The sequence below is a fragment of the Salvelinus fontinalis genome, chromosome 36 (assembly GCF_029448725.1).
Source record: "Salvelinus fontinalis isolate EN_2023a chromosome 36, ASM2944872v1, whole genome shotgun sequence".
Classification (NCBI taxonomy): domain Eukaryota; kingdom Metazoa; phylum Chordata; class Actinopteri; order Salmoniformes; family Salmonidae; genus Salvelinus; species Salvelinus fontinalis.
Genome location: NC_074700.1, coordinates 5,809,250 through 5,881,338, shown reverse-complemented (window position 1 = coordinate 5,881,338; position 72,089 = coordinate 5,809,250). Strand labels below are relative to the sequence as shown.

At 42.2% G+C, this 72,089-nt stretch overlaps 1 protein-coding gene across 1 annotated transcript; it reads right to left on the bottom strand.

Moving 5' to 3' along the window:
* Window positions 1-32,746: 32,746 nt before the first annotated feature.
* LOC129835076 (somatostatin receptor type 1-like) lies at window positions 32,747-46,855 on the bottom strand. Its single transcript, XM_055900441.1, has 2 exons — window positions 46,342-46,855; window positions 32,747-35,737 (listed from the first exon to the last, which is right to left on the bottom strand). Exon 2 carries the CDS (start codon window positions 34,590-34,592, stop codon window positions 33,477-33,479), a length of 1,116 nt encoding a protein of 371 aa, XP_055756416.1. The 5' UTR covers window positions 34,593-35,737; window positions 46,342-46,855; the 3' UTR covers window positions 32,747-33,476.
* Window positions 46,856-72,089: the final 25,234 nt, after the last annotated feature.

Genomic DNA, 72,089 nt, shown 5'->3' with positions numbered 1-72,089 from the left:
AAATAACACGAAGAACTCACGAACAGGGAAAATAGACTACACAAAAAACGATGTACAAAACAAACCGAAAACAGTCCCGTGTGGTGCGCAGACACAGACACGGAAGACAATCACCCACAAACAAACAGTGTGAACACACCTACCTTAATATGACTCTCAATCAGAGGAAAATGAAAAACACCTGCCTCTAATTGAGAGCCATATCAGGTCACCCAAAACCAACATAGAAACAGAAAACATAGACTGCCCACCCACACTCACGTCCTGACCAACTAACACATACAAAACTAACAGAAACCAGGTCAGGAACGTGACAATGCCCCACCAACATTTGACAACTAACTATACAGAAAACCCTAAAATTACTGAAATAAGTAAATCAAATCAATGATGAGAGAATAGCAGGAAGGTCAGAATGCAGTGAATCAAGAGGTTGTGAGTTCAAATCCCAGGTGAGGACATGTGCAGTCGTAATTACAGTATAAATGAACATACACAATGTAATCATGCATGTCAATGTGCTTCAAATGTGTTGAAGACATTGAATGTTAAAAGTCACTGTTGTGTGTGTAACCAGTTGCACAGCCTTTCTTAGTTAAGATGGCCAAATCTTAATGTACAGTTGAATGAACAGGTTGAGCAAACACATCATTTTAAGTTCACAGAATTTTTGTCTAAGTTTTCTAATGTTTTGGGCAAACATTTTTTAAGGTCAGGTCACACTTGGAGCAAAAAGCTGAGTCAACAAAAAAAAGCTGTGGAACCAGTAACTTAATAGCAATTAGTTGAAACAACTATATATTGTTTTAAAGTGCACATCAAAAAAATGATATTGTTGACTCTTTTACTCTACAGGGAAATCAAAAACAGTACCCCTACTTCAACTGTGTAGTAATAACAAGAAATTTTCCCCAACAGTCGTCCCCACAGTTACCTTAGGGGTTTGTTGTCCTATATTACACCAGAATATACAGGCGTAGCTGCTTGGGACTAACTTACCTTAACCTTTCAATAACCTAGAACCAATTTAGGATAGTGCTGGGTATATACAGTGCTTTCGGGAATGTATTCAGACCCCTTGACTTTTCCACATTTTGTTATGTTACTGCCTTATTCTAAAATGATTTAGAGTGTTTTTTCCCCTTCATCAATCTAAACACAACACCCCATAATGACAAAGCAAAAACTGTTTTTTAGATTATTTTGCAAATGTATTAAAAATAAAAAACGGAAATATAACACTTACCTAAATATTCAGACCCTTTACTTAGTACTTTGTTGAAACACCTTTGGCAGCGATTACAGCCTCGAGTCTTCTTGGGTATGACGCTACAAGCTTGGCACACCTGTATTTGGGGAATTTCTCCCATTCTTCTCTGCAGATCCTCTCAAGCTCTGTCAGATTGGATGGGGAGCGTCGCTGCACAGCTATTTTCAGATCTCTCCAAAGATGTTCGATCGAATTCAAGTCCGGGCTCTGGCTGGGCCACTCAAGGACATTCAGAGTCTTGTCCCGAAGCCACTCCTGCGTTGTCTTGGCTGTGTGCTTAGGGTTGTTGTCCTGTTGGAAGGTGAACCTTCGCCCCTGTCTGAGGTCATGAGCGCTCTGGAGCATGTTTTCATCAAGGACATCTCTGTACTTTGCTCTGTTCATCTGTCCCTCGATCCTGACTAGTCTCCCAGTCCTGCCTCTGAAAAACATCCCCACAGCATGATGCTGCCACCACCATGCTTCAGCGTCACGCTTGGCATTCAGGACAAAGAGTTCAATCTTGGTTTCATCAGACCAGAGTATCTGGTTTCTCATAGTCAGAGTCCTTTAGGTGCCTTTTTTGTAAACTCTAAGTGGGCTCTAAGTGGGCTGTCATGTACCTTTTACTGAGGAGTGGCTTCCGTTCGGCCACTCATAAAGGCCTTATTGGTGGAGTTCTGCAGAGATGGTTGTCCTTCTAGAAGGTTCTCCCATCTCCGCAGAGGAACTCTGGAGCTCTGTCAGAGTGACCATTGGGTTCTTGGTCACCTCCCTGACCAAGGCCCTTCTCCCCCGATTGCTCAATTTGGCCAGGCGGCTAGCTGTAAGAAGAATCTTGGTGGTTCCAAACTTCTTCCATTTAAGAATGATGGAGGCCATTGTGTTCTTGGGGATCTTCAATGCTGCAGACATTGTTTAGTACCCTTCCTCAGATCTGTGCCTTGACACAGTCTCGGAGCTCTACCGACATTTCTTTTGATCTCATGGCTTGGTTTTTGCTCTGACATGCACTGTCAACTGTGGGACCTTATATAGACAGGTGTGTGCCTTCCCAAATTATGTCCAATCAATTGAATTTACCACAGGTGGACTCCAATCAAGTTGTAGAAAACATCTCAAGGATAATCAAAGAAAACAGGATACACCTGAGCTCAATTTCGTGTCTCATAGCAGGGTCTGAGAGTGTCTGAATACTTATGTAAATAAAATAAGGTATCTGTATTTTATTTTGAATAACTGTGCCAAACATTTTTTAACCCGTTTTTGCTTTGTCATTATTGGGTATTGTGTGTAGATTGATGAGGGGAAAAAATTATTGAATCAATTTCCGAATAAGGCTGTAACATAACAAAATGTGGGAAAAGGGAAGGGGTCTGAATACTTTCCAAAAGCACTGTAGTTGGCTATAACCCAGCACGGAAATGTTCTAAGATGGTTTGAGGTTATTGGGGGTAAGGAAGAAGTTTGTCACAAGCAGCCTCAAATTTGAAGGACTGTTAAGGTCTGCAAAGATCTCACATCTGTGGATGTAATCACTTTCTGGTCCAGGGGTCATTGTATGTCTGCCTTTCTAAAGGGCTGCTCTCTCTCTCTTGCTCACTCTCTCTCTCCTTCCACTGGGCATACACTGGTGAATCAACATTTCAATGTCATTTTCCAAACTATTGTGATGTGGAACACATTTGGATTTGCTTAAAGTCATCAACCAGTACTGTTTTCATCTAATTTCAACCAGATTTGTAAACATTTAAATTAGGCTAAAACCTGAATTTAAAGGGGAATTTCGCCCTGGGGCAATCTGGGCTTGCTTTCATCATGTCTGAGACATTTCTGGGACAGTGAGATGTGTTTCACACATAATTGGCAGGTCTGGGCTTCGTGTGCTGAATGAAACACCCTATGACAGTTTGTTAGCAAATGTAAAACATCAGCAACTGTAAATAATTGTACTAGCTAGCTATGTAACATCATTGATGAGGGTTGACATTGGTTATGATCGTGACCTTGGATGCATTTAAAATCTCACAATATTAGAGGCATAACGCAGGATTGGAATCCTAACAGATGTAAATAACAAGTATTGCATATCCAGCAAGCTAGCTAGCTAAGTTTACTAGCAAACAGTGATGAGAAACAATAATACAAATATTTACTATAGTAAATCTCTAAAACTGCAGCTGGTTCAACCATAAAAAGACATATTTGCCTAAGCATACTTTCTGCCTACATGCCTACATACCTAAGTATATTTGTATGGTCTGGTCACTTTGCAAAGGTTGAGGGTTATGCCATATTTCATTCTATTAGTAGGCTAGATGTTGTTCTAAATGTAATGTATGTGCCTGTGCACATGCATGCATGTTCAACTAGTCTACCCTAATGTTGATGTTATGCTGGCACGTTTCATTCTTGAGTGGATTCTCGATACAGAAACAGAATTCCTTTGCTTGTGTGTCATTGTAGCAGAGCTGTTCCTGTGAACTGTATCCCTTTCAAGGGATTAGACATTATGCTGGATTTCAAGCAGATGACTCATGAGGAGCTGAATGGCAGTTTGATCATGACAACACTCCTCCCACAGCTTTAAAAGTATTGCCTGAACATTACTGCACTGCTCATACTGTATTTTCTTACTGTATGTTTCTTTGTGAATGGCAATTTCATCATGACCACCAGTTCTCTTAGCTACAGATTGTCACACCAGATAATGTGATTTAACCAAATGTTTTTGGTATCCATTTCCTGGGAGTTACAGGATAGGTTTGTTGTAGCACAGAGAATTTCCGTCTTGATTTGATATCTTTCCTTGTGCCTCGATAGTTTCTGTCCGACAATCTTGTTGTGCTCCATAACCGCAAGGTGTGTCCGCTCCCTCGTGCTCATGTAACAAACATGCCGCCACTCTGGGATATTTTTCAGTAGAGCACTGTGGAATGACTCCAGATAACATGAGTTTTAAAAAGAAACACAGGTAAAAAGAGAAGATGGGTAGGCTGAATTGATTACATGATCTGGAAGGTACTCTGTGGTCCTCAGGTTACCTCTAACCACCAGTAACCCCATAACACAAACCATACAAACGCTACCCAATTCATGTTCATTCCATGCTTACTGTTAATTGAGCTATCTTAGTCTTCAGCTTGTAAATATTTCTGCCAACTTACTGTCACCTTGGGCAGAGCGAGAGGTTGGAAGCACATGCTGGTACCATCTACAACAAAACACACAACAATGCACAATTGAACCACCCCACTAATTGTATTGATCACTTTTAGACTGGCTAGCTTATCACACATAACATGGACATTTCAATATTGTCAGCTTGCTGTTATCTAACTAGCACAAGATTGCTAGCCACCGGAGACTGGCTGAGAACCAACTAACCAACTATAGACGATTTATACACATTCGTTGCTACCAACACGCAGAGAGTGAGTTAGCTATATCGACAAGTCTATTTTTAGTAACGGAGTGTTTTCCAAACAATAGATGGAATAGATGGCTACCAGATTGAGTTCCTCTTATTTGCTAACGTTTGCTAGCTTATGTTAGCTAGCGTCAGTCAAAGGTAGAACGAACAAACATGTTCACTCTGCTGCTGAAGGTAACTACCAGTCTAGCAATGACTACCATGGCATAGGCGAAATTGATTGACAGTGTGCAAAAAATATACACTATATATACACAAAAGTATGTGGACACCCCTTCAAATTTGTGGATATGGCTATTTCACCCACACCCATGGCTGACAGGTGTATAAAATAGAGCACAAAGCCATGCAATCTTCATAGACAAATATTGGCAGTAGAAGGCCCATACTGAAAAGCTCAGTGACTTTCAACATGGCACCTTCATAGGATGCCACCTTTCCAACAAGTCAGTCAGTCAAATTTCTGTCATGCTAGAACTGCCCCAGTCAATTGTAAGTGCTGTTATTGTGAAGTGGAAACTTGTAGGAGCAACAAAGGCTCAGCCGAGAAGTGGTGGGCCACACAAGCTCACAGAACGGGAACGCAGACTGCTAAAGCGAGTAGCGCGTAAAAATCATCTGTCCTCAGTTGCAACACTCACTACCGAGTTCCAAACTGACTCTGGAAGCAACGTCAGCACAATAACTATTTGTCGGGACCTTCATGAAATGGGTTACCATGGCCGAGCAGCCGCACACAAGCCTAAGATCGCCATGTGCATCGGCTGGAGTGGTGTAAAGATCTCCAAGCATCGGCTGGAGTGGTGTAAAGCTCGGCGACCATCTATGGAGTGATGAATCATGCTTCACCATCTGGTAGTCCTATCTACAAATCTGGGTTTGGCAAATACCAGGAGAACACTACCTGCCCAAATGAAGTGCCAACTGTAAAGTTTGGTGGAGGAGGAATAACGGTCTGGAGCTGTTTTTCATGATTCGGGCAAGGGCCCTTCGTTCCAGTGAAGTGAAATCTTAACGCTACAGTATACAATGACATTCTAGACGATTCTGTGCTTACAACTTTGTGGCAACAGTTTGCGGAAGGCCCGTTCCTGTTTCAGCATGACAATGCACCCGTGTACAAAGCGAGGTCCATACAGAAATAGTTTGTCAAGTTTATCGCTGTGGAAGAACTTAACTGGCCTGCACAGAGCCCTGACTTCAACCCCATCAGACACCTTTGGGATGAATTGTTATGCCGACTGTGAGTCTGGCCTCATTGCCCAACATCAGTGCCCGATCTTACTAATTATCTTGTGGCTAAATGGAAGCAAGTCCTCGTAGCAATGTTCCAACATCTAGTAGAAAGCCTTCCCAGAAGAGTGGAGGCTGTTATAGCAGCAAAGAGGGACCAACTCCATATGCAAAAAATTGTCTGGGTAGCCATTTGATTAGCTGTTCAGGAGTCTTATAACATGGGTGTAGAAGCTGTTTAGAAGCCTCTTGGACCTAGACTTGGCGCTCCGGTACCGCTTGTCGTGCAAATCTTTGCAGTCTCCTGAAGGGGAATAGGTTTTGTCGTGCCCTCTTGACGACTGTCTTGGTTTGCTTGGACCATGTTAGTTTGTTGGTGATGTGAACGCCAAGGAACTTGAAGCTCTCAACCTGCTCTACTACAGCCCCGTCGATGAGAATGGGGGCGTGCTTCGTCCTCCTTTTCCTGTAGTCCACAATCATCTCCTTTGTCTTGATCACATTGAGGGAGAGGTTGTTGTCCTTGCACCACATGGTCAGGGCTCTGACCGCCTCCCTATAGGCTCTCATCGTTGTCGGTGATCAGGCCTACCACTGTAGTGTCATCAGCAAACTTAATGATGGTGTTGGAGTCGTGCCTGGCCTTGCAGTCATGAGTGAACAGGGAGTACAGGAGGGGACTGAGCACGCACCACTGAGGGGCCCCTGTGGTGAGGATCAGCATGGCGTATGTGTTGTTACCTACCCTTACCACCTGGGGGCCGGCACATCAGGAAGTCCAGGATCCAGTTGCAGAGGGAGGTGTTAGGTTCCAGGGACCTTAGCTTAGTGATGAGCTTTGAGGGCACTATGGTGTTGAACGCTGAGCTGTAGTCAATGAACAGAATTTTCATATAGGTGTTCATTTTGTCCAGGTGTGAAAGGGCAGTGTGGAGTGCAATAGAGATTGCATCATCTGTGGATCTGTTGGGGTATTATGCAAATTAGGTGGGTCTAGGGTTTCTGGGATAACGGTGTTGATGTGAGCCATGGCCAGCCTTTCAAAGCACTTCATGGCTACAGACGTGAGTGCTACGGGTCGGTAGTCATTTAGGCAGGTTACCTTAGTGTTCTTAGGCACAGGGAAAATGGTGGTCTGGTTGAAACATGTTGGTATTACAGACTCAGACAGGGAGAGGTTGAAAATGTCAGTGAAGACACTTGCCAGTTGGTCAGCGCATGCTTTGAGTACATGTCCTGGTAATCCGTCTGAATGTTGACCTGCTTAAAGGTCTTACTCACATTGGCTGCGGAGAGCATGATCAAACAGTCGTCCAGAACAGCTGATGCTCTCATGCATGTTTCAGTGTTACTTGCCTCGAAGCGAGCATAGAAGTTATTTAGCTCGTCTGGTAGGCTCGTGTCACTGGGCAGCTCTGGGCTGTGCATCCCTTTGTAGTCTGTAATAGTTTGCAAACCTTGCCACATCTGACGAGCATCGGAGCTGGTGTAGTACGATTCGATCTTAGTCCTGTATTGACACTTTGCCTGTTTGATGGTTCGTCGGAGGACATAGTGGGATTTCTTATAAGCTTCCGGGTTAGAGTCCCGCTCCTTGAAAGCGGCAGCTCTACCCTTTAGCTTAGTACAAATGTTGCCTGTAATCCATGGCTTCTGGTAGGGGTATGTACGTACAGTCACTGTGGGGACGACATCCTCGATGCACTTATTGATAAAGCCAGTGACTGATGTGTACTCCTCAATGCCATCTGAGGAATCACAAAACATATTCCAGTCTGTGCTAGCAAAACAGTCCTGTAGCTTAGCATCTGCTTCATCTGACCACTTTTTTATTGATCTAGTCACTGGTACTTCCTGCTTACATTTTTGCTTGGAGGATAGAATTATGGTCAGATTTGCCAACTGGAGGGCGAGGGAGAGCTTTGTACGCGTCTGTGTGAGTGGAGTAAAGGTGGTCTAGAATTGTTTTCCCTCTGGTTGCACATTTAACATGCTGATAGAAATGAGGTAAAACTGATGAAAGTTTCCCTGCATTAAAGTCCCCGGCCACTACGAGTGCTGCCTCTGGATGAGCTTTTTCCTGTTTGCTTATGGCGGAATACAGCTCATTAACTTCTTGCGACTATAGGGGGTGCTGTTTTCTCATTAGCATAATTTGCATTACAGATTAAACGGCTTCCTACTCAATTCTTGCTCGTACAATATGCATATTATTACTATTATTGGATAGAAAACACTCTCTAGTTTCTATAGCCGTTGGAATTTTGTCTCTGAGTGAAACAGAACTCAATCTACAGCACTTTTCATGATAGGGAGTCAGATTTCAAACATTTTGGCCACTGATCTGGAGTCAGTTTAAAGCTCACTGTAAATGCTATGGAGAAACAGACACTGCTTACATCTTCCCCTGGATGTCAGTGCGTGATGACGCTTTGAATGGTGTCGATTGTGCAATCAGTTTCTCTATAAGACACCAAATAGCGGAAGTAGCTTCCCTTTGCTGCCTGCGCCTTGCGCGCGAAGGACATCGGACTCGCCTCCTTCCAAGCGTTAGTTTAGCCAGTAATATTTCTCTGGTCATGTTTTTACCCGTTATAGGTGTTAACAGCGTCATAAGGTAGTTAATTTGAACCGTTGTATAGCAATTTATATCCTTTTAGTGCCATTTTGAGGCATTGCTTTGTTGTGCACTTTGAAGCGCTGGGCACATTTCGGGGTCCCGGTCGTACGTTAGTGGGCATTTCGACGGACAATTGGACATCTTTCGACCAAAAGAAGATTAGACCCAAGAAAGGATTCTTTGCCCAAGATTCTGATGGAAGAACAGCTCACAGTAAGAACAATTTATGATGATAAATCGTGTTTCTGTCGAAAAATGTTAAACGCTTACGCCACCATTTTGTTTTGTATAGCTTCGCTTGGCGCAACCTGTATTGAAAAGTAAGGATAATTTTAAAAATGTAAATCAGCGATTGCATTAAGAACTAATTTGTCTTTCGATTCCTGTCAACCCTGTATTTTTTAGTCAAGTATATGATTAGCTATTGATTAAACTAGATCACTCAAAGATGGCGACCGACATTTCCAGGCTTGTTTTGCTACTATTTTCATTGTATAACCACGTTTTTTTATGGCTAAATATGCACATTTTCGAACAAACTCTAGATGTATGTTGTAATATGATGTTACAGGAGTGTCATCTGAAGAATTCTGAGAAGGTTAGTGAAAAAATTTATATATTTTGGCGATGATACGATATCGCTCTCTTTGGCTAGAATCAGTGCTCGGGTAACGTTTGCGTATGTGGTATGCTAATATAACGATTTATTGTGTTTTCGCCGTAAAACACTTAGAAAATCTGAAATGTTGTCTGAATTCACAAGATCTGTGTCTTTCCATTGCTATGTGCTGTGTATTTTTAAGAAATGTTTTATGATGAGTAAATTGGTAATACACGTTGCTGTCTGTAGTAATTCTAGGAGCTTTGGTGAGATTTGTGATGCTGGCAGCAATGGCAAACTATGATTTATACCTGAAATATACACATTTTTCTAACAAAACCTATCCTATACAATAAATATGTTATCAGACTGTCATCTGATGAGGTTTTTTCTTGGTTAGTGGCTATCAATATCTTAGTTTAGCCGAATTGGTGATAGCTACTGGTGTTGAGAGAAAATGGTGGACAAAAAAAATTGTGATTTTTGCTAACGTGTTTAGCTAATAGATTTACATATTGTGTCTTCCCTGTAAAACATTTTAAAAATCTGAAATGGTGGCTTTATTCACAAGATCTGTATCTTTCATTAGGTGTCTTGGACTTGTGATTTAATGATATTTAGATGCTACTATTTAATTGTGACGCTATGCTAGCGATGCTAATCAGTGTGGGGGGGTGGGGGGGGGTGCTCCCGGACCCGGGGTAGAGGCTCGTTAGATGTTAAGTGTGATCTTAGTGCCAGCATCGGTCTGTGGTGGAATGTAGACAGCTACGAAAAATACAGATGAAAACTCTCTAGGTAGATAGTGTGGTCTACAGCTTATCATGAGATACTCCACCTCAGGCAAGCAAAAGCTCGAAACTTCCTTAGATATCGTGCACCAGCTGTTGTTTGTATATATATGCATAGGCCCCCGCCCTGTGTCTTATTAGGGCCTGACATATGTATTAAACTTTACAAAATGCCTGCCTCCATCACAATAACCGAATGTGACGCTAACCAGGTTTTCATCCGACCTTTTTATGCAGTAATGTTGACAAAACTAAATACACTAGATGACAAGGTGGGATCTTTTTGTGTCGGTAAAAAAAATTATGCAAGAATTGTCAGTGGAAACGCTTTTATGTGCAAATATTCATATAATAATCAACATCTACGTAAACCTGGAGACACGCTGCAACGTATACGCAGGGAGTCAGGTGCCGAAGGAGTCATCATCATCAAAAACAGAAGCAGCATCCAGAACATAACCAAAAATCATACTGCCTGATGACTGGGGCTTACTGAGGGTTATATGATGGGAGAGTAATTAGGGTGATGATGAAGTCCCAGGTGTGCTTAACGATGGGGAGCACATGTGCGCAATATGGGTTGCCAGGACCGGTGGGCCGATCGAGCTCGAGTAGACGTGACAAATGCGATGATGTGTTGTGTGATCCTCCCAATACGACTCGTCGGGAAAACATGCAGTTTATTAGGCTACAGATTAAATAAATATTGCCGAAATTCACAGGGTGGTGAAAGTGCAAGGTGATAAGCTTGATGATCCTTTCCAGTAAATACCGAGGGTCTTATTCTGGTGATATGATCATCGATGCCTGGTTACCGTTTGACAAATAAAGATGATCTCATTATGTAGGCTATACGTGCGAGCACGTGCCAATACCGGCATGGGCACTCTCTCTATACAACACATTTTTTTTGAAAACCATCAGTAAAGTTGAAAATACGTTGGAAACCCATTTAACTTTTATTTTTTATTTTTTTAAAGGTATATGGGAATTGAACTGCAAAATGTATTTTTATGTGAACTACTTCATCACGCACAGCCTTTAATCCGAAACAGGTCAAGTTGATGGAAATCTCTGGTGTGTTTCCATCAAATTGTTTTCATGCAGATTTTATTATACTCACATGAAAATCTGTCCAGTTGGATAGAAACCTAGCTAGTGTCAATTATGGACAGCCGTGATAGAAAAAAAACAACTGTTATATTACATTCATGTCAGAACATACGTTCCAGCTTTATTTCAAGTGCATACCAAATCTCAACTCTCGCTTAACTCCACTAAGCATTCCACATCGTTTGCTGCTGACTGACAGCGGCAGTACAGAAAGAGCCATCTCTGTTTCTATTGAGTTCTACTGAAGAGCAGAACAGCTCTAAAAATGTGTGTGGTCAAAAATAACACCCACTGGACGTGGTTTAGGTCAGACATCAATAAAATGAAAGGAAAACATTTATAACTTCGAAAGAATGTAGGGTTTTCTATTGGAAACGTTGTCTGTTTGAGGCTATACAGCGATTAACAAGACAATGATCGGACAATGTTGGAGCCACACATGAACTCTTGTGTGGTGTTCGGGTCTGTGGGAACCATTTTCAATGGTTACTTAAATAAAAATGATTAAAAAAAAAAAATTCAACCTGAGACTGATTGGCCTTGGCTCATTTTATGTGAAGAACATATAAAATAACACATTGAGTGCACACCGTGCACGCCCTACGCATTTATATTACATATGTGGTGTTCGGGTCCACTGGACCCGAAGGTAATACGTGTGTATGTAAGTGAAAGCAAGTAAAAATGAAACAAAAAGGTTTGCTGTGTGCCTTCACTCGGTCTTCCTCCTCCCTGGGCCTGCTGTTTAAACATAGCACCAAGAACCTGTCTGTCTCCTGGTTTTCTCGCAGTCTTTACCCTTTGTAGTGTGTGAAACTACACAATGTCATGCGGGAACCTGCACAATGTTATTACAAGACATTATTTAGATACATTATTGATAAAGGAATTTATATGTTTAAAGTAATGACTAAAGGATTCCACCCTGAAATCATTAAATTGTATGAAATGTGTTAGAGTCATAATTCCATAATGTGTGTGTGACTAGACCATTGTGTTACTATGTAGCAATGTGAGAGTTGAGACAACAAAGGACAACTGAACTACAGATGACCTTGTTGTAACTCTGAAAACTGACAACAGAAAATAGGGCCCTTCCAAGAGGAACGGCGAGAAACTGCCAAGGCTGGTAGAAAAGTGTTAAAACTGTGTGTGTGTGTAAGTAGGTGGGGGTGGGAGTTATAAAATGACTGTTTTTGCATTTTTGACTTCAGAACGTTCTCTGAATAAAGAACTAACCTATTGCAGACTGGGGGCTTTGTCTAAATCTTCATTAACCAGGGTCTTACAAACGTCTGGGCATTGGTCAAAGCTATAGTGATAGTTGAGTTCAACTATTGGGATCAAAATTCTTGTGACAATTTTTTTTTTTAAACAGCCAGGTGCAAATTGGGGGATGGACACAACAAATAAACTAAGTGTTTTCATCATTCTAGATTGCAGCCGGTAGCAACAAGAAGAAGCACTGCAATGTGTGTGGACCCAAGGACAGGAAGACACAGTACACATGCATCATGTGCAAGAAATACATTTGCAGCACACACACAGTAAAACTCTGTCCCTCATGTGGTGTGTAGACCAGCCTTAATTTGTGTACAATGGGGCTCATTTATCATTACCATAAAATACTGTATGTAAAAATTGTCCAATGTGTTCAGTTCAAATCAATAAACATCCAAGTGGTGACAACCTTGTTTCATTTATATTCATTCAAGATAAAAACACTATGTATTTACACCCATGTCTTGATTACATAGTTTTTTCTTTATTGATAAATGTGATCTAGTAGAGGAAGATGGCAAATATTAACCATGAATGCTGTCTATATTGCTTGTAATTGATAAAAGTCAGCATCTAAGCATTAAGTTTTTAACGTAAATTGTTCTGACTGTTTTGTTTCAAAAACCCAATAATGTCGCGGGTCCATCAGACCCGCAAACATTGGGCGAATAGAAAAAACATGAACAGCCATCTAAGGACATGAGTTGGAGATAACGTCTACAACAGACCCATGCACCATTGCTCTTGTTCCATTGGCATACAGGTGAACAAACTTGAGATGTTAACAGTTAAGAGTGTATGCAGGAAATACTTAACATTCCAGGTCTTGAGAAATCCTCACGAAGGTAGATGGGGAGACCACGAAGGGAAGCAGTACACCTGGTGTTCACATCAAGTTGCTCCTTTTAAGAGTCACACACACACGGTTCAGAGCAGTTAAAAAAAATATATAGCTTGTCTACAGTCATGCATTCTCATGGTGAATATGATCAAATTAATGTTTGAATGCTCAAATTGGTATTCCTTGTTAATAAGCTACATGGAGATCAAAGATCCTTAAGATGCTCACCATAGCCTCTGTTTCATGGCCTAATCAGCTCCTCAGATTAAAAAATCTATATATATTTCACCTTTATTTAACCAGGCAGTCTAGTTGAGAACAAGTTCTCATTTACAACTGCGACCTGGCCAAGATAAAGCAAAGCAGTGCGACACGAACAACAACACAAACAACACATGGAATAAACAAACATACGGTCACAAATACAATAGAAAAAGTCTATAGACAGTTTGTTCAAATGAGGTAGGATAAGGGAGGTAAGGCCGTAGTGACGAAATAATTACAATATAGCAATTAAACACTGGAGTGATAGATGTGCAGGAGATGAGTGCAAGTAGAGATACTGGGGTGCAAAGGAGCAAAATAAAACAAAATAAAAAATGGATGTCTGTTATGCGGTGGGACTCTGCACACACCTGCACAAAAACACAACAAACCACAAACAAAAGCCCCGTTTAACACAATGTTGATTGAAACAAAGATCTTACAAAGGGAAAGAGGATTAAAGGGAGAGAAAGGCACAAAGACAGAATAAGATAAAAATACATTGAAGGGCAAAAGTCATTTGCATCAGTTTGTCTGTTAATGACAGGTTTCTCTCCGTCTTTGAAACTTTGTTGATGATTTACTGCGTCGGCAAGCTTGAGACTCTGGGTCTTCCCCTCTCGGGAAGCTCGGCAGGTAGTTTACCTCAGCTCGCCTGGGTCTCTTGCCATTTGAGTGGGGTGAATCTCTCTGGGTTGTTTCTGCCCCTCATCCCTGCATTCACAGAGACCTCAGGAACTCCAGCTCTGCTCAACTTGGTCCGATAGTTCCCCATCTTGAACTTCAGACTAGTCATCCGTGCATACCATCCAGACTTACTCCCAGCTTTTTTGAGACATGGGTGCTTGGTAACAAGCGCTCCGGCAGTCTTGCCAATTTCTCCCCCACTTGGATGGACCTTGAAGCAGTAATTGCTTTGGCCATGTTCTCAAAAACATCCTTCCGGGCTCTTGTTAGTTCATGAATCCTTCCAGTTCTCGCATACCAAGTATTTCCCTCTCTAAGCAGGTGCTCAAGAAGAAAATGGCACAGGTAAAACATCAGGTCACTTCTCTAGGTGCTCTGGAGACTATGTGGGGCAGTATATCTGTGTCTCCAGTTCAGGTTAAGGTGGCATCACTTTCGGATATGATTATAAGAAACGTCCAATCAATGTCCAATAGACGTCACAATTTCCCATTCAATTCAGGGTCTTCGTACTGAAGGGTGAAGTCATAGTCCAAATTGAATTTGTTTTGCGACACGGTTTTCAGGTCAACCACCGATTTGGGACTGGAGGGGAGGTTTATCTTCCACGCCATATCCGTTGCTATATGGACACGAAATAGGAAGGTCTGGATTGTAGGTTCTGTCATCTGATGGAGGATCCACATGTGTGCCACAGAATTTTTGTCATCAATTTTTCATAGCATCACATTCCTTTACGTATCAATTCCCTTTTCACGAGTAAGAAGGGAAAAGATCACTCACCTTTTCAGTGCAGTAGTATGAATCTCGAGTGTTAGCAGCAACCTGCCTCCTGTGAGGGTGGATATATCGTTCAACTCGGATAGAGTGAACCAACAGGTTGCCTGAAGACAATTCATAGGACCGTAGATGTTCCACGGGGCAGGACTTGTACTTCCTAGAGAGAAAGGAAACATTATTCACAAAGGATCTGTTCAATTCCGCAGAGCTGAGGGAGTCCTCCATCCATAGACTCCAGTTTAGGCTACTTCTTTATGCGTTATGGCACAACAGGAGATCTCCGTGGACATTCAAATGATACAGCCTTCCATTGAGACATATCTTTAAGTATTGCATTAATTAAGGACTGCCACTCACCGTTCTCAGTTGAAGCCTAAGGGAGCAAGAATTCGGCTTTTGAAACTTCAACTAAGATATAACCAAGCGTCAGATACAGTTGTCAGGCCAGACATTTCAGATTGGGATCAAAATTCCTCACTGGAAATTAGCCCTATAACTACATTACAATTCAACCAAAATCTATTAACTGATTAACAACAACAATAGATGAAGCCACAGGTTGATTCAACAAATACATCCAACTCTGAAAACAGAGTACTCAATTGTAACTCAATTAACAGGAGTCTGCTTGTTGGATAATGTTAGCTAGCTCACATGCTATCATTGCTTTGCATGCTTCTATATAGCAAGCACGATGTACGATGGCTTAAAAAACTAGCTAGTGGGGTTACCTAGTCAAATATCGCGCAGATTTGTTAGAATACTTTTTACACAGCAATGAATTAAAATGTGCTGGTAATTTATAACTCAACAAATCAGCACGCTCAATACGCATATGACCACTGTGTTGTAGCAGAAGATGAGTGTTCTGTGACCAACAATGGCACCAACTAGTTGTTGCTCCGTATTTTCAACGCCTGCACCCTTGGCATAACGTTAATAAACCCATGCTGTCGCCATACTATGTCAAAACATGCACTTGTCAAGCAGCGCGCTAACATTCCAAGACTAACGTTAGCTAAGGTGAATTTCACGATACTGTATGTCCGTAGAACTCACGAATAACAAAAACTCAAATAAAACTCAATCAACATGTTAGTTGTCCAATGCTAATATGATCACCTGTTTGCTAATCTTCCCATCTGTTTAACGTTGCCAATACCGGAGCTAACTGGACTATTTAGTTCCAGTCACACGCTAAAACCTGTTTGAATATACAGTCGTTCACAAAACAGTTAATTAGCCCCTTACTTCAAAACTTTCCGCCAGAGATTTTTGTTCTTTTTTTTTTGTTCTTCTTACTACGAAAATTCTTAAAGGCATTTGAAATTCCCTCGCTTGAAGCGAACAGCCATCTTTGTCAAGACATTTTGAGACACAGAACGTTGTTGACGCACAGTTAAAATGTGTGAGTACAATTGCACTAGAATTGCCATATGTATATATGTATTTTTTGTATGTATTTAGTATTTTCTTGTTCATACCTGTGTTTTTTTTTACATGTTTGATGTAGGGATGTAAGTTGTTGATAATTTTGTATCATGAAAAATAAATACAAAATACAAATTAAAAAATGAAACAAAAACAGTCCAGATAAGAAAAAAAGAAGACAACAAAGTATGAGTACAGTTACAGTATTCAGATAAAACAGTTGAGATTAGGAAAAGTAAATGCTACATAAGAGTTACGATTTCCCAATACTTGAGAGTTAAGAGAACGATTTTCTTACTTTATCGACTTTATTATCCCACCAGGGGGAAATTCATTTGGTCATGTGCTTAAAAAGACGGTACATAAAACATGAAAACACAGAAACGACACAATAGAGTTCAGTCAAAGTGCTATAGCTACACATTTAAAGTGAAAGTGCAAAATGCTTTATACTCGAGGGACCAACAGACTATATCTATTAAACATCCTAATGGCTGTTGGAATAAGAGTCCCCATATCTATCTGTTTAATTTTCTTTTGAAGAAGTCTCTTTCCCCTTGTCTGGCTGCTGCTGTGACTCAATTTTGAGGGGATGAGTACAATCCTGTAAAATGCTGTTAGGAGGATACGTTTTGTGTACAGGTAGGTGGCTGATTCTTGTTCTCGATCTATACCAAATATTTTCCACATAATGTGTTTACATCACTCTTTTTTTTAAAACTGTGACATTGTTAGGGTTTACAGTGCAGACCCCCCCCCCACACACACACACCCCCCCCCCCCCCCCCACACACACACACACACACACACACACACACACACACACACACACACACACACACACACACACACACACACACACACACACACACACACACACACACACACACACACACACACACACACACACACACACACACACACACACACACAGATGTCTCTCCTTTTCTCTCTGTCTGAAATGATTCAGTCCGTGGAGATCACACATCCATGCTGCCATTCTATATGAGCTCTTAGCCGTGTGTATCCTTCCTTCAGAATACAATTTCTCTGCAAACCCTTGGGGATCAGAGACAAGAATCAGATAGAAATACAATATTGTGAATCGACCTGTCTTATTACAACCTTTCCCTATACAGAGCCTAGCTATATCCCTGTCCTTAGATAACCTTGGACCTGGGTATGTACATGTGAAAGAAATGGCACAAAGGTGAAAATGTGAAATATTCCTCTTTCAGCCTCTCTACCCTGGCCTTGTCATATTCTCATTCAGCATTCTATGAAGAGCACAATGGAACATAGAATGGGAATGAATAAATGTATGACTAGAGAGAGAACATCTGCTAAGAACAGTGGCTTTCATCGCTGTATAATGTGCTCTGTCATGGAATGTCTTAGTTCTATTGATGCTGTATGTCAAATTAAATCAAAATCAAATTGTATTTGTCACACGCGCCAAGTACAACAAGTTTAGACTTTACCATGAAATGCTTACTCACGAGCCCTTTCCCAACAATGCAGTTAAAAAGTAAGAACATTTAATAATAGATCAAAATAAAATAGTAACACAATAAAATAACAATAACGAGGCTATGTACAGTGCCTTTGGAAAGTATTCATTCCCCTTGACTTTTTCCAAATGTTGTTAGGTTGCAGCCTTATTCTAGAATTGATTAAATAGTTTTTTCCCCCCTCATCAATCTTTTATTTTTATTTTACAAGGCAAGTCAGTTGAGAACAAATTTCTATTTTCAATGACGGCCTAGGAACAGTGGGTTAACTGCATTGTTCAGGGGCAGAACAACAGATTTTCACCTTGTCAGCTCCGGGGATTCGATCTTGCAACTTTTTGGTTACTAGTCCAACACTAACCACTAGGCTACCTGCCGCCCCAATCTAAACACCATACCCCATAATAACAAAGCAAAAACAGTTTTTAAGACATGTTTGCAAATTTCTTTAAATAAAATGCAATATGACAGTTACATATTTATTCAGACCTTACCTCAGTACTTTCTTGAAGCAACTTTGGCAACGATTCCAGCCTCGATTCTTCTTGGGTATGACCCTGCAGGTTTGGCACACCTGTATTTGGGGAGTTTCTCACATTTTTCTCTGCAGATCCTCTCAAGCTCTGTCCGGTTGGATGGTGAGCTTTGCTGCACAGCTATTTTCAGGTCTCTCCAGAGATGTTCGATCGGGTTCCGTGTGGCTCAGTTGGTAGAGCATGGCGCTTGCAACGCCAGGGTTGTGGGTTCATTCCCCACGGGGGGACCAGGATGAATATGTATGAACTTTCCAATTTGTAAGTCGCTCTGGTTAAGAGTGTCTGCTAAATGACTTAAATGTAATGTAAATGTTCAAGCTCTGGCTGGGCCACTCAAGGATATTCAGAGACTTGTCACTCCTGCGTTGTTTTGGCTGTTTGCTTAGAGTCATTGTTGGAGGGTGAACCTTTGCCCCAGTCTGTGGTCCTGAGTGCTCTGGAGCAGGTTTTCATCAAGGATCTCTCTGTACTTTGCTCTGTTCATCTTTGCCTCGATCCTGACTAGTCTCCCAGTCCCTGCCACTGAAAAACAGCATGATGCTGCCACCACCATGCTTCACTGTAGGGATGGTGCCAGGCTTGGCATTCAGGCCAAAGAGTTGGTCTGAGAGTCTTTAGGTGCCCTTTGGCATACTCCAAGCGGGCTGTCATGTACCTTTTATTGAGGAGTGCCTTCCATCTGGCCACTCTACCAGACTGAAGCCTTTTGCAAACATTTCTAAAAACCCGTTCTTGCTTTGTCATTATGGGTTACTGTGTGTAGATTGATGAGGGGAAAAAACTAGGGGTCTGAATACTTTCCGAATGCACTGTAGGTAGGGGGTGAAAAGCAGAAAGTCCAGGTAGCTGTTTAAGTAACTGTTATGCAGTCTTATGGCTTTGGGGTAGAAGCTGTTCAGGAGCCTTTTGGTCCCAGACTTAGCGCTCCGGTACTGCTTGCCGTGTGGTAGGTGAGAGAACAGGCTGTAACTTGGGGTCTGGAGTCTTTGACAAAATGTTTGGCCTTCCTCTGACACCACCTGGCATAGAGGTCCTGGATGACAGGGAGCTTGGCCCCAGTAATGTACATACTATCCTCTGTAGCTGTCACGGCCGTCGAATGAAGAGGACCAAAGCGCAGCGTGGTGAGCGTACATATTCCTTTTATTATGATGACGCAATCAAAACAATAAACAATACAAAAACAACCGTGAAGCCTAAGGCTATGTGCCACAAACAACGTTAACCTCCCACAAAGAAAGGAGGGAAAAGGGATACCTAAGTATGGTTCCCAATCAGAGACAACGATAGACAGCTGTCCCTGATTGAGAACCATACCCGGCCAAAACATAGAAATACAAAATCATAGAAAAACAAAACATAGAATGCTCACCCCAAATCACACCCTGACCAAACCAAATAAAGACATAAAAAGGCTCTCTAAGGTCAGGGCGTGACAGTAGCGCCTTGCTACAGAGAATGCAGAGCAGTTGCCATACCAAGCAGTGATGCAATTTACTCTTTGCCTGTTTGATGGTTCATCGGAGGGCTTGGCGGGATTTCTTATAAGTGTCCGAATTTGTGTCCTGCTCCGGCAACTCTATCCTTTAGCTCAGTGCAGATGTTGCCTGAAAGCTTTGTATGCATCTCTGTGTGTAGAGTAGAGGTGATAAACTATTGTTTCGCCTCTAGTTGCACTGGAGACATGCTGGTATAAATGAGTTAAAACGGATTTCAATTGCCCTGCATTAAAATCCCCGGCCACTAGAAGCGTCGCATCTGGGTGAACATTTTCTTGTTTGTTTATGGCCTTGTACAGCTTGTTGAGTGCGGCCTTAGTGCCAACATCGGTTTGTGGTGGTAAATAGACAGCTAAGAAAAATATTGGTAAATAGTGTGATCTATAGCTTATCATGAGGTATTCTAACTCAGCTAAAAAGAACCTTGAGACATACTCAACGTTAGATATGGCGCACAAACCTGTTGTTGACAAAGAGACACACCCCCTCCCCTCAGCTTTCCGGACACAGCTGTTCTGTCCTGCCGATGTATCGTAGAAACCAGCTAGATTTATATTTTCCATGTCTTTGTTCAGCCAAGACTCAGTGAAACATAGACTATTACAGTTCTTCAGATCATGTTGATAGGATAGTCTCGAACGGAGCTCATCTAGTTCATTTTCCAGTGATTTCCAGTGATTAAAACGGTGGCCATCCCCTCTGCGGCATTCTCATACCATTCTTACATGTGCTCTGTATGCTGTGAACAATGCGCTTGCTCCCCTTTTCTGTAGACAATTGCAATATGTAACAGCATTGTTGGTAACCTTCAAGCCCAAACTGAGACAAAGCATCGACTGAACCCTTCACATTTTACATTTAAAAAATGTTAGTCATTTCGCAGACTCTCATACCCAGAGAGACTTACAGTTAGTGCTTCACAGCAAGTACACTGTGAGTCCATTCTCCTTTTCTATGAACGTGTCGTAGCTCTGTGAATTGAATTGCAAAGGTGCTGTTTAGCCACCAGTGACGGAGTCGACAAGCCAGTGACGGAGTCGACAACAGACACTAAGTTGACGAAATGCCATGTGTCTACTTGTATCAGTGCATTCGTAACAACCTAATCATTACGAAACTTCTATTGAATCAAATAAGTCTCACGTAGCAAATGATCGATTGCATTCAACACTCTCTCATTGACCTCCATCAAAGAGGAAGAGGTGAAGCGAGAGAGATAACTGGGCCCAAGTTCTGTCTTCTCCAGCAGGTGGCATTTAAAATAAATGAATTTGCTCACCAAGCAAGGAGTTTTTATATGGAAGTCAAATTTGGTTAACAACACATCTAATGGTTTATTTGCCTATTGTGTCTTATTTGATCGAATATAAGACACTTTATATCTGAGTTGTGCCTGTTGTTCACACTCGTATCTGCCCTGTCGTTGGGTAGAATGGTCCCACCTGATCTTGCCACCTCCGGATTGCCTTCAATTTTTTAAAGACGTTTATTTTTATTGTTAGAGAGCCCACTCGAGTATCTGGTCAATATAATGGATAATCTGTGCCTCCATACAAAAATTCCTCACTTCGTGGGCTTACTTTTTCATGGACACATTTTGGGCTTCACCTCTTCTTCTCTGACTACATGTTATGAGGGCACAGTGAGGGGTCCTTATGGTATAGCTGACCCTGCTCATTCCTGATTCATTTAGGATTTTTGACAAATCTGACAGAGTTGACCAAATCTCCGCACACATCTTTTAGGAATCACAGTTTTGAGATAAATATTCTTTAAAGTCACAGAGAGCTATTGCAAGAAACTACATGAGATCATGTTTAATATCCATTATTGACCGATTTTAGAATGTTTTTTTTTTTTATCAATTGGGATCCTTTGCTCTGGACAAGGGCATTTCCAGGCTTAGAGCCCACATGGAAATGAATCATATTGAAAGTATTTAGAAAATTCCAAAAACAAATATTTATAAAAATTCCACATTAAGCTCAAATAATGCAACAATTTAAAAAATAATAACTATAGAAATGACGTTTCCCTGCCGGACAAGGATTATCCGGACTTTCAAGAATCCCTGAAATGTATTATACCAAGAATAGTTTCACCAACAGTGGAAATGGCTTTTCTATTCACTGTACCTCATTAAATTCATATTTTCTAAAGTTTTTAATTTATTTTATGTAACCTTTACTTAACCAGGAAAATACCCTTTTTTCGAGGGGGACTTAGCAAGAGGTCAGCAGGAAGTAGTCAACATGAACACATAACACAAGAGCAAAATACAATATTAAAATCAATTACAATGGTAAATTAAATGTTCTTCTATAAGTGCTTTAAACTCAGGCAGCGACACACTCTCTTCCAGTTTTAAAGTATTTTGTTGTTTGCTTTCAAGACCAAAAACCATTATAGGAGAAGGATTGTTTCCCCATTGTAGTCCTTGCCCTAGGAACTGAGAATGAGAGCCCTGACTGAGAGTGGAAGCTGTAGGATTGTAATGTTGTTGTTAGTGAGCAGGAAAGATATGTAGGGAGTAGGCCAAGCACTGCCTTGTACACAAATACAGTATGTACCAGTGCTTACGCCTTCTGGTATGGAGGGAGGACCACTTCACCATGTTCTAATGTTCACAGCAGGTATTCCCCCAGGGGTACGCTCAATGCCGTCAGGGGTACGCCAAATAAAAATTTGATTTTTTTTACATTTTCAAACAGTCCATTTATATTTTCCAACGGGGCTATACATTTGGGTGAGGTTTTTTCTCGCCTGAGTAGCCTTGTTTCACTGCCAAAAATAAAATTCAACCACCTAGTGTTCAGAGAAATAACAACACAATGTCAAATACCGGAAGCCTAGTCAAATAATTAACATCCAATCACATTAACCGTTACTCTCTCGCGGGAATTCCACTGACGGTCCGTATGTAGCCAAACGTTGCTGCTGCTCATTCTGTTTGCTCGGAAATGGATAAATGGTTAAAAAAAGTAAGGCCCGCGTCCATAGAGACACATACCAGCTCTACTGGTATTACTGCTACTAACAGCAGTACTATACCTGCACATGTCGACGAAAGAAGTTGTTCTGCTTCAACAAGCACATCCAATGCTAGCATCAGTAATTCTACATTTGTTGTTAGCCCAGCTAGCATGGACACTGACAGTTGTGAATCTGATGCAGCCAAAGAGCTACTGCCCCCTTACCCGGTAAAGCACCGAACAACAGACAGGGACGTTGGACCATCCAAGAGGCGCAAATATGATGAGAATTACATCGATTTGGGGAGTGGTGCCTTTTCTCAGCCACAGTGTGTTATATGTGCATAAGTACTCTCACAACACGATGAAACCTTCACTCTTGCTCAAACATTTAGAAACAAAACATGCCAATTAAAAAAAACAAGGCACGCAAGTTTTTTGTTGTTGCGAGAATTAAGACAACTTTTGTGTAGTAAGATGTATAAAAGCAACAGATACCATAAATAAGAAAGGTCTAGAAGTATCTTATATGGTGAGCTACCGAGTGGCTGGGACAGGCACGCCCCATACTATGTGGAGAACTTAATTTTTCCTGCTGCCGCAGATATGGCTGGGACAATGCTGGGGGAAAAGGCCCAAAAAAAACTATACAGACAATGTCTTCATCAAGCAACACAGTTTCACGATGCATCAGTGACATGGCAGGAGATGTTTTGAAACAATTACCGCTTCGCATGCAAGCCAGTGAATTCTATGCGTTACAGCTGGATGAGTCAACAGACGTTGCGGGCCTGGCACAGCTCCTGGTATATGTCCTTTACGTTTATGGGGGTCAATTAAGGAAGACATCATCTTCTGCAAACCACTGGAAACCAAGATCACAAGAGAAGATCTTTTTTAAGTACTGGACAGCTTTGTGACATCAAATGGACTTTGGTGGTCAAGATGTGTTGGTGTCTGTACTGATGGCGCAAGCATACACCGAGAGGCTCTTGCTGCCAAAAGAATGCCTTGACAGCTTGAAAGACGTTTTGGACACTACAGTGAAAATGGTTAACTTTGTTAAAGCAAGGCCCCTGAACCCCTGAATTTTCTGCACTATGCAATGATATGGGCAGCGACCATGTAATGCTTTTACAACATACAGAAGTGCGCTGGTTATCAAGGGGCAACGTATTAACCCGTTTTTTTTTAAATTGAGAGACGAGCTTAAAGGTTTCTTTTACTGACCATGATTTTCACTTGCCTGACCGCTTTCATGATGATGAGTTTCTCTCACGACTGGACTATCTGGGTGATGTTTCTTCTCACCTGAATGATCTGAATCTAGGATTACTAGGACTCCGCAACTATATTCAATGTGCGGGACACAATTGAAGCTACGATTAAGAAGTTGGAGCTCTTCTCTGTCTGCATTAGCAAGGACAACACACAGGTCTTTCCATCATTGTATGATTTTTTTGTGTGCAAATGAGTTCAAGCTTACGGACAATGTCAAATGTGATATAGCGAAGCACCTGAGTGAGTTGGTTGCGCAATTAAGCAGGTACTTTCCTGAAACGGGTGACACAAACAACTGGATTCGTTATCTCTTTCATGCCCTGTCTCCAGTCCACTTACCGATATCTGAACAAGAGAGCCACATCGAAATTGCAACAAGCGGTTCTGTGAAAAGTGAATTTAATCAGAAGCCACTGCCAGATTTCTGGATTGGGCTGCGCTCAGAGTATCTGCCTTGGCAAATCGCGCTGTTAAGACGCTGATGCCCTTTGCAACCACGTACCTATGTGAGAGTGGATTCTCGGCCCTCACCAGCATGAAAACTAAATACAGGCACAGACTATGGGTGGAAAAAGACTGAGACGCTTTCCAATACATCCAACATTGCAGTTATGTGCATCCTTTCAAGCACACCCTTCTCATTAACCTGTGGTGAGTTATTCACAATTTTTGATGAAAAAATAAGGTTTCATACATAAGATGGCTAAATAAAGAGCAAAATTATTGATTACTATTATATTAATATTTGTGCCCTGGTCCTATAAGAGCTATTTGTCACTTCCCACGAGCTGGGTTGTGACAAAAACTCACACTCATTCTTATGTTTACTAAATGTATCGTATAGTGTGTGGCAGGCTTACAATGATGGCAAAAAACAACATTTGAGAGTGCCCTGACCCTGGTGCTAGAGGGGATACGGAGCTGGAGGTTGAATGTCTGAAGGGGTACGGGACTTAAAAAAGTTTGGAAACCACTAGTTCACAGTGATGGGTGAGTGGTCTTGCATTAGTTACGAACCTAAGCATTCCATGATACACCACATCCAGCACCTTAAGGGCAACTAAGGGCACTGGCATAGGCTCACATGTAAATAATGTCACCATAATCCAACGCAGATAAAAATGTGCCTTGCACAAGATCCTTCCTGACTGACCTAAAAAAATATATATATATATTAAAAAAATAAACTTCAGTTTCTTTGTCAAGTTTTCATCTCACCAGATGAAAGCCTTCTCAACTTTAGAAGCACAGAAGTAGACAGTTGTGTCATCAGCATTTAGGTGGAGTTTTGCAGAGTTCATACTTTCATCAAAATCATTAATATACAGTAAAAAGGACTGTCCCTAAAATGGGACTCCTTTCATGAGCAAATCAAAAGTGATTTCATGCCCTCCTGTACCACACACTGGGTTCTGTCAGAGAGGTAGTTTTGGAACCAATCCAACACTCCAGCACCAAAACCAATTTTTTCTAATCTATGCAGTAACAGGGCATGGTCAACAGTGCTGAAAGCTTTCAATAAATCAGTCAAATTGGCCCTGGTGTGTTAGCCTGCAGCACTTAAAGTCAGTACAGGGAAGATTCTCACTGCCTCCCTTGCATTTAGGCCTTTTCTGCTGACTGTGTTTGTTGGACTAATTCTCACCACTAAAATGGCTGCCTTACAAACCACCAAAGAACATCACTGTTTCAGACTAAAGGCCGTGGTTAAAGTGGATGATGGTAAGACGGTTAGTCCATTGCGGTAGAACATGGCCCCCATACTGACTTTGCACCCCCTAACCTGTCTCTGTCTAACCCCCGCTCTGTCTGTGTGTACGCAATGGAGGCTTTATTCACCAGTAGCACCATGGTAAAGACAGGGACTTGTTTAAGTGCGTCATACCGGCTGTATTTCTGTATTTTGAAAGTTATATATCTTGAAAACTTGATTGCTGACATGCAATACATTTTGGGACTATATCAACAATGGACAAAATAAACAAATACAAAAAGAGTTGGGTGGAATTTTCCTTTAATTCCCTCATAATTACACCACCTTCATGTGTGAGGAAACCATAAATAAGGTCTAGCGAACCTGCCGTTTACAAGTGGAAAAAGCATCTACTTTCTTTTTTTCGAGAGAAATAACAGCATTCTCCATGCAATGTAATTTATAAATTGATGAGAGCTATTTTATTAAGCGCTAGGTAAATTAGTAATCCGTTGAGAAGCCTCTTGGACCTAGACTTGGTGCTCCGGTACCTCTTGCCGTGCGGTAGCAGAGAGAACAGTCTATGACTAGGGTGGCTGGAGTCTTTGACAATTTTTAGGGCCTTCCTCTGACACCACCTGGTATAGAGGTACTGGGTGGCAGGAAGCTTGGCCCCAGTGATGTACTGGGCCGTATGCACTACCCTCTGTAGTGCCTTGTGGTCGGAGGCCGAGCAGTTGCCATACCAGGCAGTGATGCAACCAGTCAGGATGCTCTCGATGGTGCAGCTGTAGAACCTTTTGAGGATCTGAGGACCCATGCCAAATCTTTTCAGTCTTCTGAGGAGGAATAGGTTTTGTTGTGCCCTCTCACGACTGTCTTGGTGTGCTTGGACCATGATAGTTTGTTGGTGATGTGGACACCAAGGAACTTATCGGGAGCCACCGTCAGTAATACCCATATCCATTTGTAAAACCGTCACTTTATTTTTGTATTTTGTATTTTTTATTTCACCTATATTTAACCAGGTAGGCCAGTTGAGAACAAGTTCTCATTTACAACTGCGACCTGGCCAAGATAAAGCAAAGCAGTGCGACACAAACAACAACACAGAGTTACACATGGAATAAAACGTACAGTCAATAACACAATAGAAAAAATGTATATACAGTGTGTGTGAATGAGGTAAGATTAGGGAGGTAAGGGAATAAATAGGCCGTAGTGGCGAAGTAATTACAATTTAGCAATTAAACACAGGAGTGATAGATGTGCAGAAGATGAATGTGCAAGTAGAGATACTTGGGTGCAAAGGAGCAAAAAAAATTTATAACAATATTGGGATGAGGAAGTTGGATGGGTTATTTACAGATGGGCTATGTACAGGTGCAATGATCTGTGAGCTTCTCTGGTAGCTGATGATTAAAGTTAGCGAGGGAGATATGAGTCTCCAGCTTCAGTGATTTTTGCAATTCGTTCCAGTCATTGGCAGCAGAGAACTGGAAGGAAAGGTGGTCAAAAGAGGAATTGGCTTTGGCGGTGACCAGTGAAATATACCTGCTGGAACGCGTGCTATGGGTGGGTGCTGCTATGGTGACCAGTGAGCTGAGATAAGGTGGGGCTTTACCTAGCAATGACTTATAGATGACCTGGAACCAGTGGGTTTGGCGACGAATATGAAGCGAGGGCCAGCCAACGAGAGCATACAGGCCGCAGTGGTGGGTAGTATATGGGGCTTTGGTGACAAAACGGATGGCACTGTGATAGACTGCATTAAATTTGCTGAGTAGAGTGTTGGAGGCTATTTTGTAAATGACATCGCTGAAGTCAAGGATCGGTAGGATAGTCAGTTTTACGAGGGTATGTTTGGCAGCATGAGTGAAGGATGCTTTGTTGTGAAATAGGAAGCCGATTCTAGACCTAATTTTGGATTGGAGATTTTTTTTAAATGTTTTTATTTCACCTTTATTTAACCAGGTAGGCTAGTTGAGAACAAGTTCTCATTTGCAACTGCGACTTGGCCAAGATAAAGCATAGCAATTCGACACATACAATAACACAGAGTTACACATGGAATAAACAAAACATACAGTCAATAATACAGTAGAAAAAAGAAAACAAAAAGTATATATACAGTGAGTGCAAATGATGTAAGATAAGGGAGTTAAGGCAGTAAATAGGCCATGGTGGTGAAGTAATTACAATATAGCAATTAAACACTGGAATGGTAGATATGCAGAAGATGAATGTGCAAGTAGAGATACTGGAGTGAAAAGGAGCAAGATAAATAAATAAAGCATGGGGAAGAGGTAGATAGATGGGCTGTTTACAGATGGGCTATGTACAGGTGCAGTGATCTGTGAGATGCTCTGACAGCTGGTGCTTAAAGCTAGTGAGGGAGATATGAGTCTCATAGATGCCTAATGTGAGTTTGGAAGGAGAGTTTACCAGACACCTAGGTATTTGTAGTTGTCCACATATTCTAAGTCAGAACCGGGCAGGTGCGGGCAGCGATCGGTTGAAGAGCATGCATTTAGTTGTACTTGCATTTTAGAGCAGTTGGAGGCCACGGAAGGAGAGTTGTATGGCATTGAAGCTCGTCTGGAGGTTAGTTAACACAGTGTCCAAAGAAGGGCCAGAAGTATACAGAATGGCGTCGTCTGCGTAGAGGTGGATCAGAGAATCACCAGCAAGAGCGACATCATTGATGTATACAGAGAAAAGAGTCGGACCGAGAATTGAACCCTGTGGCACCCCCATAGAGACTGCCAGAGCTCCAGACAACAGGTCCTCCGATTTGACACACTGAACTCTATCTGAGAAGTAGTTGGCGAACCAGGTGAGACAGTCATTTGAGAAACCAAGGCTGTTGAGTCTGCCAATAAGAATGTGGTGATTGACAGAGTCGAAAGCCTTGGCCAGGTCGATGAAGACGTATTCATATACGGCTGCACAGTATTGTCCTTGAGCGTGGCTGAGGTGCCCCCATGACCAGCTCGGAAACCAGATTGCATAGGGGAGAAGGTACGGTGGGATTCGAAATGGTCGGTGATCTGTTTGTTAACTTTGCTTTTGAAGACCTTAGAAAGGCAGGGTAGGATAGATATAGGTCTGTAACAGTTTGGGTCTAGGGTGTCTCCCCCTTTGAAGAGGGGGATGACCGCGGCAGCTTTCCAATCTTTGGGGATCTCAGATGACACAAAAGAGAGGTTGAACAGGCTAGTAATAGGGGTTGCAACAATTGCAGCAGTTAAGTTTAGAAAGAGAGGGTCCAGATTGTCTAGCCCAGCTGATTTGTAAAGATCCAGATTTTGCAACTCTTTCAGAACATCAGCTATCTAAATTTGGGTGAAATAGGTATTGTAGCCCAAGGAGTGACTGATGGACCTCTTCAGCTAGCCGGGAGATGGGCCTAGCACAAGGCTAGTTCCAGGCTAACTGGTGCTTGCTTTGGGACAGAGACGTTAGCCAGGAGAAGCCACTCGGATAGCAGCTAGCTAGCTGCGATGATCCAGGTGAAAGGTTCAGAGCTTGCGGTAGGAATCAGGAGATGGAGATTTGGTGGAGATAAAGCAGTCCGATATGCTCTGGGTTGAATCACGCTGTGCAGACTGGCAGGAGTTAACCGCGCTAAGGTTAGCTGATGACCGCTAGCAGTGGCTGACTGACTGCTAGCTTGTAGCTAGTTAGCTGGCTAGCTTCTGTTGGTAGTTCCGGTTTGTGTTAATGGACAGTCCAGCAGGCATCAGCTGTTTAGCCGAGTGAACATAGGGTCCAATGAGCAGCACTAGATGAAACAGGGAACAGTTTGGTAGTCATTTACTACGTTGAGCGAGCGGGAGACACGGCGTTCAGGGAGATAGCAGGCCGGGGCTAGCAAATGGATCATCACCAAACATCCACGACGCATAGGCCGGTTGAGAGCACATTGGCCGAGTTACGTCAGAAGACCAGCAGACCAGTGTTAGCTTCCTTCAATTTGCAGCCTACATTTTTGCATCATTCCATTCAGTTTACCTTTCTTTCCTCTGTCACGTCCCTTTGTAGTTTTTCCTGACGGTCACTAGAATTAGTGGATCAACGTTGTGCAATAATTTGGGACATATAGTAATTTGGGACATTTATTTGAATCATTATGGAACTCAGCCAACATGTAGCAGTTTAAACCTGTAGCCTAGCGCATGGTCATACAACTTGTCATTTGTGCAAGGCTCTGGCAGTGCACCTCCTTGCACAAAGGCGGAGGTAGCGGTCCTGCTGCTGGGTTGTTGCCCTCCTACGGCCTCCTCCACGTCTCCTGATGTACTGGCCTGTCTCCTGGTAGCGCCTCCATGCTCTGGACACTACGCTGACAGACACAGCAAACACAGTTTTTCCACAGCTCGCATTGATGTGCCATCCTGGATGAACTGCACTACATGAGCCACTTGTGTGGGTTGTAGACTCCGTCTCATGCTACCACTAGAGTGAGAGCACCGCCAGGATTCAAAAGTGACCAAAACATCAGCCAGGAAGCATAGGAACTGAGAAGTGGTCTGTGGTCACCACCTGCAGAATCACTCCTTTTTTGGGGGTGTCTTGCTAATTGCCTATAATTTCCACCTTTTGTCTATTCCATTTGCACAACAGCATGTGAAATGTATTGTCAATCAGTGTTGCTTCCTAAGTGGACAGTTTGATTTCACAGAAGTGTGATTGACTTGGAGTTACATTGTGTTGTTTAAGTGTTCCCTTTATTTTTTTGAGCAGTGTTTTTAGATGGATTTCTTTCATCGAGGCCTATATTCTGAATCATTCTCTCCATACATTCCAGTCTTGAATCGGGGCCTTACTGTAGTTCAATAACCAAAATAGATTTTTTTTATTGTCTATGTGCCATTTCATAGCTGACACCCCATTCTTTTTGCAGACACCTTTGAATCTTAATTCAGAGCAGATATTTACAGTTCTTGGAAAACGTGGTCACATAAAACATTTAGGGAGATTTTACCGTAATTCCATTACCAAAGTTTACATCAGCACAGTTCTTCCGCTGAATTCATTTTTGTAAATTATTCAGTGGAAATTGTAAAAAAAGAAACATGTTTTTTTGTTTAACTTTGAAATCCATATTTTATGTTTGGCATACATTTTAAAGTGAAAAAAACTGACTCAAAACGTATTTCCGTTTCCTTCCGTTACCGTTGAATTGCCCATATTTATTTTAAACCCATAGAGTTTTCTGAAAGACTCAAAATGACTCAAATTTGAAAAGAATTCAAAAACAAAATCAAGGATGCTGATAATCCTAAAGTTGCTTTGATAAAACGACCCTTTTTTAATTGAATTGAGACACGCGGTTCTTATGTGGTCTACTTTACATTCTATTAGACAGTGTGTCTCTATTTCCATTGTCTACAACACGGAAACTGTAAGAGCAGCCAGAGAGCACTCCGAACATGACATGTGCATTTGATTCGTTTTTTTCCTGCAAGCGGCAATTTGTTACTCTGCTCGTTGTTATTCACTTTTATTGTAGACCAGTGTCTAACATATGGTACGCTGCCATAAAACTAGCACGTGGACCATGCTTGGTCTCCCTCTCATACATGGCGTAGACCTGAAGTAGTCGTTAACGATCATTTAATGTAATAGCTCTAGGTCAAGTTATGACTTAACGACCAGAAGTTTTTCCTAGTCAGGTCACATGGCTTGGAAAAACTACAGGCCCTAGTCATAATTCATCATGTGGATCCAATATTACACAGGGGTTTTGACTAGGGCCAGGAGTTTTTTCTGGTCAAATGATCAGGAAAAACTCCTGGCCCTAGTCAAAACCCCTGTGTAATATTGTCAAAAACGTGACGCAGAGCATTTTGTAGGGTCTTATTATGACCGAACACACAGATGAAGAGTCGCTGCGGTGCTGGTCCAAAACACTGAGGCACTTTATTTACAGTCGTTCCAAATAAAGCTGCTCTCATTGAATCAAAGCTGCTCTCATTGAATCAAAGCTGCTCTCAGTGAATTTAAAGTGTGTGTGTGTGCTCATTTTTATTTAACCTTTATTTAACTAGGCAAGTCAACATAAGAACTAAATCTTATTTAGAATGACGGCCTACCAAAATGCGTGAGGACGTGAGGACGAGGCTCTGCTCTGCTGTCATGGCTAAACTAGATTAGTTACAGTGATGTTACCTGTTGGAGGGAGGAGATAGCGTTAACGTGGAGTTTCTGATTGGTTTCTGACTGCTTCCTGATTGGCCAGGTCCACCTGTGGTCCGTACCTCGCAGGGTTAATAGCCAGACACAGTCTCATTAATTCATTGTGCCATCTCCACGGCGATATTGTTCCATAAGCGATGTGAGGCAAATCGATTGGACAGATAATATGGAATCGTTTAAGCCTCAAGACTGTTATCCATTATAATCATAGAACAGTCTGTGACAACAGGCGTTGCATGCCTTCATTTGCCCCTGTGGCCAATTCAGTATTCACAATCACTGTATAATGTGGAACAGGGGTTTTTCACTTCTTTCTACCCCATACCTGTATTGTGTCAGTAGGCATGTTATCTTGCTGCTGAGCTGTGGGCGACACCATCTGTGAGTGTCTGTCAGAGGCAGTGTGTGTGTGTGTGTGTGTGTGTGTGTGTGTGTGTGTGTGTGTGTGTGTGTGTGTGTGTGTGTGTGTGTGTGTGTGTGTGTGTGTGTGTGTGTGTGTGTGTGTGTGTGTGTGTGTGTGTGTGTGTGTGTGTGTGTGTGTGTGTGTGTGTCAGAGGAGCGTTCTGCATCACGAAGCCCATGTGGAAAATGATCACAACTGCTTTCTAAGCTGACTGACTGCAGTTCCTTTCGAAAAAATGTGGAGAGTATTTTTTTTCTGTGCTACTGGCAGAGTTTGAATGTCAAAACCATCAGTGAACCGTTCTTTTCCAAACATGATCACCACACTTCCAAATTAAACATTTATTTCAGCTCGGCTATTTACAGTTGTCCCTTTGGGCTGCTTGTCTGAATGTGTTTGAGCAAGTGAAAGCAACAAAGAGAACACAGCAGGACTCAACAGAGACATTGGGCATTAATGCTTTACAACCCCTATGATTCAGACTTGACCTCTGTGGCAAATGAATGATTCTGCCAATTATCCAATTATTGCCCATGTACTTAAGCATAGGCAGTTTCGGCTGATCATCCAACCCCAAATAAATAAATACATACTTACATATATAGCATATACAGTACAATAAATAGGTTTACAGACAGAAGGACAAAGGTCAAACAAACACATGTGCTCTAAACTCCAGGTAAAAGACCAAGTCAAAATGATAAACTTGTCATAGCTGCACCACCTCAGTATGAGAAACATCACTTGACTTGGCTTGTAGTCAGTCATCCATCACACTGACATCTAACATCTCTATTTTGTGCATACATTCTCCTGTGCTACGCAGTTAAATAATGCTCTTTATCCAGTGGGAAAAACAAAGCCCATATAATTGTCACACTTCAGAGCAGCAGACAGTATGTGAACATCTACTTTATTTTCAAAATACATGTGTCGTCCTAATCAACCACTGGCCTCACTCCTTGTTCATGTGTGGTGTTATTCGTTGCCATACGTTGCTATCCTATCATTCACCGTGTGGCATTGTATTTTATCATCTACAACTATTGGTTCCAGTCACAGTGTAGTAGTGCGCGACGTGCATGTCCCATTCCGGAACACCATATCAGATGCCAGACATTCCTTAGGGAAGTCTTTTTGTCCATTGGTGGCCTGTCTCTTCAGAGCTACGGCACGGTAGTCCACCTGTTCTCCGTCCAGCCCAGACTCCAACCAACGGAAACACACAATCCTCTGGAACGACCGCCGGAAATTATCGGACACGAAGCCGTAGAGGATGGGGTTGGCGCCGCTGTTGGCGTAACTCAGGATGACAAAGAGCTGGGTGACCATGGCGTCCGGGGGGCGGTGGAACACGCTGACCAGCTGGACGATGTAGAAGGGCATCCAGCAGAGCACGAAGACCGCCACAATGCACAACACCATCCGCGTGATCTTTTTCTCTGAGCGCCTTCGCTGCAGCCAACCGGCTTTGAGCCCGACTGCACGCATGCGCGCCACCATCAGGCAGTAGCAGAGGCAGATAGCACCTACAGGAAGCAGGAAGCCGAGCAGGAAGGTGTACACCACGAACGCCACTGACCATGCAGCCTCAGGCCACAGGAAGTTGCAGTCCACGCCGCCGTCCTGCGCCGGGACCGTGTCAGCAAAGATGATGATGGGGAGGATGACGAGGAGCGAGAGGCCCCACACGCAGACGTTGACCACCTTTGCCACGGTGGGACGGCGATAGCGGGCAGCCTTGATAGGGTGAACCACGGCCACATATCGATCCACGCTCAACACCGTCAGACAGAAGATAGATGTAAACATGTTGATGCCGTCCACGCTCAACACCAGACGGCACATGAGCGAGCCAAATGGCCAATGACGTACAGCCGCTGATGTCGCCAAGAACGGAACACTCAACATAAACAGTTCATCTGCAATTGCCAGATTTAATATATAAATATTGGTGGCGGTTTTCATCTTGGCGTATTTGAGGATGACATAGATGACCATGGCGTTGCCTGTAAGACCCACACAGCAGACCAGTGCGTAGATGGAGGGGATGATGATCTTACTGGCATCAAGTTCCTGGTCGTAGTCCTCATAGTCTAGACTGGAGTTGTAGGGTAGGCCGGTGGGGTATTCTGGGTAGTCACCGGTCCGGTTGGAGGCCATGTTTTCCATTTTACCTCAGTTTTTTACTCTCCTAGGCCCCTTGGAACTAAGATGTGACTTCGTGTGTATGTTTTCCTATTCAGTCCAGTCTGCCATACCTACTGATGCGAGTCTCTCAGTCCCATTATAGAGTATAGTACTCTTCTCAATGCTCTTAGCTGGCTCTCTGTTAACACCAACGTTTAGTGTAATGTATCATGGATCTCTGTTAAACTCCTTTCATAATTGGTTCAAAAAGAATGGATAGAGCAGAATTCTTCTCACGATGGAAGCCTAAAGTTCACTTCTGCTTTTTGCTGATTTTCTGGTGTTAATCGCTAAAGTGTCGTTGACTTCCGTTACATTCCTTTGACAAACGGGTCAAAAAAGGAGTGATGAAGGAGCAGTGGGAGCATGAGACATCCTCATTTTTGTAGAGGTGCAGCTCTGAAGAGACAGGAGAGAATGTAATGTCTGTAAAGTGTTGTTCTCCAAGCTCACGGTCCACGTGCAACATAGAGGGGGTTAACCTAAAAAAAAACAGAGTCCTTGAGTCTCTCAGTTCTCATGTTGCTCTGTTTCTCATGGATTTCTCATTATAAAGCCCAGCCTTGGTAGTTTTTACTCTCCACTGACTGAAGATATTGAAGCAATTTGTGTCCTCAGGCTGAAACGCCCTCATCCACGGGTGAAGTCTTGGCAGCCAAATGTGTAACATTCCATATTCATTCACAAATAAACTCACATCTTATTACCCATCTGTTTGCAGGTGGTTCTTTTTATTCAATTTAAATCAGGGCGAGGTTTCTGGGTCTCGTTCAAACACAAGGAACCTCGCCAAGGGAGAACATTCATTTTTCTTGATTGGAACGTCCTATTGGAAGGAATTGGACCTGGAGTGGTTGGGAGTTGCCCTGTTCTGTCTGGCTTATCCCAGTTGGTCGAATGGCATACTCATCAGGAGTGGTCTTTGGTAAGAAGGGGTGTGGGGAATTCGACACTTTCACCATTCCATGTTTCTGTTTCCGTGGCGATAGAGGGGCGCGGGTTCTCACGGGCGGTCATTCAGTCGCTACACCCCGGCTGGACAAGTACATGACAATTCCTGGCTTTGATATGAGCTCTTCCCCGGGATACGTTACACTCCCATTTTCTTTGAGTTGGCTCCAGGATGCCTGTAAGAAAACACAAAAGAGCAATCACTCGTTTATTCTCTGAAGGAACTCCAAACAAAACATCAGAAGAGCTCTGGCTCTAAGAACTCTTTCCATAAGAGGCAGCTATCACATGTCAATAGCAATTAATGGCATTGTTTGTTCTTTTCATGTTTCGCTTGCAGTTTGGGATTATTTTAAAGACAAGTCTATTCCTTCGATAGCGTATGATTAAATACGGAGGCGTTGCGGTCTCTGTGCACCTGAACGGAACATACGCTAGGATTCCATTTCGCCTCCGTATTCCCCAGATGTCACGCCGACATGACATTCAAAAAATTCCCTGTTGTGTTTGTACAAAATGAAAAGTGAGGGGAAAATACATCTGTCACATGTATCGCCTGGCTTGTTAGTATGTGAGTGCGTGAGTGAACCTATGCAAGGCCACTGCTCTCCTCGTCCAATTACAGGCGAATGCGAGAGAACAGAGAGACACCTTTGACACTTGTTTACTTTCTTACAATGAGCAAACATCGAAGGAAAAAAGAAAGGCGAAAACAAAACAGTTGAGATGTTCACGGCTGTCTAAACAAGAAAAGAAGAAAAATATAGGAATATGGACTGAACAAACACCCTCTCTGCCTCCTTCCCTCTCCGTCCTCCTTTCCATCCCTCTCCTCCACTCTCCAACCAACAGAACATCAAAAACGGGTCCAGTCTTTTGGAAGCAGGAAGCTAATTGCGTTCGTGGCTGGAATATGAAATGCTGTTTGAATGCCAGTTTTCCTCTATTACTGTAGTAAGGGGAGGGGGCAATCATGGTTCATCTAAAAGTCGACTTATTCTACTCACTGTGAGTAGAATAAATAATATAGTAGTAGAATAATAATAATAATAAGATATAATAGTAGAATGAATAAATATAGATAAATATGCCATTTAGTAGACACAGAATACCACAGAATACCGAAAGTAAAGCGGTGAGATTGCACAACACTACGAAATGTGTAAACAATGTGTCTGATATGTCAAGGAGCGTGAACCGCATGGATATTGTGATTGTGTCACCTGTTGCGGCTTTAAAGCCGAAGCTAAACATGAAACACACTGAGTATACAAAACAATAGGAACACATGCTCTTTCCATGTCAGACTGACCAGGTGAATCCAGGTGAAAGCTATGATCCCTTATTGATGTCAATCGGTGTAGATGAAGGGGAGGAGACAGGTTAAAGAAGGATTTTTAAGCCTTGATACAATTGAGACATGGATTGTGTAAGATTTAAGTGCTTTTGAACGGGGTATGGTAGTAGGTGCCAGGCGCATCGGTTTGTGTCAAGAACTGTAACGCTGCTGGGTTTTTCGCTCTCAACAGTGTATCAAGAATGGTCCACCAAACGACATCCAAAGTAAGGGGTGCAACTCAATATTAGGAAGGTGTGCCTAATATTTGGTATACTCACTGTACATCTGCTGTGTGTGTGTGTGTGTGAGACTGTGCGTGACACTGCGTTTTCTATATGGGAGTGTCTGATGTGTGCGTGTGTGTGTGTGTGTGTGTGTGTGTGTGTGTGTGTGTGTGTGAGTGTGTGTGTGTGTGTGTGTACAGGTGTCTACCCATTTATGACTGTCTAGTGTCTGTGTGAGTGGCAGGGAGAGAAGGAACAGTACAGATAAGAAGAGAGCATAAACACTGAGGCTTGTTATATTGCTGATCTCTATCACCAACTGTCTCAAATAATTTATTGTTTCTTTTAGTGTCACCTTCTTCCCTTCCATGTTGCCTGAGTCATGGTGCCAATTTGTCACCAGTGATGATATCTACTCAATGTGGTGCTAGACTGTCGAGAACGCTTAACAGGGTTGAGCTGAAGGTATAGGGGGAAGTTGCCCCTAGACTGATTTCAAATTAGTACGTCATTTTTTATCTAATAGTTAAGGTTAGGATTTGGGGAGGGCAATCTGATATTGTACCCACAGCGGAGAGGTAGAACATGATCCACTGTCTGGGAGGAAGCGTAGATATAGGTTAACTAGAACAGCACGTGAAATAATTCAGATCTTGGATTAGCAATAGAGGCTCTACTCTCTTAGAAAAAAGGGTTACGAAGGGTTCTGCGGCTGTCCTCATAGGAGAACCCATTTTCGGTTCCAGATAGAACCCTTTTTTGGTTTCAGGTAGAACTATTTTGGGTTCCATGTAGAACCCTGTGTGTAAAAGGATTCTACCTGGAACCAAAAGAGTTTTACCTGGATCAAAAAGGGGTTCTTCAAACGGTTCTCCTATGGGGACAGCTGATGAACCCTTTTTGGTTCCAGATAGCACCAGAGTGTATGTAGCACCAGAGTGTATTTTTTCTAAGGGTGTATGTAGGGCTTTGAAGGGGAAGACTGACGTCAAGCGCTCAAAATCGAAGAGAGTTTTTATGCCAAGCTTGTTCTCTGAACACTCAGCAAGACAGATGTTGATGAACGTAGGAGAGGAGAGAGTGAGGGGAGACAGACAGCTGGAGAAGAGAGGATAAGAAGCCTACGTCGAGCAATGATAGAAGACAGAGAGAGAGAGAGAGAGAGAGAGAGAGAGAGAGAGAGAGAGAGAGAGAGAGAGAGAGAGAGAGAGAGAGAGAGAGAGAGAATGAGAGAAAGAGAGCAAGAAAGTAACAGCATCAGATCCCAGCTGGACAATATCTCACATGCTGTAGAACCCAAAGGGAATTAAACCCAGCTCTGAGACACGATAGTAGAGGGCCACAGTTAGACAAGGGCTTCAACACTGTTACTGATGACAAATAGAACTCAGAGGCTCTCACACTACACTGGGGTCGACACAAAGTCATACATCTACTACCTTATCACTGCTACCCTCATGCAGGATACATTGCAACCATTGCATATATGAATTTCTCCCCTGCTGTTTCTCTCACTCTCTCTCTCTCTATCTCTCTCTCTCTCTCTCTCTCTCTCTCTCTCTCTCTCTCTCTTTGCCTTGCTCACCCCTTACTATTTATTTCTCCATCACTCCTCTCTCACCTCATCTCTCTTCCCCTGCTATTCCATCTGTCTCCCTGTTCCTCTATTTCTCCAACACTCAATTTCTCTCCCTGTTTCCTTTGTCTCGTTCTTTCCCTTCTCTCTCTCTCTCTCTCTCTCTCTCTCTGTGTGCATCAAAGCAGAGCGACGCTGCTCCTGAAATTGGAAGTTCAATCCACCTTGACTCACAAGAGACAGGCAGTAGAATCACTCAGTAGCACTGTTCTCTGATTGTGTGTCCACCGGAGTGTGCTAAAATGACGTCACCTTTGAAGTTGACAGCAATGTAATGGTGTTTTATGTTCCCAAATGGACATTGTATTATCATAAACTATCCGATAGGCGGTGTAGGATTTGGTAATGGCTAACTGGTCAAGGCTCAGCACGGATTATACAAACATACCAACACCGTCAAATGTCCATGTTGATCTTTCACTGAGCAGTACATCGTTAGTTATGTCTATAGTGCTTTTGAAATGCTAAATGAGTTGTGCAACCATCATGGAACACAAACACACACGCACACCGCTTCATTACCATACCTCTATAGCAGCTCTAAAGGCTTATTTCCTTTCGCGTCCTGCATAATTCTATTTGCTTTGGAAAATGAATGCTACAGAAGTTCATATCTCCTGCTTTAATGATTTTCCCCCCCGTCTCATTTTTTTCTCGTACTGCTTCTAGCCACATCATGGTAATACGTACGAAATTGCTCCTTCATAAATGTTCCCCCGTATTTTGTTATAATCAGGCGGGCAGATTACAAAGTAGTGGGAAAACGAACTGTGGGGAGAAAATAACTACACTGCTCAAAAAAATAAAGGGAACACTTAAACAACACAATGTAACTCCAAGTCAATCACACTTCTGTGAAATCAAACTGTCCACTTAGGAAGCAACACTGATTGACAATACATTTCACATGCTGTTGTGCAAATGGAATAGACAAAAGGTGGAAATTATAGGCAATTAGCAAGACACCCCCAATAAAGGAGTGATTCTGCAGGTAGTGATCACAGACCACTTCTCAGTTCCTATGCTTCCTGGCTGATGTTTTGGTCACTTTTGAATGCTGGCGGTGCTCTCACTCTCGTGGTAGCATGAGACGGAGTCTACAACCCACACAAGTGGCTCAGGTAGTGCAGTTCATCCAGGATGGCACATCAATGCGAGCTGTGGCAAAAAGGTTTGCTGTGTCTGTCAGCGTAGTGTCCAGAGCATGGAGGCGCTACCAGGAGACAGGCCAGTACATCAGGAGACGTGGAGGAGGCCGTAGGAGGGCAACAACCCAGCAGCAGGACCGCTACCTCCGCCTTTGTGCAAGGAGGTGCACTGCCAGCGCCCTGCAAAATGACCTCCAGCAGGCCACAAATGTGCATGTGTCTGCTCAAACGGTCAGAAACAGACTCCATGAGGGTGGTATGAGGGCCCGATGTCCACAGGTGGGGGTTGTGCTTACAGCCCAACACCGTGCAGGAGGTTTAGCATTTGCCAGAGAACACCAAGATTGGCAAATTCGCCACTGGCGCCCTGTGCTCTTCACAGATGAAAGCAGGTTCACACTGAGCACATGAGCACATGTGACAGACGTGAAAGAGTCTGGAGACGCCGTGGAGAACGTTCTGCTGCCTGCAACATCCTCCAGCATGACCGGTTTGGCGATGGGTCAGTCATGGTGTGGGGTGGCATTTCTTTGTGAGGCCGCACAGCCCTCCATGTGCTCGCCAGAGGTAACCTGACTGCCAATAGGTACCGAGATGAGATCCTCAGACCCCTTGTGAGACCATATGCTGACACATGCACATTTGTGGCCTGCTGGAGGTCATTTTGCAGGGCTCTGGCAGTGCACCTCCTTGCACAAAGGCGGAGGTAGCGGTCCTGCTGCTGGGTTGTTGCCCTCCTACGGCCTCCTCCACGTCTCCTGATGTACTGGCCTGTCTCCTGGTAGCGCCTCCATGCTCTGGACACTACGCTGACAGACACAGCAAACCTTTTTTGCCACAGCTCGCATTGATGTGCCATCCTGGATGAACTGCACTACCTGAGCCACTTGTGTGGGTTGTAGACTCCGTCTCATGCTACCACTAGAGTGAGAGCACCGCCAGCATTCAAAAGTGACCAAAACATCAGCCAGGAAGCATAGGAACTGAGAAGTGGTCTGTGGTCACCACCTGCAGAATCACTCCTTTATTGGGGGTGTCTTGCTAATTGCCTATAATTTCCACCTTTTGTCTATTCCATTTGCACAACAGCATGTGAAATTTATTGTCAATCAGTGTTGCTTCCTAAGTGGACAGTTTGATTTCACAGAAGTGTGATTGACTTGGAGTTACATTGTGTTGTTTAAGTGTTCCCTTTATTTTTTTGAGCAGTGTATATAAAAGGGACCTTCATTTGTACACGCTGCATGGTTCCACTGGCTTAAGGTACTCTGTGAGCCTAGGGCCTTTTCTCATCTCATATACAATATCTGCATTTCACAACACAAAAAAAGTGCTGTGATTCAACATAGAAAAAAAGCTCAGCCTCCTGAGTGGCGCAGTGGTCTAAGGCTAGCTGTGCCACTAGAGATTCTGGGTTCGAGTCGGGTCGGGTGCAGTGCACGCTGACACGGTCGCCAGGTGTATGGTGTTTCCCCCCGAATCCGTACAGGAGTTGCAGCGATGAGACAAGACTGTAACTACCAATTGGATACAATGAAAATGGGGAGGAAAAAAAGGGTAAAAAAAATAAAATAATATAATAATAATAATAATATTATATACTAAATAAAAGCTTAGTCAAGCCACTGGCGTAACGCAGTTTCTCTGGACCCCCGCAAGGTCGTAGTTCATCTCCCCCCGCTAAAGATGATAATCTGTTTGCATCTGCCAATTTATTGTCTGTCCAGTATCCAGACGACTTGTCCCCAGAGCCTCCTATACAGTTCATCTCTTTCTGTAATATGTTGATGCCGCCAATTAAGGAGAATGTTAAGAAGATGTTGCAGAACTGTTGTATTTGAATCTCTTCTGTCCAGCCTCCCTGATGTTGCTGCGGCAATCAAGCTGTTCTTACCATCAATGTAACTGCCGCTTCTGAGGAGAGATTGTTTTCTGAACTAAAACTCGTAAAGAATGACCTATTTAAGCATTGGGCTCTCGGTCCGATGTGCACTTCTGAACACCTGAGTAAACTCCACTCACTGCACTGGCGCCGGCGTAGCCTTGACCACCACATTTGTTCACCGATATCCCCTTATATATATTCAATCAGTTTTTTGTTTAAATCATCATTTCAAGGCCTGAGGCACTTTTTCAGTCACATTCCCGAAGTCCACCAAAAAAAACATTTACTTGTACAAAAGGTTTATGAATGACTTTTTAGAGGGTTACTGTGTCCGGTACTCTCTCTACAGTGTTTGTAGGAAGTGGAATCGATGTAAACACTATCCTCTGATGTCTTTACAGAGCAATCAGAAAGAGAGAAATATGTGGCGTGTGAAAGCCTCTCTGACATTGTATTACTTCATAAAAGTCTGTTTGCGCGCGCGCGCGTGTGTGTGTGTGTGTGTGTGTGTGTGTGTGTGTGTGTGTGTGTGTGTGCGTTTAGAAGTGCATGTCTCTGCACGTGCATGCATCCTTTGTGCTGCTGGTTGGCTATCAGGGTCTTGACAAGGAAATTGCATTCTCTCCTTCATCCCGCCGGCGAATGACAAGCGCTAAGAAAACAATGAAAGAGAGCCGGAGAGCACACGTTGTCCTCCACCCTGTTACACATGCTTTTATTCTAATAGGCTGGTGACAGTCGAAGTCTTGAATGGAGACAGACAAACAACATGAGACATAGTCTTTGAAGTGAAACCGGTCTCTCTCACAGTGAACTATTGGCTTAATCCTATTATCTTAACTATCATTGTTCTTATTGGTCTGAAGCACATCCCCATCCACGGGGAAGAGTTGTCACATGACATGCAGGTAGGTGGTTCATTTGCAAGACTCAACGTGTATAAACGCAAAGTATATTTTTCAATGCATTATTTTGTGGTATTAATCATTGCTATAGTGTAATTGAAATATAACTAAATTCTTGATTGATTTGTGAGAAATGTGGTGGACAATTTTGGCAAAATCTTGGACCACCAAGATCAATTCCAATCCTTTGCTGTCTTCAATTGCATTACATACTGAAATTACTTTGAAATCCTTTTGGGCTGTACATTTTCCAGTACAGGATTTTCTGATTCCATAATCATATTAGTCAGAAGATAAGTTATCTAGATGTTGTCCCGACTTACGCCGAAGTCGGCTCCTCGCCTTGTTCGGGCGGCGTTCGGCGCTCGACGTCACTGGCTTTCTAGCCATCGCCGCTCCATTTTTCATGTATCCATTTGTTTTGTCTTGTTCCCTGCACACCTGGTTTTCATTCCCCAATCAATTCATATGTATTTATTCATCTGTTCCCCATCATGTCTTTGTGTAGGATTGTTTGTGTTATGTGTATTTTGATATTGTGGATATTGTTACTCGCATTACTGTTTGTCTATGTTCTGTGTTTTGGGCACATTTTATTGTTATTTTGTGCTGTCACTGACCGGAATAAAAAGTGCGCCTGTTCACTACACTGCTCTCCTGCACCTGACTTTGCCTCCGATACACACTCCTAACAGATGTGCTGTAGAATGAATGAAATGCCCCTTAATTCATTTCATATTTTGGTGCAGCGGCAACTTCATTTGATGTCAAACATGACATTTAACCTTTGCTAACCAACTACATATTATGTACTGTAGTTAGGCAAATAGAGAAGCTATATACCGTCAAGATGATGGTCTGAGAAAGGTACCTTCAAGATAGATGTAGCTATACAGGTCTCTGATCAGAGCATTTCATAACTGCGTAAATAAAGTAAAAAAATATTTCAAAAAATATTTCAAAAAACAAACACTATATGCAGGTCTCACTCACTCGTTTTAAAGTAATATCTATGTCCACGACACCATGGATTTTTCTAGGACACTGTCAGAAGTAAGATACTTGTAGCTTGAGTCTGTCATGCTGTTTGAGCTGCTGTCTATCTACAATGTCCTGTACACCGTTATCCAGTCATGCTCTTCACTCCACAGCCTGGATGTCTTCCACAGACCTATATATTACTGTCACTGATTCAGCTCCTCACTGACGACACTCGCACCATATCAAACTACCCACACAGTATCAAATACCACAGACTTCCGTAGACTCACTCTAATGTCACAGAGCTCAAACTCAGTATCGTACACTGTAGAGTCACTGTCATGTCACAGAAACCCAACTCAACACAAGCAGCCATACGTTACAAACTACAGTTCTGTCGTAAACCAATTCCAATTTCCATGGACACTGAATCAGACATAATAACATAGACATTATTATTATAGACATAGACGCTGACAGTAAATCATCAGTAGCCATATTGTTTCATGTTTACAGACCACAAACTCACTATCACTTACCACAGGTATACATCATCAGTCTCATAATCATATTACACAGTCCATGGACCATAACTTCCCCATTTCCAGGCTCACTATCAGACCCCATGCAGGTTCAGTCTTAGCCTCGGGAACTGCGTCCGCAATCATTAGTGTAATCAACCACCCACAGAGCTACTATAGGCTACCTAATGTCTGCGTGATCATACGCTATGATGTGGACAGTCCCTTTTGGATTGTGCCTGCTAGTGTCCATCAAATCAAGGATGTGCCTACGGAAATAAGTAACCGCCACCATGTGATACAATGGGGACCACTCCTCTGTTGTTGAGTGAGCTAGTATTACACCATCTAATCAATCAATAATTGTGAGGCATCAATTGACCAATTATCTTAAAATAGTACATTTCTGGTTCAGTTGAAAAGGGGCATTTAAGCAGCCTAAAGAGCGTACGTCCAAATGAAAGGATCCACTTAGCTGTGAGTAAATTAAAATAGTGCATAGTATATGAGGAATGAGAATACAGAAGTATTCAACGAAAGAGACGCATAGAGTATTTTTAATCTCTCTCTCTCTCTCTCTCTCTCTCTCTCTCTCTCTCTCTCTCTCTCTCTCTCTCTCTCTCTCTCTCTCTCATCCCTTTTTGTTGAAAGCATCCCTCTGACGTTGTGTAGATTGTCCAGAATCACTTGAAGTCACAGGATTTTGAGTAATTCATTATTCAAATAAATAAACAATTTGCTCTTTGGCCCAACTAGCATCAAAGCAGGGACACGATAACATGAAGGGACCACTCCATATGTGAAATAGGCATGACCACTTCTCTGTCAACAGTCTTCTGATTGGTTGAGCGACTGATTCGGTTCCCGTGTCTGGGTAATGCAGCAGCACTAGCCCTGACCAGTCACATGTGATGATTTATCATGATGTCATGTGCATCGGAGAGGCTGACGACATGTCATCATTTATGGATTTATTTGATTGATCGATCATGGATTTTTTTTTTCAGATGAGAATAGCATAAGCTATGAATTTTCAGTTTTTCTGAGAATGTTTGTCTGTGTTATGAAATGTTTATTGTAGGGACAAGAACATGGGGGGGATTGTTCTCATTACCTAATTATTTCAGTCCTAATGAACAAACCCAATGACCATCATTTGCATTTAGTTTGTCTGTGCAGGTGTTACTGTCAGCATCGTCAACAACATTGTCGTCAACTGGAATAATCATATCTTAAACTGTATTGACAGCTACAGCAAAGTGAATGAACTGGTTCCTTTTGTCTGGTGTAACTAGATCAGAGTGGGAAATTAACTTTTTGTTCCACCAGCCGCAGGGGCTCGTGAATGCCCAAATTGGACCAGTCACTACAAAGTTTAACCAGACATATTTTTCCCCTTAAAAAAAATCTATCATTAAGATAAATCACAGAAAACGCATGCTCATGCTTTGTAATATTAAAACAACGTTAATTGAGTGGTTTGGAAATTGAATGAAAGTGATTTCAAAGAAGAACACAGAATATGACAGACAGACAGTAGTGGAAATCATAGTGTGTTCTATACCTTTTCCAGCGGGCAAGGTCATGGTATGACATAGTATGACATGACAGCTCGGTGTTCGCATCGCTTGCAGGTTTGTGTTTGCACAGGGACATGTTAATGCATGCATCTGCCTCTTATATGCCGACTATCATTGCATCATATTGACAGTTCTCTGTCTAATTCTGCTAAACCGTACAGAAAACATCTTACAATTGTTGACTGTTCAAGCATCATAGTAATAAAAGTACCAAATCGCATTTAAATCCTCCCTCCAGACATTGACAATGATTTATACCTGCGGATTTATACCATTTATGCCTGCCGATTACATGCATCCTTCATCCTTATCTTGTCCTGATCTTGTCCTGATCGTTCCAGTTTTCACTTGTAAGATCTGATCAAAAATAGTTCACAGTGCGTGTTTTAATAATCTACACCTGTCAACAAATGTCGGCACAATCAGAATGAGGACAAGATCAGAACAAAAGGTGCATGTCAGAACCAGGTATAAACGTGGCTATAGTCGATATACATAATGTAACTGCAATATACTGTACTTCTAGTATTTGCCTGGAAGCATAAGAGAAGAGAGACTCACCGTATCCAGGTAGCTGAACACTGTCAGAGTCCCATCCCAGTCATCCTGCTCAAGACACTGATGGAGATTGAGAGGGAAAACAGAAAGAGAAAAAAACTCCTCTGCTCCGTTCTCTTGTTCTCACTCTCCAGTGATGGATAAGAAGATGGAAGACCTGTGGAGAACTGTGTCTTCACTCTCACTCAGTCCATTATCCTCTATCCTCAGTCGCTGTTTCTGTCTCCAGCGCTCTCCCCTCTCTCTCGTTTTCTCTCTGTGGATCTCGTAGCTTACGCACTAACACGCTCTACTCTCTGTCTCTGTCTCTCTCTCTCTCTGTCTCTTACCATCCCCCAAGTCTCTACACCCTTATCCCTGTCGCTCTTTCCCACACACAATCGTTTATGTGTCGGGGGGCTAGGGTCAGTCTGTTATGGTGTAATTCTCTTATACGGTGTCCTGTGTGAATTTAAGTATGCTCTCTCTAATTATTTTTCTCTCCCTCTCCCTCCCGGAGGACCTGAGCCCTGGGACCATGCCTCAGGACTACCTGGCCTGAAGACTCCTTGCTGTCCCCAGTCCACCTGGTTGTGCTGCTGCTCCTGTTTCAACTGTTCTGCCCGCGGCGATGAAACCCCAACCTGTTCACCGGACGTGCAACCTTGTCTCGGACTTGCTGTTTTCGACTCTCTCTCTCTACCACACCTGCTGTCTCGAACTCTGAATGCTCGGCTATGAAAAGCCAACTGACATTTACTCCTGAGGTGTTGACCTGTTGCACCCTCTACAACCACTGTGATTATTAATATTTGACCCTGCTGGTCATCTATTAACTTTTGAACATCTTGGCCATGTACTGTTATAATCTCCACCTGGCACAGCAAGAAGAGGACTGGCCACCCTTCAGAGCCTGGTTCCTCTCTAGGTTTCTTCCTAGGTTCCTGCCTTTCTAGGGAGTTTTTCCTAGCCACAGTACTTCTACATCTGCATTGCTTGCTGTTAGGGGTTTTAGGCTGGGTTTCTGTATAGCACTTTGTGACATCTGCTGGGCTTTATAAATTCATTTGATTTACTTTGAGTGGCTTTCAGCCCCTCAGTGGTTATTTTTGCCACTGGCAACTCACATCTGTTGGAGTGAGCCCACTCTCTCTCGCTCTGCTTTCTCTACCCCCCGTGTGTCTGTATTTTTTTCTGAGGTTGCTTACTTCTCATGCATTCAGGTGGACTAGCAGGAGATGTGGGAAACCACAGGTAAGCATAGGATGAGAGAGCCTACCATTGTACTGTGACACTCAGACTCAGACCCCGCCTCTCTCTCTGAGGCCTCATTTATTGTAGCTGAGGACTTTAATAAAGGAAATCTAAGGAAAACGCTCCCAAAATTCTACCAACCACCCACCGATCACGAGGACCGTTGTGCTCCCGATCTCCGAGGTCGACGTGACCACACTGCACGTGACGCGTGAGCGAGCGTTGCAAAAACAAATTACACATACATGTTATTCAATCATTGCACCCACACTGCTCTCCCATCTCCTCATTGGTCTTTAGGAGCATATACACAGGTGCCATCTCCTCATTTGTTTTTAGGAGCATATACCGACGTGGGTGATTGAAAGATTAACTGAGGTCCACACTCAGTGCATCTTTGTAGTAGTGCTCCGTAAAGTTGGTTGCCAACCACCATATAAAGTCCAAAGAAGAAAAAGAAGCCTGAAGGAAGGAGGAGAGATGATGAGAAATTTATTCGGTTTACCTTTTTATCTGTGGATTAATTGTCGGAGTTGAGGACCTTGTGCATTTCAGGAAAAAAAATTAATAAATGTTTATATCCCAGGACAAATTAGCTAGCAGCAGCAAGCTAACTAGCTACATTGCCATACATGTTTAATGCTTTTCAACCTGTCCCCAAATTAATATAATTGTTTCAGAGTTTGTTTTGATATTTCAATCTGCATGCCCTGATCGCGTCTGGCGTGGGTGAAAAAAATCGACTTGCTCGCGAAGGCGGACGCACGCGTGTATGCGGTTTGGTCAGCATGTAAGACATTCAAGCGTGTTTACCCTCACAAGGCTGACGGCCCAGACGTCATCTCAAGCCCTGTCCTCAGAACATGTGCAGAGCAGCTGGCTGGAGTGTTTACGGACATACAGTATTCAATCACTCCCTATCCCAGTCTGTTGTCCACACTTGCTTCAAGATGTCCACCATTGTTCCTGTACTCAAGAAATCAACGGTTATCAAAATCAAATCAAATCAATCAACATTTCATTGGTCACATACACATGGTTAGCAGACGTTATTGTGAGTGTAGCGAAATGCTTATGCTTCTAGATCCGACAGTGCAGCAGTATATACAGTACATATGAGATGAGTAATGCGAGATATGTAAACATTCTTAAAATGGCATTATTAAAGTGACTAGTGTTCCATTTATTGAAGTGGCCAATGAACTAAATGACTATCGCCCTGTACCACTCACTTCTGTAATCATGAAGTGCTTTGAGGGGCTAGTTAAGGACCATATTACCCCCTACAATTTGCATACCGCCCTAACACATCTACGGACGACACAATCGCCATTGCACTGCACACTGCCCTATCCCACCTTGAATACCTATGTGAAAATGCTGTTCATCGACTACAGCTAATCCTTCATCTCCTCATGACCAGTGTCCTCCAAGCTAAGCTCAATTGGGTCCTAGACTTCCTGACGAGCTGACCCCAGGTGGCGAAGGTAGGCAACAACACATCCGCCACACTGATCCTCAACATGGGTGCCCCACAGGGGCGAGTGCTCAGCCCCCTCCTGCTCTCCCTGTTCAGCCATAAGTGAGTGGCTATGCACGTCTACAACTCAATTATCAAGTTTGCTGACGACACAACAGTGGTAGGCCTGATTACAAACAATGACGAGACAGCATACAGGGAGGATGTGAGAGCCCTGGCGAAGTGGTGCCTGGAAAATAATCTCTCTCTCAATGTCAAGAAAATGAATGAGCTGATCGTGGACTACAGGAGAGAGCAGATAGAGCCCGCTCCCATCCACATTACCTGGGCCACAGTGGAGAGGGTTAAAAGCTTCAAGATCCTCGGCGTGCACATCACTGAGGACCTGAAATGGCCTCTCCACACTGACACCGCCCAACAGCGCATCTTCAACCTCAGGAGGCTGAGAAAATTCGGCTTTGCCCCTGAGACTCTCATGAACTTCTACAGATGCACCATCAAGAGCATTCTGTCAGTCTGTATCACCGCCTGGTACGGCAACTGCAACACCCGCAATTGCACGGCTCTCCAGATATTGGTGCGGTCAGCCCAACGCATCACTGGGGGCATACTTGCTGCCCTCCAGGACATCTACAGTACCCGGTGTCACAGGAAGGCCAAGAACATCATCAAGGACCTCAGCCACCCAAACCACGGCCTGTTAACCCTTATACCGTAGCAGGTAGAGAGAGTACAGGTGCATCAAAGCTGGGACAGAGAGACTGAAAAACAGCTTCTATTTCCATGCTATCAGACTGTTAAGAGGTAATTAAACAGTCATCACTAGCCGTCCTCTGCCCAGTACCTTGCCCCTTTGTCACTGTCACTAGCAGGCTACCAACTGGGACTCTACCATGCACCTTAGGGACAGATCACAATTTACTGGGTGGGAGGGGTGGTCCAAAATAGGGGAGGGTTGTCCAACTTTTTTGTTGTTGCTTTTTCCGTTGGTTTACATTCGCTCTTTTGCAGGTTTTACTAAATAATTTCTTCCATCCTAGCCAGATTTCCTCATCTGCTTGCATACGCCTGTAACGTCTGCTTCCAACTCACACTCTCAAACACAAAGATCCCCTGAACGCAGCTCACTTTGCAGCCCACTTTCCAGCTCACACTTTCAAACACATAGATTGCCTGAACGCAGCTCACTCTCCAGATCCCAATCACCTGAATTCTGATCATCTGCTCACACACCTATATGTCATTTACACACACTATTTAGTTCAGTTTATTGCACCCCATCATTGTGAGGTTTTGTTTGTTTTGATACACATTCTAGCCAGAGCTCTGTTTATTTCCAAATTGGTCCTCATGTGTATTGTAATTTTTGGCCCTCCTCGCTCACAACGTTTTTTTGCCTATAACCTGCCTGTACTTTGCCTGTACTTTTTCAGATTTCCTGTCATCAACCTCTTACCTGATCTCCCAGACTACGTTATTAGCCTTTTTCTCTGCCTGTACTGTTACCTTTTTGGACTCCTTGTGTATGACCTTCTGCCTGTCCGTGGACCCTGCTACCTGCATCCTTCTGTGGTCCTTTACTAAATAAACACCTGCTGCGCCCTGCACTTGAAACCAGCGCTCTGCCTCCCATCATACTCATTACAGTGCCTCCCTTATATCAAGGCGTTTTGGTACTTCCCTTATGCACTACTCTTTTCAGTGTGCTAACTTTTACTATACCACAGGTCAGTCCACCAGTCTAACGGTCTATCCTGCCCTCTATCCACGATTCATGATGACAATAGCGGTAAGTGAATCGTTTGTTCAAATCTGCATTAGGCACACTAGCAATCATACCACACATAAAAACATTCAAAGCTGCGTACATTTTTTTAATATGAATCGACAAAAGCAAAAGAATAGCTGATAGGCAGCGGAGAAGCCAGGTGCATCATTGCGCATGAAAGAACAGAGAAGACATGAGACACACAGCTCAAAAATCTCCCCTATTGATCTTGTTTAGGGACAATATAATGATCCTACCTAGACTAGCCTACAACACCACAATGCAATGAATCACTGCATTATTGTTTTCAAGTAAGTACAACATTCTAGCCTACTCTAGGCTGCATTGAAAATGTCATTTGAATAACAGGGCAAAAACCCTGTGATTTTGTTTCATTCGATTTGGATCAGTTGTGGGTCTCCTTTTGACAGTTTTAGGTCTAGAAAGGCACAAAAGTAGGCCAGTCTTGCTGTATTTTTACTTCTGACATTAAATGCACCGTCTGTTGCAGATCCTCATTCTCCCAAGTCGTCCTAGAATAATGTGGCCACATGCCTCCTCTCCAATCCGAGCGGCTATTCCTCACTAACCTAGAACCTCACGCTTAGATATTTACAATTTTACTTCCTTAAATGTATTGCCTTTTTATGTGGCACAAACACAACCAGTCACAATGTTTTTTTAATATGATCGGGCTACTTCAAAAGTCTCCTGTGGGAATGCACATGTTCCTCCAAGATTTAATTCCAGCATCCTCAAAATGGCTTGACATTAATCAGGTTTCCATCCAACCTTTTTATGCGAGTAAAGTAGCCTACATGTCTGATAAAGAAATGTCACCACATCACGGGAAAGCATGCAGTTTGTTAGGCTACAGATGAAATAAATGATGATGAACTTCACAGGGTGGTGAAAGTGTGCAGTGATGAGCTTGATGCTCCTTTCAATAAATATTGAGGGTCTCATTCTGGTGACATGATGATCAATGCTTGGCGGCAATTTGACAATTTTCTTTGGTCCATAATAATCTCATCATGTAGTTGGTAATACCTGCACTGTATCTGCAAGCTGTTGGCTAAAGTGCACATGCCAAATACCAGAGTGGGCACAGTCGCTATACCTATGCAACATTTTAGTGACAAAACCATTAGATTGGAAAATGCGATTCAAATCAAATTGTATTTGTCACATACACATGGTTAGCAGATGTTAATGCGAGTGTAGTGAAATGCTTGTGCTTCTAGTTCCGGCAATGCAGTAATAACCAACGAGTAATCTAACCTAACAATTCCACAACTACTACCTTATACACACAAGTGTAAAGGGATAAAGAATATGGACATAAAGATATATGAATGAGTGATGGTACAGAACGGCATAGGCAGATGCAGTAGATGGTATCGAGTACAGTATATACATATGAGATGAGTAATGTAGGGTATATAAACATAAAGTGGCATAGTTTAAAGTGGCTAGTGATACATGTATAACATAAAGATGGCAAGATGCAGTAGATGGTATAGAGTACAGTATATACATATGAGATGAGTAATGTAGGGTATGTAAACATAAAAAAGTGCATAGTTTAAAGTGGCTAGTGATACATGTATTACATAAAGATGGCAAGATGCAGTAGATGATATAGAGTACAGTATATACATATACATTATATTAAGTGGCATTGTTTAAAGTGGCTAGTGATACATTTTTGATAAATTTCCCTCAATTCCATAATTAAAGTGAGCTGGAGTTGAGTCAGTATGTTGGCAGCAGCCACTCCATGTTAGTGGTGGCTGTTTAACAGTCTGATGGCCTTGAGATAGAAGCTGTTTTTCAGTCTCTCGGTCCCTGCTTTTGATGCACCTGTACTGACCTCGCCTTCTGGATGATAGCGGGGTGAACAGGCAGTGGCTCGGGTGGTTGTTGTCCTTGATGATCTTTATGGCCTTCCTGTGACATCGGGTGGTGTAGGTGTCTAGGAGGGAAGGTAGTTTGCCCCCGGTGATGCATTGTGCAGACCTCACTACCCTCTGGAGAGCCTTACGGTTGTGGGCGGAGCAGTTGCCGTACCTGGCGGTGATACAGCCCGACAGGATGCTCTCGATTGTGCATCTGTAGAAGTTTGTGAGTGCTTTTGGTGACAAGCCGAATTTCTTCAGCCTCCTGAGGTTGAAGAGGCGCTGCTGCGCCTTCTTCACAACGCTGTCTGTGTGGGTGGACCAATTAAGTTTGTCCGTGATGTGTACACCGAGGAACTTAAAACTTAATACCCTCTCCACTACTGTCCCGATTGAAACCCATTTCACGTGTTTTCTTCATTCGGTACGTGGGAATTAAACCTCAAAAGGTATTTTTATGTGCACTTTGTATTCACGCACAGACTTCTATCTGCAACAAGTCAATTTGATGGAAACACAACTCTGATGGGAAAATGCTCCAGGGTTTACCTTAATTGCAATTGCTGGCATTTCAAAAAGAATGTAAAAAAAGAAAAGCCATAAATAAAATTGTAGCAGGCCAAATTGTCCAGGAGAGGCTGTCTATCATAGCCTACGCCCTGAATTCGCTCACGCCTTGAGCTCATGTGTGCCTGCTGCTGAGTACAAAGAGAGCCACAGAGGAGCATTGGCCTAGGTTACTGTTGATTGCGAAGATGGAGGCTTTTTTCATTGAAATAAAACAAAAGTGAGACGAAAAACAGTATGGATGTAGTAGAAAGCCTACAAGGGGAATTTAATATGTTTTATTATTGTATTGGACTAAGATGAGAAGAATGCAGGCTACTGTGCAACTCCCTATTCAGATAGGATGCAATTTTTTAAATGACATTTATTTATAATTTGTTTTATCATTATTATTGTATATATTTGTTATTATTGTTAGCCTATCTATTAATCGAAACAAGTTCTTTAAATATGCAAAACCTGTTTTGTTTAATTCTGTTGAGACATTTGTCACGGATTCTCCCGGTACTGCTGCTCAGGTTCCGGAGGTCTACATCACCGGCCTCTAGGCCTTACTGAACTGTCTCATTACGCACAGCTGGTTCCCATTTCCCCTGATTTGTAATTGTATATATGTGCCCTCTGTTCACCATTGTCTTGTCGGTTATTGTTCCCATGTCCGTTGGTCTTGTGAGTACCTGTGCTTTGTTGTTTCGGCATGTATTGTGTACATTTATTACGGGTCTCATCCCGTGTATTGTTGTGCACTTGTTGTTACGGGTCTCGTCCCGTGTATTTATTAGAGGTTTAACTTCGCTCTTTTGTTTGGGTTACATCCCTGTGTTTTTGTATACTTGTTTGTTTTGGGCTTCGTCCCCGTGCCTTTTCATGGCATGTTGTATTTTTGGGTGGAGTATTAAAACCCCCTATTACGTATTCCTGAGCCTGTCTCCAATCCTTTATACAACGTGACACATTTTCATTTGGTAAATTAAATTCGCAACATGTAAAGTGTTGATCCCATGCTTCATGAGCTGAAATAAACGATCCCAGAAATGTTTGATATGCACCAAAAGCTTATTTCTCAAAATGTTTGTGCATAAATGTGTTTACATCCCTGTTAGTGAGCATTTATCCTTTGCCAAGATAATCCATCCACCTGATAGGTGTGGCATATCAAGAAGCTGATTAAACAGCATGATCATTACACAGGTGCACCTTGTGCTGGGGACAATAAAAGGCCATTCTAAAATGTGCAGTTTTGTCAAACAACACAATGCCACAGATGTCTCAAGTTGAGGGAGCGTGCAATTGGCATGCTGACTGCAGGATTGTCCACCAGAGCTGTTATCAGATAATTGAATGTTAATGTATCTACCATAAGCCGCCTCCAATGTTGTTTTAGAGAATTTGGCAGTAAGTTCAACCGGCCTCACAACCACAGACCACATGTAACCATGCCAGCCCAGGACCTCCGCATCTGGCTTCTTCACCTGCGGGATCATCTGAGATCAGCCACTCGGACAGCTGATGAAACTGGAGAATTTCTGTCTGTAATAAAGCCCCTTTGTGGGGAAAAACTCATTCTGATTGGCTGGGCGTAGCTCCCAAGTGGGGGAGCCTCTAACCTCCCAGGCCCACCCATGGCGTCGCCCTTGCCCAGTCATGTGAAATCCATATGTTAGCTTAGTACCTTAGATACTGATTCCTAAATTAACAGGAAATGATTACTTGGTGAGAATTTTTTTAATTGATGGATTTTTTTTTTCATAAAGTAAAGAAATAACATTTATATATCATCTCCATTACTTTCGTTTGAAAGATAAAACCTTTATCCGTGGTGACTCACCTCTCCCTGTGAATCAATATCACCCACTAGGTCTGCCAACATCACCTTGAAAGTGTCAAAGGATGTCTACTCTTTTGAAATGTATATATTTTTCTACAAGCATTTGGGGAGTTACATTTCAATTTGAGTGGCATCGAAATATACTTTTATTGGGTTTGAGTTATGAGTTCTCGGTATTCACCCTGGTGCTGCACACTTCATTTGGCCTTGCAGTGTCTCAAGAGACCATCCCCTCCCCTCTCCACCTGCTTCCCAGATCCTCTCCTCTTTGAAGTAGGGGTAGCACCCCACTCATCTCCAACTCAGTGGGAACACACATCAGTATCAATGGAATGCAGACAAACACTCAGGAATTCAGATTTTCCTCTCAGAATTTGATATTCTAAGTTTTTTATGTAGCAGTAGAAAAAGTGATCAGAAACAACTGACAGACAGACAGAGGCTCCAGGAATAACGTTTTTTATCAGGTCCTATTCCCCCTTTTCCCCAGAATGGGCTAAAGTCCTGACTCAGTGGCTGGTGACTGAGATAAAATTGTGGAGTTGAACGGACCAGCGAGGTGAGAGCACTAGCGTATCACACACACCCACGCACGGTGGAGGCCCACAGGCTCTGGAGGTTGCCCTCATAGAATTAGGAATTAGAATACTTTCTTATGATGGGATAAAGGTCAGCCATTTCAAATCAGGAAGTTGGTCAACCATGGATTGCCAGTGCTGTGATAAGATATTTGTCACGTCCTGACCATAGTGCTTATGTGTTTTGCTTGTTTTAGTGTTGGTCAGGACGTGAGCTGGGTGGGCATTCTATGTTGTGTGTCTAGTTTGTCTGTTTCTGTGTTCAGCCTAATATGGTTCTCAATCAGAGGCAGCTGTCAATTGTTGTCCCTGATTGAGAATCATATATAGGTGGCTTGTTTTGTGTTGGGGATTGTGGGTGGTTGTCTTCTGTCTTTGTGTTCTGCACCAGATAGGACTGGCTCGGTTTTCACATTTGTTATTTTGTATAGTGTTCACGTTATTGTCTCTTCTTTATTAAATCATGTTGAACACTAGCCGCGCTGCATTTTGGTCCTCTCCTTTATCCCAGGAAGAAAGCCGTTACAATATTGTGTAAAATAAGGAATTTGAATAATGTATCTGCACTGTATGTTTGTTAGATAGCCAGACAGTTTTCGACGAATGATTCCATAAATGTTTCAAATTAAACTGCCGATATGCCAACATCCCATTCAAACAATGCAGTCGATCCACAACCATACACTGGCTGAAACCAGTAGACGATAGGACTTAGACAAGTTATAAATGAAACAAGTACTGATATTGTATCATATAATAGCACTCTCAGCTTTCCAAGAAAACAAAAAGTAGACATTTATGTCCTGTTTACATGCACCAAGTGTAAAAAACATTAAGAACACCTTACCCCCCCACGCACACAAAGGGATGCTGGCCCGGATGCTGGCCCATGTTGACTCCAGTACATGGCTGGATGTCCTTTGGGTGGTGGACCATTCTTGATACACACGGGAAACTGTTGAGCGTGAAAAACCGAGCAGCGTTGCAGTTCTTGACACAAACCGGTGCTCCTGGCACCTACTACCATACCCCATTCAAAGGGACTTAAATCTTTCGTCTTTCCCATTCACTCTCTGAATGGCACACACATACAATTCATGTCTCAATTGTTTAAAGGATTAAAAATCCTAGCTTTCACCTGGATTCACCTTTCATGGAAAGAGCACGTGTTCATAATGTTTAGTACAGTGTGTTTTAGAGGCTAAGAAGTGTGTAGAAAAAACATTTACAATTATTATATGACAATATTTTAGGCTAACAATAATTACATTACACAATTTCTGAGGTATCACATGCCTTTGTTTTATTTTCCTGCATAAGTAAAATGAGGATTTTGATTCTACTGCCATTCATTCCAGTTAGACTGGTTTGGATTTCTCCCTGACCAATATGGCTGCCATTTTCACACCCATTCTGGAAATGTCAGGGGTTTTGACATAGCCCTTCTAGTAGTTTAATTGGATGTACCCACTTCCATCCAGATAGGATACGAACACGACATCAGCCATGTCATAAATGTTTAGAATTAAAGGAAATTAGCTGTGAAACTGCAGAATTTTCTCTCAACCTCATGGCAAAATGTGGGATAGCAAGAGATTAGCTATAAAACTACCCATGTCCCTCTCAGCCCCATGGCAATATGTGTACAATTGCAGGAAATTAGATTTAAAAATGTAAAATTATTTCAGCCTCTTTGCAAAGTGTGTAGAATAGAATGAGATTAGCTGTAAAACTGCACATTTTTCTCTCTGCCCCATGGCAATATAAACTCAGCAAAAAAATGAACGTCCCTTTTTCAGGACCCTGTCTTCAAAGATAATTTGTAAAACTCCAAATAACTTCACAGATCTTCATTGTAAAGGGTTTTAACACTGTTTCCCATGCTTGTTCAATGAACCATAAACAATTAATGAACATGCACCTGTGGAACGGTCATTAAGACACTAACAGCTTACAGGCAATTAAGGTCACAGTTATGAAAACTTAGTACACTAAAGAGGCCTTTCTACTGACTCTGAAAAACACCAAAAGAAAGATGCCCAGGGTCCCTGCTCATCTGCGTGAACGTGCCTTCGGCATGCTGCAAGGAGGCATGAGGACTGCAGATGTGGCCAGGGCAATAAATTGCAATGTCTGTACTGTGAGACGCCTAAGACAGCGCTACAGGGAGATAAGACGAACAGCTGATCATCCTCGCAGTGGCAGACCACGTGTAACAACACCTGCACAGGATCGGTACATCTGAACATCACACCTGCCAGACAGGTACAGGATGGCAACAACAACTACCCGAGTTACACCAGGAATGCACAATCCCTCCATCAGTGCTCAGACTGTCCACAATAGGCTGAGGGAGGCTGGACTGAGGGCTTGTAGGCCTGTTGTAAGGCAGGTCCTCACCAGACATCACCGGCAACAACGTCGCCTATGGGCACAAACCCACCGTCACTGGGCCAGACAGGACTGGCAAAAAAGTGCTCTTCACTGACGAGTCACGGTTTTGTCTCACCAGGGGTGATGGTCGGATTCGTGTTTATCGTCGAAAGAATGAGCCCGGTACTCTGGAGAGGGATCGATTTGGAGGTGGAGGGTCCGTCATGGTCTGGGGCGGTGTGTCACAGCATCATCAGACTGAGCTTATTGTCAATGCAGGCAATCTCAACGCTGTGCGTTACAGGGAAGACATCTTCCCTCATATGGTACCCTTCCTGCAGGCTCATCCTGATTTGACCCTCCAGCATGACAATGCCACCAGCCATACTGCTCGTTCTGTGCGTGATTTCCTGCAAGATTTTGACCCCACCCCCCCATTTGTTCAGGGACACATTATTCCATTTCTGTTAGTCTGTGGAAATTGGTCAGTTCCTGTCTCAGTTGTTGAATCTTGTTATGATCATACAAATATGTACACATGTTAAGTTTGCTGAAAATGAACGCAGTTGACAGTGAGAGGACGTTTCTTTTTTTGCTGAGTTTAGAATGTCAGGAAATGAGCTCTAAACAGAAACATTTTCTCTCAGCCTCATGGCAAAATGTGTAGAATAGCATGAGATGAACTATGAAACTGCACATTTTTATCTTTGCCCCATGGTTAGCTGTTTCCCCAAGAAATAGAAAGCAAAAAAAGGGCCCCTTTTCATACCTGGTGAAACTGTGGTATGCCACTGGGTGAGAGAGGTGAGACAAAAAGAGACAAGATCAATACGAGTTGAGTGAGGGAAAGAACTGCAGCGTGGTAAAGTAGACCTCCACAACTACCCAGCCAGCCAGCCAGCACATCCAATTAAAGTAGACAAGCACTCAGGGGCGTTAAGCACCCATTATTTTAGAGGGGGCACGAAGTACATAAGGATAGGGGGGAGCCATAATCATTAGGCTTAATTCTATGTAAAAAAAATACGTAAATTTTTTCTGCGTGGATTATTTAAGCATACTTCTTTACCTGTACAATTGTCATTTTAATGAGGGTGTCATTCTGACTGTTGTAAATCACACATCTCAATATATTGCACTAACATGCCTAGGATATTACATCCACATTAGAACACAGTATCATACCGCACATCATCAATACAGGCAGGCCCATATCATGGCATCAAAATATTATAATTGTGTAGACATGCCGAAATATGCAGGGCTTATTCCAGATTTACCCACACAATATGTTTAGGCAACAACAAATTAAGCTACTTCAAGCTAGGCAAAGCAGCGACACCTATGCTGACCCTGTCCATTAACAGTGACTGAAGTCAGGAACGGCCGCATGAGTCAACAATTTGAATGGATTTGAATAGATTGAAAGGATGGCATGAATACCAACAGAATCATTAAGAAAAGAGATTAAATTACAAAAAAATTACGATAAAAAAAAAATATATATTTGTTTATTTATTTGGCTTTTATAATAGATTTTTTATTAGATTATCACAGGGTAAGCACTGCCTACCCTGCCTACCCTGCCTACCCTGACTGCACGTCACTGGTGTCAGTAGTGGCACTAAAACCAGATATCTGAACCCATAGAATTTCCAGGATTCTATTCTATTTTGAGCATTTGATGCAATTTTTTGAAATCTCACCATGAATTGAACGTCTTTTTACATGCTTGATGACTTGAAACATTTTTTTGTACACTTTTTGCATCCGCACAACTCGGCCTTCATGACTTGTGAAAAAAACAACAACCTTTATTAACCATTTGAATTTTTGTCTGCACGACTTTGTATTATATTGTACATGGCCTTGAACATAATTGTAATCCTTGGCAGTGGGGAAAAAAACAACACTTCAGCATTTGATTACTTGTGATGGCCACATCTTGAGAAACACACAAACCAACTGGGCACAGATGTCAGCTCTGTGCCCATGTGGTTGAGTTTTCAACTAACATGAATTCCACGTGAAATCAACAAAAGATTTCACCATGACCATGGATTTACTGCAGGTTCAAAGTCGGGTGAAAAAAATACCAAATGCCCTTAAGCTGAGGACTTTTTGCAAATCCAATCAGTTTTCCACAATGATTCAACGTCATCACATAGATTTTGGGGATTGAAATGACATGGAAAACAATGTTGATTCAACCAAACATGTTTTTAAAGTTGTTATTTCTAATGAAAATTATTTGCATCTTCAGTAGATACACGGCAAGATGATCGAAGAGCCACTGTTTTGGTAGCCCTTTTTATGGCAGATATGATATCAGATGGCAGATATCACCACAATTACAACTCTATTACTCAGCCTGTAATTCGGTTCTTGTGTAATGTTCAATTATGAATCCCAGCTAATGAATAGCACTGAGAGATGTCATCTGGGAAGCGGCGGGTCCTGGGTCATTAGCCGATCCTAATCCAAAAGGAAAACATACAAGTGCATTTTCACAACGCCACTTGACTGTCTCTGGCTGCATTTTTATGCAACTCTCGTTATTGTGCAAAAGCCAGCATCTTACGGAAGCATCCCGTAGTGCAAATCTCTCTAATGCCTAATGTAGACTATTCGTCACACACACGCACAAACACACACACACACACACACACACACACACACACACACACACACACACACACACACACACACACACACACACACACACACACACACACACACACACACACACACACACACACACACACACACACACACCCCTGTTCCACTATAAACCGTATTGACAGTATTGAATGAACACTTCAGGCAGAGCAGACAACTGCTTGGCTGCTTATTATGGGGTTAATAACTGCCATGGGGCGATGCTTGTGAAACATCTGAATAGTGATTACCTCAATGCCTTGCAGACATGTTCATTGTTGTGTGGTTGATGATAAAAAAAGGCTTGTTTGTTTGTATAATGTACATATTAATTCTAGTCATTTGCAATTCTAGTCATTCTAAAACATAATTGACAAGGCCTGTGACGTGTTCATATCCTATCTAGGGAGGGGGAGGTTAACCATAGAGATCCTATTAATTAAGTTATCACTTTTATGCAACGGGTTACCAACATATTCAAATAATGATTGACATATTTTCCTTAAAAACGTTATTTTAAATAATGTATTCATCCTGTAGCAACCCGCACAGACAGCTGTGTGTTATGTGTTAGGCTATTAGTGGGTTGTGTTGTACTTACCAGTACCCAGTGTTCGCGGGGTCCGACATGCCAATCAACCTGCTATCTGCCAATCACGGGAATGCCTGGAATGTTCTGATTCCGGGTATCCTGGTGGTTGGCGGAGTGGCGTGGAGGGGGGTTGGGCAGGGGGATGGAGCATTGGAAGTTAAGACCAGGTTTAGCCATTGTTCTCTCTCTTATGTCTGGCCTTCACAAGAGAATGTCACGGTTGGCTTGTGGGGTATCTTTCATTTATTTGGTGTGGGCTACAACCAAACAGTAGCCTGTGTGAAGGTGGCTAATAAACCGTAAATTCGTAAACTCACGCCTCTGTCAATACAATTGTTCCTTTATGATCTAGTCAGGTCATTACAAAACTATTTCATCTAGGGTTGCTACCCAGACTGAACGACCCAGAGATCGTTCAGTCTTTTTGATCTGTATCTATGCATGCGACCCAGTCGTTCGTTCTAAATGTTCCATCGCCATACTGGCTGGCAACGTTCTTCTCCCTTGCTAGCTAGCTAGCCAACTACGGCTAATTTAGTCACGTCACACAGTGCAGTCAGAATAACAACAGTAGCCGCATTTGCATTTGTTTAAACTCTTTTCTAGTGACATTTATTTGGAAATATGAGGCGCGATTTCGGCTGTCACAGAAAATGTGCTATCTTGTTGCCTTTGAACGGGGTATGGTAGTAGGTGCCAAGCGCACCGGTTTGAGTGTGTGAAGAACTGCAACGCTGCTGGGGTTTTCATGCTCAACAGTATGTATCAAGAATGGTCCACCACCCAAAAGACATCCAGCCAACTTGACACAACTGTGGGAAACATTGGAAACAACATGGGCCAGCATCCCTGTGGAACGCTTTCGACACCTTTTAGAGTCCGTGCCCCGACGAATTGAGTCTGTTCTGAGGGCAAAAGGGGGTGCAACTCAATATGTGGAAGTTGTTCCTACTGTTTTATACACTCAATGTACATTCATAACTGTTGTCTTTGTTCTTCCATCAATCAACTGAGAGCTCTGACTAGGTTATTGCGGCTCAAATGATGTTCCACTTCACCCACCTACACCAGTCATGACGGACACTGTCTGACCGCGGTGGTGAAATGAAATGTAGACTTGTCTCCTACCCCCTGAAGACCATGAGAGATGTTGTATGGACAGCTAACATAACATCTTTGTGTGCGAGAGAAGTGTGATAGGCTATCCACTGGGCACAAACTGGTTGAATCAACGTTGTTTCAATGAAATGACGTGGAAACAACATGGAATAGACGTTGAATTGACGCCTGCGCCCACTGGGGAACTTTGTCGTTGGTCTAATGCAGAAAATAAAGCCAGGTGAGCCGCTATATCTCTCTCCCCCTTGTTATATCTTACGGCATATCTGGAAAAAGCTTAAGAGAAATGACTTGGTTCAGACAACATGGCTATTGATCGGCAGGGACAGAAAGGACTCTTCATTTCCTTGATCAAAATAAATACTTCCTCTTCCTGAACTCATTCCCAGTTGTTTCTTGTCAGCTGACAAGGTAATGAATGATTGTTATGGATTGGTCAATCCGCTAGTGCAGTTCAATTTAGATGTTTTATGAGGATTTGTCAAATCGTATTTCTAAGGATGTCCACAAACCACAAATGATGTATTGTGAGTTATTCCTGAATTTCTCATGACCTTGGATGTGAATGACTTTTAGATAGTTGGAATAGAGCTACAGTCCAGAGGAGACTATTCATGTCAGTACTACTGAAAGTACATTTTTGTTTTTGATCTGTTTAAGTGCGATTAAAAAAACTGGTACAACATTTGTGTCATTTCAATTCAATCTATCCAACCTCTGAGTGAAATTTGTAACGTTTGTGAGCGAGCGGTACGCCATTTCCTTTCCAGTATAGTTTGTCACCACACACTGAAATATGCATATTCTTCTTATACACTAAAGAAAGTAAATCTTTAATTACCAAGGTCATAAATATAGATGGTGAATATCATGCATTTTGAACGTTTTCACAGTCTACCTCAATATTTAATCAAGACTCACAGGTAGGCCTATAGGCTAAGGATGTATTAATTCAAATTCATGTTTAGATGGAAAAATATATCACCTCCATGCCAGATGGTGTATTACCATTAACGTCTTGAGATTAAAAAATTGGGCACTAGGCACTTGGCGAAATTGGGTACTAGGCTGTTTAAACCCTCCCAAAAACGGTTGTGTTTTTGTTGATTAAAACAAAAACTATAAGTCTGACATATAAGTCTGACATATGGCTGGATTCAGCTCGCTGCTGTGCTTCCAACAATGTGTATTATACCATCCAGTGTGTGTAAATGGTACTACACCACCTAGTTTCAAAAGCGTGTCTGCTACATTTTCATTGGCTCAGAAAGGCTCATGTGATGTCAACAGCAATAGACGGACTTCCGTGTGAGGTAACATTGAACGTGTCTCAACCGGGGCAATCAAAAAACATGTATTTTGTCTCTGTAGGACTTGACATAAGCCCCCCAGGCCTTGTGAGTATGGTATATCTATTGTCTGTGTCAGACAGAGGTGGCCAACAGTAGTGGTGTGTGGGGAAGCCAATCCTGGGGGGAAAAGCCATATTACAACCTATGTGTTGTGATAACTATTGATTTAGAACATCGGAGAGTTACATCAAGTTACAAAGAAAACAGGAGCTGCCTCTACTATTCCAGCACCATTTCAACTTTAACATCCTCAAATCACCTATGCTTAGTCCAATCAATGTAAGCTAAATATAATGTCCATGGTACTGATTTCTGTATGTGCGTAAGTAGAAAAAGCATGTTGAGAAAAACAAGTAGAGAAATGCCAGTGCCATCCTCCTCTCTTTCATGTTGCCGAAACGGTCTATGACTTTGTCATAGGGTACACGCTTTTGTTTTTGTTGTCTTAGGCTACCTGGCTAAAATGTTTGCTCGCTAGCCAAACTTCCTTTCATGGGCAATGATTAGCCAGCTAGTTAACATTAGCCTACTACATCTAGCTACATATTGAACTTCCATCCTCTCAGGCCAGAGGCACAATGTATGAATTCATCGTAGGATCAGAATCGCCTTTGTAGTAATTGGTCCAGACAAAGAATTAAGTAAAACCACAAATCCTAATCTCTTCGCCACCCATAGCTAATTTAGGAAAGGGGCAATTTTAGCTAGCTAGTTAACCACAGGAGGGCAACAACACAACGAGATGCAACAATTCAAGTTTTTTTTCTGTCAATGACGTTTGGTTTTTGATGTGATTGGTGTGAAGCCAAATCCAAACTGGCTTCCCTTTACACTTTCTTTTGGTGCGCCAGGATCATTCAAAGTTGAGTTCACTCAGTTTAGCTCAAAGCTGATTGGCTATTATTGTGTACTTTTTTTTATCAAGTAAGGCCAAATGCTCGCTGGCTTCCCTTGCATCCAATGCTACGGGCGGTAACAATATCATACTCTTTTTGACCAGACAGCATCAGATAGATAGGCTACACATAAATAGACAGAAGGACGCTGTTTCCCTCGCTCGCTCGGATGCTTTCTCCGGTGAGATGCATTCAGCCACTTGCAAATTGAAGAAAAACTATGAAGCACAGAGAGACGACAGATAAAAAATGTTATGTTTTTTCCTTTTTTATTGGTCAAATTTTTGGGGAAGCCTGGTTTCCCTTGGCATGCATGAATACACACCACTGGGGGCCAACCATATAATTAGACATTTGAATACTAGAATGGACATGAACCTTCTTATGATGGGATTAAGGTCAGCCATTTTGGTCAGGAATTTAGTCAACCATGGTTTGCCAGTACTGTGATCACATATTGTGTAAAATAATGAATTGGAATAATGTATCTGCACTATATGTTTGTTAGCTAGCTATCCAGAAGTGGTGGAAACAGCATCAATTGTCATACTTGAGTAAAAGTATGTATACCTTAACAGAAAATGACTCAAGTAAAAGTGAAATTCACCAGTAAAATACTACTTGAGTAAAAGTCTAAAAGTATTTGGTTTTAAATATACTTAAGAAAGAAAAGTAAATGTAATTGCTAAAATAATCTTAAGTATCAAAAGTATAAATATTTTCAAATTCCTCATTAAGGAAAAACAGGCGGCACCATTTTCTTAGATTTTTTACTTTACCGATAGCCAGGGGCATGCTCCAACACTCAGACATCATTTACAAACGAAGCATGTGTTTTGTGAGTCCACCAGATCAGAGGAACTAGGGATGACCAGGAATGTTCCATTGATAAGTGTGTGAATTAAACTATTTTCTGTCCTGCTAACCATTCAAAATGTAACGAGTACTTTTGAGTGTCAGGGAAAACGTATGGAGTAAAAAGTTTAAAAAATGTTTGGGAATGTAGTGAAGTAAAAGTAGTTAAAAATATAAATAGTAAAGTAAAGTACAGATTCCCCGAAAAACAACTTAAGTACTTTACACCACTGCTAGCCAGACAGTTTTAGAGGAATGATTCCATACATTTTTCAAATGAACTGCCAATATTCCATTCAAACAATGCAATCAATCCACAGCCATACACTGGCTGAAACCAGTTGATGATAGGACTTAGACAAGTTGTAAATGCAACAAGTACTGATATTGTATCATATAATAGCACTCATGGCATTTCAAGAAAACAAAAATTGAGACATTTATTGTCTGTTTACAAATTCAGAGGCTATTTATTCAGAAAATGTGTGTAAAACCTGTATAAACTGTATTTACAGTATAATTATATGACACTATTTTAGGTTAACAATCATTCAGTTACACCATTTCTGATATATCACATGCCTTACTTTAATTTTCCTACATAATGTAACGCACGTCGTCGGGAGAAGGAGAAGAGGACCAAGGTGCAGCGTGGTAAGTGTTCATACTATTTCATTAAAATATGAAACACTAGACAAAACAACAAACACGACAAACGAACAGTCCTGAAAGGTGAAACAAACACTAAACAGGAAACAACCACCCACAAACACAGGTGGGAACGGGCTACCTAAGTATGATTCTCAATCAGAGACAACGATAGACAGCTGCCTCTGATTGAGAACCACACCAGGCCAAACACACAGAAATACAAAACAAGGACAACATAGAACACCAGACATAGAATGCCCACCCAAACTCACACCCTGACCAACCAAAATAGAGACGTAAAAAAGATCTCTACGGTCAGGGCTTGACAGTCAGGGCGTGACACATAAGTACAATCATGCCATTCATTTCAATTACACTGGTTTGGATTTCTCCTTGAAAAATACGTCTGACATTTTCACCCCGTTCTGGAACCTTTGAAGGTAATGACATAGTCCCTCTAGTAATTTAATAGAATCTCTATGGGGCCAACCAGGGGGGGAACGACAGCCCCATGGAAGTTCAAGGTCAACCGCGGTACTGCAGGCATTGCTAGCAGAAAACAGGATCCCCCATAATAATGAATGGAAAATGGCAATCTTCGTGGTGAATCTTCTAGTAATTAAAAAAAAAGAAGTATGTCCTTGAACAGATTATTTAAAAATTGCGAACAGAAGTTCTAAGGATCATTTAGTTGCTAATGGCATTCTGCAGTACCCCGGTCGGCCTCCAACTTGTGTTTCTCAATGAGAGGGGTAGCACTGAGGTAGCCTGCAACGTCACTTCCTGGAGTCACTGCATGTTATGTCTCCATGAGATGCCATCTTAATGGACTTACATTTGGCTTTAAATGTGCTATCGAGTCTTCACATAGGAATTAATGGTGTCACGTGATAGATGGCTTTGTCCAGTCATTGGGGGCAACACTACAGTGAAATTCATGGAACTAGTGCCTCAAAATATATATTTTTTTATTTTACAATTACTCATAACATCATAATACATTTGAACAGTATAGGACAAGTTTCTGTTTGAAAATATTTTTAAAGGATTCAAAGAGTGAAAAGCCATCTATTTTTATTTGATACTCAAGATTTCTATAGAATACAAAATGATATGGAGCAGTCCACCATATTACACAGCTCTCCAGCATTCTGTGGATATAAGTCTATACTAGTCTATTCTTCATGGCCTTCTCTATACTATCTTTTATCCGTGCATAATCAATATAGGCGAAAATCGCTCCAAGGCTGTCAGCTCAAGAGAACCAGCTATAGGATTTATTCAGATTCACGTTCTATACTCTCCAGATGCTGCCATGCACGTGCTTAAATTTGCTGCATTTCATAATGGCATCATTGGCCATGTTGAAATCTAAAATTAATGGTGAATGACTCAGATGACTCACTTTAGAATGAATGCCAAAAAAAAACAATGATTGCAAAGTTAAACAAACCATACAACTCTGTGCTCAAGGACTACAACACATTTACAACAACACATTTACTTGAAGAACAGTACAGATGCAACGTTTGGTAACAGAATGACGGTTTGTGCTGTTTATGCTGTCATTCTGTTACCAAATGTTTGTTTAACTTTGCATTCATTGGTTTTTGATTGACATACATATTAAAGTGAAAAATCGGAGACTTAGCATCATTCTGTTATCGTGGAATTAACCGTAGGCAAACAAAAAAAAGGGCGGGAAGGGTTAGGGGTAGGGGTAGGGTAAGGATTTAGGTTAGGTAGTGTTCAGTATGGTGGAGGGAGGAGTGTCCATGTAGTTAATGGCTTCTCATATTGGTCTGTTAAGTGATCAGGTGTCTTTTGCTTTATCTATGTATTTATGTCTTAGTAAGTCCATCCAGAGACAGAGCAATGAATCTAAGACCCTTTTATAACCATCTGACTAGTTTGTATTCAAAATCTGAGATGTTGATCAATAGCATGCTCTAACTAGTTAACTTCCAGTCAGATCATCAGACCTAAGGGATGTGAGCACGACAACCCTTCTTCCCAGAGGTGTGTGGGGGGATGGGAATAATTCATGTGGCAGGGTAGGAACCATAATTGTTGTTAGTGTTTCCCTGGGGACCATGTTTAGTGGAGGACCAACAGAAAGGTATAAAAGCACCCCTTGGTCCTTTTCAGTAAAGAGCTTGACCCATAGAGATGCATAGGGATCTCAACTTGTATCTCTGCTCTTATGCATGGGATAGCATGGGCAGAGCCATTGAGGCTAGGGATGGGTACGATTAATCGACGTGCGAGAATATACATTTAAAAATATAGATATATTTATATATTATAACAATGAAGAGGCTTTGTCTGAATTAAATCAAATTATCAATGTGACATTGCTACAGTACTATATACAAGTATATACTAAAGCTGGGCGACATGGGCTAACAGTCATATTGTAATAAATGTAAGTATTTTGCTAGAAAATAATAAATATATCGATAAAAATTGTGTTTTAATGGACAATTACTTTACAGTTGCAGCAGGGCTCTAGATATATATTTTTTTTCAGGGCCAAGTAAGACCACTGAGATGATAGCCTATGATTAAAAAAGTCAGCTATTTCATCTAACATATCCAGATAATGCATGATTGATATTTTGATGTGCCAGAATGATCACATTTTTGACAACTTTGTGCATATTGGCCTAGGCTATATTATTCACCACCCTTTGAGGAAGTGGGAAGTCAAAACACTTAGCTAGATTGCTAACTCTAAATATGATATTGTTGCTACAGTAGATAGCCATGTCAGCTAATTGATTTATCCATCAGTAAATGTATTGCAATACAAAACAAGTATATATCCTCAACTCCGCTCCGCTTGCATGGTTGTAAAGTGGTGCCAATATTGAAAGGTGAGAAATAAATGATATACTCACAGCAAGCTGTGACTCTCCTCTATGTAACTAGAATGACAGTAGTTGCTTTGAAAACTATATTTATAGATATTGCATTTTGAGCGATGGTCCATGCGCACAGTGGGGAAAGGAATTGAGAGTGGCTTACTCACACAGCAGCGAAACAGGGACAGGAATATACTGGATTTTCAAAGCAATAATCAACACAATGGGAAAGGGGGGTACCTAGTCAGTTGCCCAACTTGATGCATTCAACCTAAATGTGTCTTCCACGTTTAACCCAACCCCTCTGAGTCAGAGAGGTGCGGGTGCAGCTTTAATCGACGACTGCACCCGGGGAGCAGTTGTTGTTGGGGGTTAAATGCTTTTCTCAAGGGCAGAAAGGCAGACTTTTTCAACTTGCCTGCTCAGGGATTCGAACCAGTGACCTTTTAGTTACTGGCCCAATGCTCTTAAAACCTCTCCAGGCTAGGTGGGACGGTAGCGTCCCACCTGACCAACATCCAGTGAAAGTGCAGGGCGCCAAATTCAAACTACAGAATTGTAAATATTTAACATTCTTGAAAATACACATGCAATATGTAAAATTAAAACTTAACTTCTTGTTAATCCAGCCACGGTGTCAGATTTCAAAAAGGCTTTACGGTAAAAGCAAACCATGCGATTATCTGAGGACAGCGCCCCATCATACAAATGCACAACAATCATTTTCAACCAGGCAGGTGGCGACACAAAAGTCAGAAATAACAATATAATTCATGCCTTACCTTTGAAGATCTTATTCTGTTGGCACTCCAATATGTCCCAGAAACATCACAAATGGTCCTTTTGTTCGATAAACTCCTTTTTTATATCCCCAAAATGTCAATTTATTTGGTGCGTTTGAATCAGAAAAACACCGGTTCCAACTCACCCAACATGACTACAAATGATCTAATAAGTTAGCTGTAAACTTTATCCAAACATTTCAAACTTTCCTAATCCATCCTTAGGTACCCTAAAACGTAAATAAACGTAAACAAACGTTAACAATTTAAGACGGAATATACTGTGTTCAATAGCGGATAAAATCAAAGTGGAGCGAGCTACAGGTCGCGCACCCCAAACAAAAGAGTCCACTTGGCTTGACACTCATTCTGAATAGCCGTACTTCTTCATTTCTCAAAGGAAAAACATCAACCAATTTCTAAAGACTGTTGACATCTAGTGGAAGCCATAAGAACTGCAACCAGGTGCCTCATAAATCTAGTTTCCCATAGAAACCCACAGACATAATTTTAACAGTTTTAGAAACTCTAGAGTGTTTTCTATCCAAATCTACCAATTCTATGCATATCCTAGCTTCTGGGCCTGAGTAGCAGGCAGTTTACTTTGGGCACGCTTTTCATCCGGAAGTCAAAATACCGCCCCCTATCCCAAAGAAGTACCGCTAGACTACCTACTGCATAATGAATAGACTATTACTGTTGACCAAATAATGTTTTTTGAACAATCTACAGGAACCTTGTGTAGAAAAATCACCGGGAAATGACCAACATAAGCAAAATGCTTCAGCAAGAGGAAGACAATGTCAGTGACGGTCTTTTTCGGGTTTTGGTCCCAGCTCTACTATACACCAGGACATTTTACATTCTTAAAGGTAGACTCAGTGAAATGACAAAAACTAAGAGCGTTGAAGTGCGAGGCTCAACTTCTCTGTTTGTTTTGGTGCCCTGGCTACCACGCTGTGAACAGCGTTAAATGAACCCGTGCACATGTACAGATACCATGTGTGACTGTGTGAGAGTGAAGTCTTGCATCTCGTTCATCTTAATATCTGCAGTGCTGCTCGTGGCAATTACATTTTCAGCTTTAATATTAATATTGCAGACCGGTTCAAGGAAGAGAACAGAAAACCGGGAACGAAAATTATCTATACTGTTCCGAAACAGAAACTTTATTTTTAAATCACGGGAACCGGTTAATGATGTTATTTTAAGTTACGGGCATTTTTTTCAGTCCCTCAAAAAACGCAACAAGGCAACTATGCAAAGCCCTCACTCAGAAATGTATTCCAGTGTCTGCCTGTCAGTTTAAAATCTTTGCCAGTGTGTTTACATGTGTAGGCAACCTGCCCTCCCCCTCTGAAACTTAGGCTACTGTAGCCTACTGACGTTACCAGCGTGATTCAGAAAATAGTGAGATATTTAATTAGAGATTTGATTAGCTTTTTCAATGCTAGTTAAGATTACTGTAGTTATCACGTTTGACATTCGATTTATTAACTACAAAAAGGTAATACGTGTTTTTAATTCTGGTTCTGCTCTTCACACACGAGCTTCTTAGCTAGCTAGCTACCTCTGGTCCAACGTTAAACCAACTCTCTGAAGTTCAAGGACATTCAAAGTTCCTCCATAGAAGCCACTCCTCCTTAGGTATAATTCTGTAGGTCTAATTCAGATAATACATGTCATAACAGGATGCCCAGCGATTCAAGCCAAGTCTCCTCCTCCACCCTCTTTCACTCACTCCCCACCCGCAAAATTTCAGTCGCATCTCTCGAGGCGCCCTAAACTTGTCTGTCCATCGCGCATGGAAACAACTAGCTATAGCTTGCCCGTTCAATAGCAAGCTGCTCTATCCACACTGATTGGTAAAGTAAATTTAATGTTGAGTGGATGTAAGAAAACAATTATTTCAGAGGTTTAAAAGGAACAGAAGGGAACGGTATAAGCCGGTACTTTTTTGGCGTTCAAATCAGTTCAGAACTTTATTTTGCAGGTGGGAACAAAGTAATCTCTATGCCTATGCACATGTCTGCATGTTCAACTAGTCTACCCTAATGGTATTATGCTGGCACAGTTCAACTGTCGTTCATACTGTGTTCAACTGGATCCTGGACTTCCTGACGAGCCGCCCCCAGGTGGTAAGAGTAGGTATCAACATGTCTGCCACGCTGATCCTTAACACTGGGGCCCTTCAGGGGTGTGTACTTAGTGCCCTCCTGTATTCCCTGTTCATCCACAACTGCGTGGCCAAACACGA

Coding starts and splice junctions, on each gene's coding strand:
- LOC129835076 (XM_055900441.1), bottom strand. CDS start 34,592: ATGGAAAACATGGCCTCCAACCGGACCGGTGACTACCCAGAATACCCC.